Below are 71,703 nucleotides of genomic sequence, written 5' to 3'. Positions count from 1 at the left end.
ATTTGAATGGAGCCTTGGAGGATCTCTAAGCTTTAGACATTGCAAGCGAAGGCAAGGCCTCAGGGCCCTGGGGTGGAAAGTTGCAAGGGGGAGAGTGGGGTTGGAGAAGGGATATAAGGTGGGGGTATGAGGTTGGACAGACAGGCCGCGGCAGCCTGGCTTGGAGGTAAACTGTCTTCTTGGGCCAGTACTGCCCTTAGATATGGGGAAGCAGGTCCCTGCCCCCGGTGGGGCCTCAGAGGGCCCAGTGCTTTTGAATGCCTTCCTCAGAATGTTTTAACCCCTGCTTGGGCTTGGTGCCCTGAGCTGGGACTAGGCCTGTGTAGGTCAGAAGCCTGTTCCCCTCTGAAGACCAAGAGCAGCCAGAGCTCCCCTCCTGGTAGACTCCATGCCCCGACCAGGACCCAAAGGAGCCCCGGCTCCTATTACTCTCCTTTGTGGTGTTTCTGACCCTCTACTCCAGGTGTGGGTGAACCAGAGGCCCTGAAGAGCTCCAGAACTCATACCGATGGTGTTGTCCTATGGGCCCTTCTTCTAGGAGGGCAGCCTGGGTAAGCCGGCGCCTCCTGCTAGCCAGCGCAGTATTTTTTTGTGGGATTGCATGAGTTCGAGTCACCTGGGACACAGGACAAATTCAAGGCTCTGGGCTACCGATGGTCAACTGGCAACCCTTGGGCTCACCTGTCCAGCAGCACTCCAGTCCCGGGTCTGCTTCAGGGCTGCGGCACCCAAGGGTGGTGGGCGTGGCAGCAAATGTTCCCTGGGCACCCTGCCAGTGGCACTAGGTCATCACCCACCCCAGCCTTCTGTGACCTCCACACCCCATGTCATTCATCTCCTCCAAGGACTTTCAGTACCAGCTCACCGCAAGGAGCCTTTCCCATGGAAGTCTTTACCTGCTGCGATGGTCATGGTGAGCGTGAACGAGACTATTCTTTTCACTCTGGCCATGGGGCTCCTCATCTTTCCTTCCCATGGTCTGTGAAGGGCAGGGGCGTGGTCAATCGGGGAAAAAGATAGGATTCTAGGAATTCAGTGAATATGGCCTAAAGAATTCTAGAGAAGCCGTGGTTGCAAGATGTGCTACGCTTTGTGCTATAAAATCCCCAGTGGCAAATTTAACATAATCTGAAAATTAATAGTTGCTCATGGTTTTTTTTTTTTGCATACGCTGGGTGAGACTCGTATTTGTGACCATGTTTGAGGAAACACCGTTCCAACCTTTGAGAGAGTCGCTGGAAGCCAGCACTCAGGGCTGTGCCGTGCTTGATGCAATGTCCCGAGTGGTGATGGAGGGGGCATTAAATACCTGGGATTAGGGAATGGCAGAGGCAGCAAGGTTTATATCGTGTCACTACAGACAGGTTCTGAGGAGCCAAGGCGTTGTGAGAAATACCAGCCTTGCTGCCTTTTCCTCCCAGGAAGATTCGTGAAGTTAGCCACGAATGACGACTTTGACCATGAACAACATGAAGAGAAGGTTCCTGCGCTGGACAGGAAGGGCTGGTGCCTGTATATTATGGGCAATCTTCATGCACTCGGACTGGACAATAATCAGTATAGCTCATCCCCAGAATTTTGGTAATACATTATAAAATCAAACTCCTTATGTTGACAGGGGCTCCATAAAAGTTATTTGCCCAGAGTCGGCATACTGTAGGGGTGGTCCTGCCTGGGGCAGTACTTGAGAGACCACAGGCCCTACCTCTCACCCCCGTGGGCAACTCCATCCATCTTGGCCTTGAATGGTCATTGCCCTCCCCTGGGACCCAAGGCCTGTATGCCGTGCCTGTGGGCTTGCCTCCTGGCCCCAGGCACCGGGGGAAGAGACACAGGATGGCAGAAGAGACCTGGAGTGGAGGAGGCAAAGGTCACAAGTCAGGAGGAAGAGACTGGTGAGAGAGGGCATGTGGTCCGTATCTCTTGTTCTCAGTTAAATGCCGACGCTGAAACAGCACTGGGTACCACCTCATCACGTTCAGCCCCCTTTCTCTGGGGAACTTTCATTGTTGAGTGGTCCTGAGCCCTGGGCTGCTTAGGGTTGGGGCTCCGTGATGGTGTAGTGTGTGTGTGTGTGTGTGTGTGTGTGTGTGTGTGTGTGTGTGTGTCTTCACACCTGCGGTCTGCAGCCCGGAGCTGCTGTAGGGAATTTCCGGTTTACGTTGCCAGCAACAAGAAGGCAGACTCCTTTTCTCTGGTATTCTTTCTGGGGCATAAAGTGCAGCTGGTGATAAAATCTGTTCAATGTCCCTCACTACTAAATCGCATTGGACCACACAAATGCTTGGCCTGGGTGATCCTATTCGACCTACAGCCGAGGGACAGGTGGATCAGGGGACACACATCCACAGGATGAGCTGACAGGGTCACCCGAAAGGCCCGGGAATTGGCCTCTATTTTCTCCTCTCCCTTGGTGATAACAGGAGTAGGTCATCATGAACAAGGGGAATTCCCTTTGGTAGCCCTTGTTCAAAAAGAGAATGTATCAATCTATGTGCCTTATTACTATACCAAAGAAAAAATGCCATCAGGACTGGCTCCAGCGGAGCATAAGGATCCATGGTTATCTTACTAAGACTCTCTCAAGAAAGGCAATGAGGCTCTTCATTCTGTATTTCCTTTGGACTTGTCCCTCTTCCCCGAAACAAAACATGTTGGCTTTCTAGTTGGACCACATGGAACTGCCCATACTTGCCAGGAAATGGCCTATGAACTTGAAGTTTTGCCCAGTTTATTACCTGCGCCTGGAATGCCTACTCTGACTTTTCTACTCCGGTTGGATTGGCCTTCTTGCTATTTTCCAAACATGCCAGTCATATTCTCACCTCAGAGCCTTTGCATTTGCACTAGCTATTCTATCTGCCTGGAATGTTCTTCCCTCATGTCTCCACCTGGCCTGCCCCTCTTTCCATTGTCTTCCCTCAGATCCTACCTCTTGGTCATCACTGTCAGTGCCCTCCACCCAGAGACCACCAGGAACCCGTCTGCAGTGGGGCACGTTGGATTTATGGCTGGTGGCAGTGAAGGAGAACACAGACCACGGGGCATTTGGGCTTCTCAGGACGGGGATGTCAGAAAGGGCTCATAGGGTTTGGGCTTGTTTTTGTCTAGATTCATCATGGTCACAGAGTGGCCTTGTCTGATGTTGATGTTCTGTGAAATTGTTTATATTCAACAGGAGAACACCACAGCCTAGCTGTGAGTGCCAGGCCAAGATTTAGGGACTGCTTTTCTCTTCATCATCATGGAATCCTAGTGCACAGAACTGAAACTGGAGGAGAGGGCAGCAGGTGTTGAATAAAAACATGTTGCATGAATTGGTGAAGTTTGTTTTTGGCAAATTCTTATTCCCTAGTCAAGTACCTAGTTGGAAACCCCTCTTTGGGGAAGCCGTCCCTGACTACCCTAGGCTGGCCCTGATCTATGCTCCTGGTACACACAACTCTCTTTATTTTTTATTTTTTATTTTTTTTAAAAGATTTTATTTATTTATCTGACAGAGAGAGACACAGCGAGAGAAGGAACACAAGCAGGGGGAGTGGGAGAGGGAGAAGCAGACTCCCTGTGCAGCAGGGAGCCCAATGCAGGGCTCGATCCCAGGACCCTGGGATCATGACCTGAGCTGAAGGCAGACGCTTAACGACGGAGCCACCCAGGCGCCCCCACACAACTCTCTTTAAAGCAGTTATCAAAGAATGTGCTGGTCCCTGTTCCCACCCTGCCGTGAATGCCCTGAGGGCAGGAGTCCCTTCCTTCCCTTTAGAGCCTCAGTGCCAACCACAGGGCAGGTGCCTAATAATTTACTCCCTGACCTGCTGAACGCCCAGCTTGGCTGTGCTGGAATTGTGCCTCTGGTAGGGGCTCCAGAATTTCACATGTATTCTCTGAGAGTATGTCTGCAGTCCCCTGAGTGAGAAATAGTTAACCAGGAGACACCTCGGCACCAGCCGCCAGCGGTATGTTTGTGAGTTTGTGGTTCTCAGGGACAGCTTTAGGCTGGAGGACTTTGGCCCTTGTGTGGGGCCTCTGCAGTGTGGGCTCCATCTGGACCTGGCTCCTGCTCAAAAATTCCCCCCTTTCCTGCTGCCCAAGACCCAGAGGAAGCTGATCCAAGCCTGCAGGTCTCAGGAATGGGAGAGGAAGGGGCCAGAAGAGCCTAGGCACCTCCGAAACAGGGGCCTCATACGGGGAGACAGGGAGTTATCTGATTATCTGGTTCTATTCTCACGGCAACACATTAAGGTACATACAGTAGTACCCTTATTTTACAGATGAAGACATAGAGACACAGAGAGGTTAAGTAAGTCGCCTGGAGACACACAGCTAGTAAGTGACAGAGGTGGGATTCAGAGTCAGGTCTATCAAATTCCCAAACTCAGGTTTGGGACCACTGCACAGACTGTATTCCCACAGTCCTCTGTGTGGCCTTGATGGGGGGGTTGGGACATTGGAGTGAAGGAACCCATTCGAAGAGCTCTCTAGACCAAGTATCCCCTAGAGTCAAGGTTCTGATACTCTGAAGGGTCAGCCAGGAAGTAGCCACCTTCCCAGAACAGCACTGAGGAGGATGGGCTCTGTTCTGGCACAGCCGGGGAGACAGCAGGGAGAATTCCACCCTGGGGCCTAACTGACATATTCGGGCTACCTTTGCCGTCTCCACAGGTCCCAGGCCTGCCTGGATGGGATGTGGGTGGAAAACCTTAGCTCCTGTGGTATTTCCCTGGCTGTAAACACTGCAGCTTCCTCTTGTGGCCACCAGGGGAAGGTGCACCTTGGTTCCCCTTCAGTGGCCCACTGGTCCCAGGGCCCCTCCCTGCTCTTCTCTCCAGGCCCGGTTCTGCTCTGAGGACTCGTGCTCCTTTATCCGGAGGAAGAAATGTGTTCCTTTAGGACCCCTGGTTTCCAGACAGTATTCCTAGCAAAGTTCATGTATAAAAGCCTACTGAGTTTTTATAAAATGATCTCTCTTCTTCCATTTAAAAGAAGGAGACATGGGACTTCTCTATAGGTATGGCAGCCATGCAGTTCAGTTCTCAGTTTCTAGCCGAGATGGCATTGTGAGTCATGCTGTGGCCTAGTCCCTCTGTTCTAAATACATAGCAATAATAAATAAAATAGAAAGAAAATGATAAACAACAGGACATACTTGGGCCCCAAACCAAGATGGCTATCTTTGTATATCAGAAGCAGATCAGAAATGCAAAGTGGTGAGTGGGGTTTGAGGGCCTGGAGGACTTGGGGTCTAGAAGCAGCAATAGCGGCCAGAAGCATGGCTCCTGGTAATGAGCACAAAGGCTCCGTGCAAGACAGAGAACAGCCAGGTTCCTTGAAGCCAGGGGTGGGGTAAGTCTCCCTCTGCTTGTGAAAAGAGGCAAGTTAAAAAAAAAAAAAAAAAAGCCAGCTGTCTATGTATAGCCTGGGGCTTGAAATGTGGGAAGACTAAGACAGACTCTTGACTAGGAGCTGAGCCAAGCCACCCTCTGGCTATGTGCCTGGATCTGTGATCTCATACCACAACAGAGTGGGAGCCCTGAAACGCTATTATAGGACCTGGTTTTCAATTGGGCCTGGGGTCCCAGCTCAGGACAGAAAAAGAGCAAAAATTTGAAGTAAAAACAAAATTAAAAAACTTCTCCAACTCACTGAGGTTGTAAACCAAAATATATGAAAAATACTTTTGGTAAGAAAAACAGTCAACATTTGGAATATGAATTCATTCATTCTACATTAAATTATTTTTGTGAAAGTCTTATAAAGAATTAAAAATAATGTTTAGGATGCTTAAAAAGGCAAATGAAGGCTCAACATCCTTTGGAAATTACCAGGAAATGAAGGAGGCAGACAGAAAGGAAATAAGAATAAGTAGATATAAAAGAATTGATTAGAATCTTGGAAATCAAAACTTTGATCACCATAAAAGAAAACACAGTAGACAGAATAAACTGTAGACTAGACACAAGAGAGAAGTAGAGAGTTGGAAAACATTATTTAAGAATTAACACTAATACAGTACACAGAAATAAGGATTAAAAATATATAAGAGCAGTTATGAAACATGAAGGATAGCTTGTATGCAAACAATGTATATCCAATAGGAGTTTCAGAAGAAGAAAATGAAAGGAACCACAGCGAAGCAGTCTATGAGGAAGAAGTAGCAGAGAAATTTTCTTTGGGAAATTGCAGAAAATCAAAGGCAAAGAGAAAAAGACATTACAATAGACCCGAGAGAAAAGACAGATTACTTACAGAGGAACTCCTGGCCTCAGCTGAAACCAAGGCCAGAGATTTTGGAGGAGTAACTTCAAAGTGCCAACCGGACTTTTATACCCAGCTAACTTATAGTTAAAATGAAAGGCAGAAAGGGACATTCTATTCATAAAGAGTACAGACCTTCATTGAAGGAATTATTATAGGATGTACTTCAAGAAGAAAAATAAACCCAGAGAGAAAAGAAAGAATACAAGAAACAATGTTAAGTACAGAAATTGATAAAAATATGTTGATAAATCTAAATGAGCATAGATTGTAAACAAAAACAAAAAATTCTCATTTTTACTAAAGATACCCACATTTTAGAAGTCACTTAGTTCTCTATTGCTCTAAGGATGGCCCCCAGTGATCCTTGCCTCCTGGTAGTCATGCCCTTGTGTTGTACCTCTCACACGGAATAAGGCTGACCTGTGTGATCAATAGGATATCACAGAACATACTGCTTATTTATTGCATATCACAGGTGTGTGACATCTGAGGTTAAATGATGAAAGGCATTGCTGCTTCCACCTGGTTTTCTCTAGGCTCAATTTCTCTGATGGAAGGCAATTGCCAAGTGGTGAGGGTGCTCAAGCATCTTCAAGGAGAGGTCTGTATGGCAAGGGCCTGAGGCCTTATGCTAATGACCAGCACTCATTGTCAGGTATGTTAGTGGACCACTTTGGAAGGGGGTTCTCCAGCCTCTGTCAGGCTCTCAGATGATTACAGCCCTGGCAATCCTAGGAGATGTTTTGAGCCAGAACCACCTGGCGAAACTCTTGAATTTCTGACTCACAGAAACTGAGGGACATAACAAATGTTTATTGTTATTTTAAGCTGATTAGTTTTGGTGTACAACAATAGATGATTAATACAGCTTAGAATGAAAAATTGCAGCCCCCGGAGCCTGGGTGGCTCAGTTGTTAAGCGTCTGCCTTCGGCTCAGGTCATGATCCCAGGGTCCTGGGATCGAGCCCCACATCGGGCTCCCTGCTCTGCAGGAAGCCTGCTTCTCCCTCTCCCACTCCCCCTGCTTGTGTTCCCTCTCTCGCTGTGTCTCTCTCTCTCAAATAAATAAATAAAATCTTAAAAAAAAAAAGAAAAATTGCCGCCCCCTGTCCCATCTTACCCCACCCCAGTTCCCAACCCCTAAAGGCAAACAGTTTTAACTCTTTAACTAGTATTTTGTTGTTATTTGCCTCTATATTTCTATATACCTTATCTATATTTTTCCTATTTTTTCTTTTTATTTATTTTTTAATGAAATTAAAAAAAGATTTTATTTATTGATTGAGGGCGGAGGGGCACGGGGAGAGGGAGAGAGAGAATCTCAAGCAGGCTCAGTGCTGAGCATGGAGCCTGACACAGGGTTCAATCCTATGACCCTGAGATCACCACACAAGCTGAAACCAAGAGCCAAAACTCAATGGACTGAGCCACCAGGCACCCCATTTTTTTCATTTCATTTCATTTTTAAAGATTTTATTTATTTATTTGAGAGAGAGAAAGTGTGAGCATGAATGAGGGGGCAGAGGCAGAGGGAAGGATAAGCAGACTCCCTGCTGAGCAGGGAGCCCAGTGCAGGGCTCGATCCCAGGACCCTGGGATCATGACCTGAGCTGAAAGCAGACACTTAACTGACTGAGCCACCCAGGCACCCCTATTTTTTCATTTTAGATATTATATATTGATTTCCTATTATGGAAGACGATATTATTTTTCTCCCTCCCAAATTCCCTAACCCTTCCCTTTCAAGGTAATTCCTTCATACTTTCTAGTTATTCAGTGCTCATATTGGTATTACCATATCAATACTATTTGTAAACCTTGTATGGAGTTATGATAACATTTCTTTTCCTGTATAACTTTTTGTTTTCTCTGGTGATAATAATGGTCTATCTTTTCATTTGTTTACATTTCATGAGTGACTCATTTCCTCTCAATATGCCTGAACATGTCAGGTAATGTATGAACTTCCTCTTTTTCTTGGGGACATCTCCTAGAACCATCTGTTCTCCTGTTTCTGTCTGGGCTGGCTACACTCTAGGTCTGCTGTACAGCTGTCTTCCTGGAACATCCATTCTCTATCACACTGGGAAATCCCTTAGCCTACATCCTATATCTTGTGTCTTCCTGTTTGTTGGTTTAGTCCCTCATTTTGATGGAGTGTATTCTCCAGTGCCTTTCTGAGCAAGGGTGCATAAGACCTAGGCACGTTTTTTGAGAGCTTTCATCTCTGAAATGTCTAGTCCATGGTCACACTTGAGTGACAGTTCAGCTGTAAATGTAATTATGGGTCAGAAATAATTTTCTCAGAATTTGAAGACACTGCTCCATTATCTTTTAGCTTCTGGTGTTACTGTTAAGAAATTCATTGGTATTTTGATTCCAGATTTTTTAAAAAAGATTTTATGAATTTATTTGAGAGAGAGAGAGCGAGAGCAGAAGCAGGTGGAGTGGCAGGCAGAGGGTGAGGGAGAAGCAGACTCCCCACTGAGCAGAGAGCCTAACGTGGAGCTCCATCCCAGGACCCTGGAATCATGACCTGAGCCGAAGGCAGACGCTTAACCGGCTGAGTCACCCAGGCACCCCGATTCCAGATTTTCTATGTAGGACATTTTTTTCCCTCCTGGAAAAATTCTAGGCTCTTTGTTTTATTCCTATTGTTTTGATATGTAATGATTATAAGCTTTGGTGGGGTCTTTTTGAAATTAATTGTCCTGAGAACATGGAGACTCTTATTCTAGAAACCCATGTTCTTTCTTCTTAGAAGTTGTACTTGAATTATTTCTTTGATACTTTTCTCTCTACATTTTCTCTTTGTAAATTTGTTATTATGTGGATGTTGGGTCTTCTGGATTGATCATTTAAAGATTTTATTTTTCTCTCCTATTTTTAATCTCTCTCTCTTTCTCTGTTCTACTTTCAGGAAGATTCCTTGGCTTTATTTCCAAAACTCCTTCTAAATTTTTCATTTTTTTCTCTTCTATTTTTATTACCTTCATATCTCTGCTTATCTCCCTAAGGATATTAATTATAGATTTTTAAAGCAGTTTTTCCCCCTGTTCCCAATTGCCTTTATTTCCCCAAATTCCATTTATGTATGTATGTATGTATGTATATGTATGTCTTCACAGAGGAAGCTCACATGTCTGGTAATCCTTGCTTGTCAATATTTAGGATAAAGCACTGAACAGCTGACTGGAGGCCATGGGTACATGGGAGGGGTTTGTCTGGGTGGGTTTCATTCTAGAATGTCTGGCTAGGCCATTTTCCCATGCGCCCACAAATGTCGATATGTAAGTCTTTTCTCTGTGGTTGGGCAGCTTCCCCAGAGAGGAGTATTCTAGGTGTCAGTCTACCTGCCTCGTTCTGGGAGCCCACTGGGATAATCCCTCTCGTACAGATTTTAAACCAATCATCCTATATTTAGTCCCACCCACATCCCTACTCTCAGAGGCACCTAGTGTCCCAAGTTCCTAGGAATTTTCAGGATCGCGCACACTGTTTCAGTTTGCTCCAGCATTTCCTATATGGTTGACTTTGGTATCAGCTTCTTCTGGTATATTGGGTCTGCTACTCTTTGTCCACCTGCTTTTCAGATTCCAAATTATTGATGTCCTTTTGTCTCCCTACTTTTGTGATTCTATGCCCTTAAAAAAAACAATTTTAGAAGGTTCTAAAATAGAGATTTGGAAAGGAGTTGGGGTAAATGGAAATATGCAATTCCCCCCCCACCCCCAATAATAGGTAAAACTAAAACCTAGACCTTTACTATTCAGTATGGTAGCTACTAGCCACATATGGTTATTGGGCAACTGAAATGTGGCTAGTCAAAAATGAGATGTATTACACTTACACATTGGATTTCTGAGACTTACTATGAATAAAAGAATGTAAAATATATCATTAGTATTTTACAATATCGATTGCTTGTAGAAATTAAAGTATTTTAGATATATTGGGTTAAATAAAATATATTAGTAACTTTATCTTCACTTTTTTTTTTTTTTTACTATTTAAAATGTGGCTTCTAGGGGTGCTTGGGTGGCTCAGTTGGTTAAGCATCTGCCTTTGGCACAGGTCATGATCCCAGGGTCCTGGGATCAAGCCCCGCATTGGGCTCTCTGCTCAGCAGGGACCTTGCTTCTCCCTCTCTCTCTGCTGCTCCCCCTGCTTGTGCTCTCTCTCTTTCTCTCTGTCAAGTAAATCAATACAATCTTTAAAATAAAATAAAAATAAAATGTGACTTCTAGAGGATATAAAATTACATATATGGATTGTTTTTTATTTCTATAGGACAGCACTGTTCTAGATGACAAAAGATTAAGGACATGTGTCATAATCAGGTAAAGTGTGATAATGTCCTTGATGTACAGGAAGAAGAAATTGGAACAATTTTAGATTTGTTAGAATAAATTATGATTAGATATAAAAATTAAGAATTAAGAATGAGCTGAAGAATTAAAATACAATATATACCTTTCAAACAAAAGAAGAAAAATAAGAGAATATAAAAAAATTCATCAGTCTAGCAGAAAACAGAAAGAATTTTTGAAGGGGAAAAGGAGAAAAAGTTATTAAACAGAAACAAAATAAAATGGTATTAATACATTAAAATACTTAAGTAACCACTTTTTATATAAATGGATTAAGTTGACCAATTAAATTCAGAGATGATCAGAATGGGTAAAAGCAGATGAACTAAACACAGGCTGTTTATAAGACTCACATCAAAACAGAACCAAACAGAAAGGTTAAAAATAATATGGTGAACAAACATGTACTATGCAAATATTATTCAAAAGGAAGTTGGTGTAGCCATGCTAATATCAGACAAAATCAAGGCAAAGAGCATAAATAGCAAAGGAATAAAAGGACATTATTTTTTTCCTATTATACAGTAAGGAAAGAAACAATCTGCCAAGCAGATATGACAATCACGAACCTCTATGCTCTTAACAGTACAGCAAAGATCGATGGAATTATGAAGAGAAATGAACACATCCCATAACAGGAGATCTTATTTTATTTTATTTTGTTTTTGTTTTTGCTTTTATTTTTCTAAATTTTTAAAAAATTTAATTTTTTGGTTATTTTTTCCTTTGTCTTTTTTGTTCATAACAGGAGATTTGAACACATTTCTCTCAGATATTGCTACATCTGGTAGGCAAAAATATAGTAAGTGTATGGATGATTTTCCCCACAAAATTATTAAGCTTAGTCTAATATGTGCAACAAATTCAGAGCATATATATTTTTAATGTACTCATGGAACAATTATGAACTAATAACTGCATACCTACATGAGAGAGGATGTCAGTCAACATCATGCAAATTGTGTTCTTTGTAAATTAAAGTAAATCAGAGATTAACAATAAAAATAGTATGAAATATTCCACAGGTTTAGAACTATAAAAAGTCACTCCTAAGTAAATGAGTTAAGATATCACAATGGAAATGACCAAGTATTCAGAAGCAAATGATAACAAAAGTACTACATGTCAAACCTTGTAGGGTGAAACAGAAGTAATTCTAAATTTTAAGACATTTATTACAAACGACAGATTTAGAATTAATTAAGCGATCAGTACAAGGAGGTAGAAGAGTATAACAGAGTAAACCTAAGGAGAGTGGGGAGAGAAGTAAAAATAATGGACATTAATGAAATAGAAAACAAAGAAATAAAACCCAAATGTGGATCATTGAAAAAGAAAAAATAACAAAAAGATAAACTTCCAGCAAGACTTATCAAGGAAGAAAAGGAAACAGTTACAAATAGACAATATTAGAAACAAAAATTAGCATAACTAGAAATAGAATAGAAATTTTAAAAAATAGTAAGAGAAAGAACAACTTTATGTCAATGGAATTGAAAACATGGAGGAAATGGATATTTTTTGAAAAAAATGTGAATAATCTTGAACACTACACCAAAAACTTATAATGTAATATATGCTGGCTAACTGAACATAATAAAAAATGTGAATATCAAACTTGACCCAAGAAGAAATAGAAAGTTTGAAATAACCAATAATAATTGTATAATTAATCAAACGTCTCCCCCTTCAGAAGACATGAATTTTATAGGAAGATTTTTCTGAAGCTTCAAAGAACTGCTTCAGAGAATTAAACCAGGGATTTTAATTTTTGAGGCGGGTATATTCTTGATACTAACCAAACAAGGTCAGGTCAAGAAAAGAAAATGATAAACCAATCTCGCTTGTTGCCAACCTCCAAGATGGTTCCCAATGACCCTCACCTCCTGTTATTCATATCCTTCTGTAGTACTCCACCACACTGAATCATGGCTTGCCTGTGTGTCCAACAGGACATGATGGAAGTGACAATGTGTAACATTGGAGGCTAGTTCATAAAAAAACAAAAAACATTACAGTCTCTCTGCCTTGCCTTTTCAGATAGTCCACTTTAGAGGAAGACAGTTCATGTCATGAACATATTCAAAAATCCCTATAGAGAGAGCCACACCATGAGGAACTGAGCCTTTTGCCAACAGCCAACACAAATTTGCCGTTCATGTGAGTGAGTCATCTTAGAAGTGGATCTTCCAGCCATAGTCGAGCCTTCAGATGACTGCAGCATTGGCCAATGGTCTTAACTGCAACCTCATGAGGACCCCAAGACAGAACCACCCAGCTAAGCTGTTCCCATATTCCTGAGCCACAGAAACTGAGAGATAATAAATGCTTATTGTTTTAATAAGTTAGTTTGGGATAACTGTTATGCAGTGACACAGAACTGATACCATCACTTAAGAATCTAGATGTAAAAATCATAAATAAAATACTAGCAAGATGAATTAAGTAAAGTATAGTTAGAGTTTGTCCCAGAATGTAAGAATGTTTAACCTAGGAAAATGTATTATTGTGATTTTCCATATTAAAAAATTAAAGGAGAAAATACACAATTGTCTTAACAGATGCAGAGAAAGCATTTGATAAAATTTTACACCCATTCATGATAAAACTTACCAAATTGGGAATAGAAGGAAACTATTTGAACATGATAAAGGTTATCCACCAATAATCAACAGCAAGCATATTCACATGGCACAATTTCAGAAGCATTTCTTTTAAACTCAGGAATAAAACAAGGATGCTTGCTCTCATCACTCATTTTCCACATTGGAGAACCTAGCTTATGCAACAGTAAAAGAAAAAAAAGAAGAGGTGTAAGAATTGAAAAGGAAGAAATGCAAGTGTTCTTTTTTACAAACTACAACTGTCTACATAGATAATTAAAAAAATTTACCGATAAATTATTAGAAGTATTAAATGAATTCAGCAATATTGTTGGACACAAGGTCAACAGAGAAAAATTACTAGTCCTCCTATTCATCAGTCATGACCAGTTAGAAAATCTAGTGGGAAAAGCAAAGATCTCCTTCATAATGGAGATAAAGTATGAGGTACCCAGTGCTTAATCTAATGGAAGATAGGAGAATTTTTATGGAGGAAATTATAAAGCATTGTGGGAAGGATACAAAAGAAGACCTGAAAATAAACGAAGAGACGTATGTTCATGGATCAGAAGACTCAGTGTCCTAAATATTCCAGTGTCTCCCAAATAATCTATAAATTCAACTAAATTTCAATTAAAATCCCAATGAAGTTTTTTTTTTTTATGGTATTTGACGAACCGATCTTAAAATTCATATGAAGAACAAGAACTAGATAATTTTGGAAAAGAACACAAGGAGGTGGGATGGAAGGAAGGCTTAACCTACCAGATAACAAGACTTAGTGGTGTTACAAGGGAATAGTAATTAAAGAGTGGGGTGGTGATCAGAACAGAGAGCCCAGGAAGAGACCCACGCACATATGGAAATACTAGCTGGCATTTCAAATCCACAGGAGAAAGAAATTACTTTTAAAAATAAGTGATGCTTGGAAAATTGATTATCCACACGGAAAAACATCAAATTAGATTCCTAGTCCCATACTCCAAAATAAATAAACAGAAAGCTAATCTTTAAAACTTTTAGAAGAAATATGGAGAGTTCTTTATGACCTTTGGGCAGGTAATGATTTGTTAAATAGGAGACAAAAATAAATCACAAAAGGAATGAATCACATTTTACCTATTTTAAATGAACAATGTCTTTTTTGGGGTGCCTGGGTGGCTCACTTGGTTAAGTGTCCAACTCTTGATTTCAGCTCAGGTCATGATCTCAGGGTTGTGAGATCGAGCCCCATGTCGGGCTCTGCGCTGGGTGTGGAGCCTGCTTGAGATCCTATTTCTTCCTCTCCCTCTGCCCCTCCCTCCTTTCTCCTTCTCTTTAAAACAAGCAAACAAACAAATGATGTCTTTTCAAAAAAGGCATTTTAAATAAACTCGAAGACAAGGCTGAGGCCAGGGGAGGGTATTTGCCACACAAAGAACTGACAAAAGATTAGTATCTACAATTTGTAAAAACATCCTACAGATCATATAGGAAAGAGATCAACAATACAACGGGAAAATATGCCTAGAGAATGAAGAGGCAACTCAGAGAAAAGGAGATCTGAATGGGGAACTTCACTAATAAATGAGGAAATAAAAATTTAAACTACCTGAGACACCATTACACACCCATTAGATTGGCAACAATAAAGAAGGGAAACTACAAGTATTTACAAGGACATAGAGTAAACAGAAATTCTCACAGGCTGCTGGAGGGAGAGTAAACTGGTATGATCACTTTGAAGAGCAATTTGGCAATGTCTAATAAACTTCAGATGTGCTTGTCCCTCAGCTCTTCAATTTCTAGAGAAATCCTCACGTGCACACAAGGAGGAATGTATAATACATGGGTAAGAATTCATTATAATGTTGCTCATATTAGGGAAAAACTGGAAATCATCTATACATCCATCAACTGGAGAATGAATAAATAAAGGAGATACTACAGAGCAGTGAAAATGCTACATGTATAAACATGGAAAAATCTCAAAAATGTAATGTTAAGAAAAAAAAACACTTTGTCAAATGACATATAGAGTGTGATACATTTTACATGAAGTTGAAAACATGGATATTATACATAGTTACACATATATATTACACAGTATAAACATACAAGGGAAAGATACATATCAGAATTCCATAGAGCTGGGGGTTGGAGGCTTAAATGTAAGATATGTTAGTGTCTTTACTTCTTTGAACTGTTACAGTAAAAATCATAATAATCCAGATCTGCGTGACTGTCGGTTCAGATACGACGACTCTTAAGTTCCTTGTGTGTGCCTATTTCATGACACTGGGGCTCCCCCCTAAATCCTGAGCTCCCTCAGGGGCATTGTCTTTTTCCTTTCTATATTCCTTGGGCCTAGCATAGTGTGGATGTTCAACCGTGTTTGTTGACTGACTGACTGACTGATGGACTGAATGTGTAAATGGAGAAAGAGGGGAGTGCAAAAGGAAGAAGACTGGGAGGAGGATGGACGGAGAGACTGAGATGATGCTTTGACTGTCTGCGTCTGACATGGTCTCCTGTGGAGAGAAGGAGATGAACTTCAGAAAAGCCAGGCATAGGAACCCAGCCGGACCTGAGGCATGACTGGAGGGAGAAGCCAAGGACGTTTCCGAGCCTCTCCCCTGGGGGATGGGGCTGGTGAGTCATCACCTGACATTTGATGTGTCTAAAAAGGGCGCCCTGAAGGACACACAGATTTAAGAAGATGATGAGTTTAATTTTGGACAGTGTTATGAGACCCCTAGGTATAATGATCCAGCTTGCACTAGGATATCTGGGTCTACAGCTTAGAAGAGAGGCCAGGGCCACAGCGAGGATCTGGTTGTGTAGGAGAAAGACGGTACGTGGTGTGGCAGTGCATAAGCTTCCCCGGGGGAGGGCCAGCAGAATGAGGAGGGCTGGTGGCTGCAGACAGACCCTTGGGAGCATCAAACATGTAAGGACTGAGTGGAGAGAAAGAATCCAGCCACGGAGGCTGAGACGAGAGTCCAGAGAAGGGAGTGAACAGGAGAGGTGAGGCAACAAGTTTTAGGAAAGAGAGTGGGTCAGATAAAGAAGAAGGGTCCAGAAAGATAAAAACTGAATAGGGTCCTTTGAATTTGGTGAAAGAAGGCCAGTTGTGGTCACTGGAGAGGTGGGAGGGGACACAGATTGCATTGTACCCTGAGCCATGGTGAGCTAATGTGAGCAAACATGGAGTGAATCTCGAAACCCGCTTTCCCCAGGTGCCTGGACTTGAAGGGTGGGGAGAGATAGGTCACTGAAATCACAGGCTGGGGTGGGGGTTTGGACAGAGTTGGCTCTGAATAGGGAGGGAATCCGAAGAGAGAGAGAGGTTTAACATGTGGGAGGGAGGGGGACATAATTGACGAATCAAGGTTTTGGCAGAAATGTAGGAATGTACTAATACTAATACAAATGATACTAATTGGTACTAGGAATAGTAATACTAGCAAACGTTTATAGAGTACCTATTATGTACAAGATGCTCTTCTAAGTGCTTAACATAACTCTAACTCATTTAATGCTTGTAGCAATTCGATGAGGGAGTACGATCCTTAGCCCACTTCACAGATGAGGAAACTGAGGCACCGGAAGGCCAAACCATATCATCATTACCATTTCTTGAACTATTTTTATTTATCAAGAGTATTGCTGCTGACCACAGCTCTGTAATGTATTAATAGATCAGTTCTACATAGTAGGTATTGTAAGAACACAAAGATAGTAAGGACACAGCAGGAGAGTTTGCCTTGGTGTGATTTTGGAGGGAAGGAGGTGGAGGGTGGATGTGGACACAGAGATGGGTGTGGACGTCGAGGAGAGAAGGCAACACGAGTTCAAGGCAGTTCAGGCCAATGGCCTCGATTTCTTTGGCCAAGAAGAGGAGGAACACATTCGTTGTGGAAAACACAGGTAACAATAAAATAAGAATTCCAAGCCCTTGCCATAACTACTTTAGGCATTTCGTTGTGTTTCCTTCCAAAATGTTTTCTAAGCATACATATACAAGCATAAATACATATCTGGGGAAGTCAGTCCTTCCTTCTGATGGAGAGAATAAGAGTCAAAATAAACAAACCCAACAGAATCCAAACCCTGTAATTTTGGAGCTACAATCAGAACAGTTTTGTGTATAGTAGCTAGCTGTTTGACCTCTCTCCCCTCTCCTGAGGAATCTCCCTACAGGTTTTTAGTTATGTGAGCCCCGCCAAGAGCCTCTCTTGGAGTGCCAAGGTTTGTGACTGGAAGAAGCCAGGCCCACTTGCACCACGTATTGAAAGGTTACCTTTGCAGTGACGCATCTCTGCGGATTGTTCCCTTGGAGAAATGTTTCAGACCTAAGTATGAATTACACTTAATCCTAGTGGCAGAGTAACGTACCTATTATGAGCCAATTGCATGTAAAAACAAAAACAAAACAATATTTATATGTGTGTTTTTGTTTTTGTTTCAAGGTAGACTCCCCTACTTTAAATGTGTGTGTGTGTGTTTCTTTTCTTCATTCAGGAAGTGTCAAAACACATTCTGGCTTCAGGGCTGTAGTCCCCAACAGAAATGAGGGTGGGACTGGCTGGGGCTTCCTGGAATCACCAAAGGGAGCATTCAACTGATGGGTGCCCAGTGAGTGGCCCAGTTGTCTGGGAACATGGCGCAGGGTATGGCAATCCCATTTGTATCTGGAGGGTGTAGAAGACTGGCCAACAGATCCCTGGGAGAGGATGTAGGGGAGATGGAGGTGAGTGGCTCTGACTCTAGGAAGTGGAAGGGGCTGGATCGTGTCCTGACCCTACATGTTGGGTCAGCCTGAGGATAAATAGGGAGAGTGATCGATGGAGCCAAGCACCCAATCTGCACATTTCCAGCCAGTCCTTCAGAAGTCCTTGTTCAAGCAAGAAGGCTGCTTATATATATATATTTCTTTCTTTCTTTCTTTTTTAAGATTTTATTTATTTATTTGAGAGAGAGAGAGATAGAGAGAGATTGAGAGAATGAGTGGGGGGAGGGGCAGAGGGAGAAGCAGACTCCCTGCAGAGCTGGGAGCCCTACATGGGACTTGATCCCAGGACCCTGGGATCATGACCTGAGCCAAAGGCAGATGCTTAACTGACTGAGCCACCCAGGCGCCCAAGAAAGCTGCTTTTATAAAGATAGGATCCTGCTCTACACAGTCTTCACTATTGAATAATATATTGTAAATATCTTTCCATATTATCCAGTGTTCTATGTCATGGTGTTCAGTCACCACTTCATCGTGGATGGACCGTGGCTTATGAACTAACCCCCTGTGCTGGAAACTTCCAACAGACTGAACCTCCTTGGAGACCAAACAAAGCCCATCTTGGGAGATGGCCAGGGCTTTATCCTCCTGCTCCTATAAGGACCAGCTAAGTCAGTTCCTCCATCGCTCACCTCTCAACACCTTCCTGTGTGGTTCCGGACCACCTGTTGAAGCCCCAGCATGCCTGGCTTTGAGTCTCACAGAATTACCAAGAAAAGGAGGCCCAAGCACACTGAGAAAACACCAAGGCAGAGGCATGGCTGGGATCCCAGCACAGAGCCCCGTCCTCCCGCAGTTACAGTCTTGGCTGAGCTGAGCCCTTTCCTCCCAGTGTTTGGCTTGGATGCTAGACTAGGTGAGTCAGCTCTCCTGGCACCCTACTTCGAGTCAAAGTCACATTGAGATGGGGTAGTTGCCAGATCAGTATAATTATCGGTCTCTCCCACCACCCAAGTCCTCCCAGCCCTCTCTCGGAAACTAGGTCCCAGAATGTGTCCTGTGACGGTGTGGGCAGAGCCAGGCCACAGGACCTGACCCCCCTCAGCTCTATGGTAGGTAGGAACCTCTTGTGGTGACCTAGGGTCAGGGTCCTAAATGAAAGAAATACTTCCCTCTGTGTCTCTGAATTCTTCATCTGGGCTTGGGCTTGGGGCCAGTGAGCGCACACCCTCCCAGATGACACCAGTCAGACCTGGTTGGAATCCCAGTTCTGTCCCTGATGGCTTGGGTGACCTTGGCATTACCTCTTTAAGCCCTAGAGATGAGTTTTCCTTATCTTTAAAATGGAAAATACTATCTGTACTTATGAACATAAAGAGTCAATGCATATAAATGTAACAGAGCCTTAAAACTAAAATTTTTACCAGGCACTAACATGTATTATGGTCGTGAAAATCCAAAGCAAGATGCCAAGTCACCTCATAGAGAAATTTTTCTAAGGAAATAACAAAAACTCTGTCCCAAGACTTTTGAAACCCCTTGCTCACGTTGAGACTCTGAGAAGGTAGAGGTAGAGGAGACAGGGGCATTTCCTTGAAGAAAGCTGTGCCGGGAGCGCCGTCTTGGACGGGGTGAGTTCCTGGTCCCACACCTTAGATCTAGTGAGGGTGAGTGTCAGCGGGGGCACTACTCCAAGAGCCGAATGTGTAACTTCTGCAGCTGAGGTGTGGCTGTCTGGGCTCTGGTCCCACCTGGGAGATCTGGAAGGTGCTCTCACTAGCTGCTTTGGTACGGCTGCTGTTACCACGTGGGGACCAGCCTACTACCCAGGGTTCTGGGGGCTACAGGAAGCATGGGGTACGGGAACTAGCTAAAGGCTTTAGCTGCATGCCAAGGGGCTGAGGAAAGGGTCTTGGATGACCCCCGGAAATGAGACTGAACTTGAGGCACATCCCCAAGTTCGAGAGAGAGCTTCAGGAGAAAGAGGCCGAGTGGGGAAGCTGTGGAGAGGGCATTCAAGCACTCGGTGAGAAAGAGGCAGAGCTTAACATCTGTCTGGCAAGAAAGCCTGAAGTCAACGTACAGCTGTTGCTGCCCCTTCCCCGACTGCTCCCACAGACCGCCAGCAGTCGTAGCCATGGCAACCGGCTGGGGCGGCCGGCTGGAAAAAGAGAGAAGAAGCCAAGTCCTCTACATTGTCCCCACGTTAGGCTCCCAGCTGGGCAGGCCCCGGGCTGGGGGAGGAGAGGACAGAAGGTAAAAATAAGTCCAGAGTTTTGATGAATACCTGGCATTAGTATTCTCATTTCTGAACTGAGGCTGTGTTTGCAACCCAAAGTGACCACAGGCCCTCTCCTAAGAAGGAAAACATCGGGCCTGCTGGACTTGTCATCCAGGCTGAAGGGTCCCTCCTGGAAGGCTCGTGGTGCAAGGAAACAGCACACCAGTTACTTAGGGCTCAGTTACTGAGCAGCTGTGGTTAGCCGTGGGACCCACACAACCATCTCCCCCTTCCCCACTCACTCACGGGGTGGGCTCTGGGGCACCGTGCTCTCTGGCCCTGACACACCTCTCCAGCTCGTATGTTATGCCTGAAGTATGTTGTCAGAATGTCAGGGCCAACTTCTCTCGGTGAAAACCAGTTCTTGCCACTGATTATCTTGAGCCTAATCTGCCTAGAAGAAAGATGGCCCCTGAGACTGTTAACAACCTTCTTGCAGGAGAGAACATGTAGTGTTTTTCCCATTGCCCAGATGGGGGCAGTGCTGCCCAGAGTCCTGCTGGCAGGAAGGAGCCAGACAGACTCACCTGGGCCATTTAGGTCTTCTAAGACCCCCATGGGCTGACTCAAGCTCCCTGCCCCACTGGTTGCTCATCTGTAAAAAAAGTTAATAATAATGTGCATCTCACAGAGTTGAGAGTATGAAAGGAAATCATGTGTTAGATTGAATCCTAGGAAATGGCCAACATTCAATTGTTTCTTACTGTCCAAAAATGGTAATTTCAGATGGCTCGCCCTAATATGTAAACAATATTTTGTGAACTCTAAATTGTTAGTTATTGTGTTAAACAAAACACAAGCTTTCCATCCATGTTCCCTAATGAGTCTCCAGAATTCTGTTTGCAGGACCGGCTCAAAGGCCGGCCGGCCCACAGACAGCTCGAGACCAGCCAATGCGCAAGATCTCCGGGTACCCAGAGAGCTCCCTCGCGTTCCTCTGGTCTCACCGCAAACACGGGTACAAGCCCTTCCCACCCCAAACACAACACCCTCCTATGATCATATTTGGAAGTTTCACTATAATGTGTCCAACTGCATTGGCATTTATTATACTCATCCCTCTTAGCGCTAGGTGTTGCCTCTCAATTCTGAGGACTTGAGTTTTTCAGCTTTGACAAACACTCATCCATTCTTTAAAAAGCATCTCTTGCAACAGAAAAATCTGACTAGATTAAAATTAGAAACTTTTGTACCAAAAAGCCCCCACTATAAATGGAATTGAAATATGATTCAGGGAGTGAGGGGTGGGTGGACAAGATGGGTGAAGGTGGTCAAAAGGTACCGACTTCCAGTTATAAATAAGTCATCGGGATGTAACCTACAGCAGGGTGACTATAGTTAATAATACTGATTTGCATTTTTGAAATTTGCTAAGAGATTAGATCTTGAAAGTTCCCAACACAAGAGAAAAATATTTGTAACTGTGTGATGACAGATATTAACTAGACTTACTGTGGTGATCATTTCACAATATATACAAATATCAAATCACCAATCATATACCTGAATCTAATATAATGTTATATGATAGTTATGGCTCAATGAAAAAAAAAAAAAAGGATTCAAAGAGACAAATCACAGAAGAGGAATCCCAAATGGCCAACAGACTATGAAAGGATGGTCAAACTTAATAGAAATCAGGGCCATGCAAATACAAATTATGATGAGGTGTAATTTCTCATCCATCAGACCGGCAAAATTAAAGTCTGAAAATATTAAGTCTTGGTGAGATTGATGGAAAATGGGGACAGCCATATCCTGCTTGCTGGAGTATAAACTGAGGAGCAATTGGACAGAATCTAGTAAAATTGGGCATGTGCATATCCTATCACCCTACAATTCTACTTCTAGAAGTATGCTTGGAAAACGCTCACCCATGTACCTAAGGCACATATCATTACATTGTTTCATTGTTTCATGATAGTAAAAATTTGGAGCTACTGCTTAAGTCCATCTATCAATAAAGTACTCTTTTAAAAATGTGGTATAGTCAGTAATACAAGGAAATATTCTACAGCAGTCCAGGGGAATTAACCAGAGAGCGCTAAAACATACTGTTGAGTGAAAAATAGTGAACTGCAGAAACTTAGGTACATATACTATAATTTAAGTAAAATTTAAAGCCACAGACAAAAGCCTCATGCATTTTGTACATATAACAGGCTGGAAAGAAACAGACAAATTCATGATGGCGATGGCTGCCCTCAGGAACAAAGAGGGGGTGAGGAACTGGGGTCAGAAGGACCATCAGCTTTATCTGTAGTTTTATTTCTTTGAAAAAATTACTTGAAGCACATCTGGTAAAACAGTATGAGTTGTCAGTGTGACTGATGGGAACACAGTGTCATATTATTTTCGGTTCCATTTTGTAGTTTTAACATTTCTTTAAAAATTCCCCTCTGTTCTGTTTTCTTCCTCTGGAACATCTATTAGAGGGCTATTGGAACTTCAGATTTTATTGTCCCAATCTCTGAAATAGATGAATTTGTATTTTTCTTCTTCTCTTCTTCCAGAAGAATCCCTCAGCCCAAATTTCCAGTTCAGCTGCTCTTGTAAACTGTAATTATTTTGTTATCAGCTCATTGGCTTCGTTTTTTATTTCCATTGTTGTATTTTTGTCTTTTTAAGAATTCTCATTGGTTCCTTTCCCTCACAGCCTGTCTACTCTTACTTCTCGGATGCCAGACCCTTACTTATTCCTCTGAGGATCTGGATTATATGTAAGTCTCCCTATGGTGACACTTTGCTTCTGTTAAGTTCCTTCTTATTGTCTGTTCTTCTTTCATGGTGCTGGCCTTACTCAAATGTTGGCTGACTTTTGCCTGTGCCGGCCGTTGGGGTTGAGAGGTCACACAGACTGTGTGTGTGCTACAGGCCTGGGGCGGGAGTGCATGGGAGCAGGGGCGGGGGGGGGGGGGGGCTGTCCCTGAGGACAGGGTGTGGCAGAGGCTGGTCTGGTGGGTGTGGGCACTCTGGCTTCTGGCAGGCGTGGCGCAATGCCTTGTCTCTCTGACCCAAGCCCATGTACATCAAGGTGCCTGGAGGGAGATGCCCGGGTGGCCCCTCACTGGCTGAGTGTTTGTATTTATGTGGGCAGGGGTTGGTTTATAGAGACCAAACACTGTTCTTCTAGGTAGTTCTCCCTTTGAGTTGCCCTGGCCCCGTCCGGCTCCCAGGCACCCCTTCCTCTGGCATGGGGCTCTCCTTTCCACGTTTTGTTCTGTGTTTTCTTTCTTCCAACCGACCCCATCAGGAATTCTCCAGTTTCTGATCCCCCAAGGGACCTCTTCATGATTTTGAGTTGCAGATTAAAAAGAATATCTTGTCTTTCATTTCTTGGGAATGTATCTTATTTATAGTCCACCATCTGTGAATCTCAAGCTTCGAAAGAGAGCTTAGGGTTAGCCCTGTGGATTTGGGAGTCATTTGAATAACATAAAGCTTGAAGCAGGGGAGGGAAAAAGATACTCAGAACTTGTGCACACAGAGAGGGAAAGCCAGCCAAGGAGAGAATTTAGGAAGTTACCCCTACTTACCAAGTTGGGATAAGATAAGGAACCGATGGGAAGAAGACTGGGAGCAGAGGGGGGAGGAAGGGGGAAGACTGCAGAGGGGTGTCAGGACCGGCCCTGAGAAGAGGTCCCGAGAGAACCCTGGGGTTGCCGGTGGCCTCCGCGAGCTGCCTCCCGGGAGGGGAGGGGCGGGGCCAAAGCCCCAGGAGCCGGGGCGGGGCTGGGGTGAAGGGAAAGCTCAGGTCCCCCGCGGTGGAGGGCCGCGGGCAGAGTGGAGGGGGACTTGCAGAGGGTGAAAACCAGTCGGGAGGGGGCTCTGGTGGTGGACCTTGGGAAATGTCCTCCATTGACCTGAGGGCTCCTGATACTCACATGTACGGAATCTGTACTTTTTATAGGAAGCGGATGGAATTAGCAGAGTGGATAATTGTTTCTATTTGTAATGTGTATAGCAAGAGGCATACTGGAAATACTTGTAATTCCCCCTTATAAATCCATCTTTGTTTAGAAGCAGTCTTTGTTTGCTTTTTTAGTTTTCATGAATAGGGGACATGTTTCCATTTGACATTGAATGATGCAAGAAATGCACAATTAGGTGTCACAGTTTTTGCCCTGGGGAAAGTAATAACAGGTGCAGTAACACTTTCTGTTCTTGGAACAGGTATATCACTGTTGTTCAGAGCTTGACCCTGCTCTCCTGAAAAGACTTCTTTCTGTTTACTCTGTCACCAGGAGAACCATCCCAGCTCTGAGATGCACAGCTGCTTTGGCACAGGGCCAAATTGGTGGGGTTAACGTCTGGGTACTGCTCGGTACCCTGAGAGGACATAGAGGGTGAAGGAATCCTGTGACTGGAATCTGAGTCCTGAAACTGTCTTCTCATTGCTATGAAAGAAGGACATTACTGCCCAGCCCAGAGAGGACAGTCCTGCCTGGTTTAGGCAGATGATTGAAACCGAAGGAGCGATGGGGCAGAAAAGGGGGAAATTTAAAACAAGACCCTAAACACAAGGTTCCAAGAGGGAAAAGGGGACAGGTAGAGTGGACATTAGGAGTTCTTTTTTTCTTTTCTTTTCTTTTTTTTTAATATTTGATTTATATGACAGAGAGAGACACGGCGAGAGAGGGAACATAAGCAGGGGGAGTGGGAGAGGGAGAAGCAGGCCTCCCGCCAAGCAGAGAGCCCGATCCGGGGCTCGATCCCAGGACCCTGGGATCGTGACCTGAGCCGAAGGCAGATGCTTAACGACTGAGCCACCCAGGTGCCCCAGGAGTTCTTTTTTTCCTTTAAGAAAATTTAGATGTAGTTAGCATGTAACATTATATTAGTTTCGGTTGTAAAACATGACTCGGTATTTGTATATACTGTGAAATGATCACCACAATCAGTCTAGTTAACATCCATCATTACGCATAGGTACAAATTGTGTGTTTGTGTATGTGATGAGAACTTTCAGGATCTACTCTCTTAGCAACTTTCAAGTATTCAGTACAATATTATTCACTATAGTCACCATGCTGTACATGTCATTCCCATGATTTATATATTTTGTAGTTGGAAGTTTATACTTTTTAACCCCTTCACCTGTTTTTCCCACTCTTGGGGTTCTTTCTTTCTTTCTTTTTTTTTTTTTTTTAACAAACAGCTTTATTGAGGTGTAATAGTCAATAAACTTCATATTTAAAGTATACAATTTGATAAGGTTTTTTTCTTTTTAGTTTAGTCTGAATAAAACCCAGCGTAAATGTATTGCTTTGTTTTGGAAATAATGGCTCAGTGTCTTTGTTCTGACAGCTTCCTAAGGGCAAACCACAGTTTGAAGTTGTCATTTTGCGTTTAAACTGCACAGAAAGAAGAGACAGTGAAACTTGCTTTTTGTTTTTATTTTCTTTTAAAGTCTCCAGATCTTGCAAGGCCAGTTTCTCCAGACCTACAGGCAGATAGTTGTGGCACCTGATCCTATTTGAAACAGATATGGTTTAAACGATACCAGCCAAGCTTAGTGATCTGGAGGTCCCCGTTTATCTTTATGGTATCAACTGCAGATAACGTTTGAATGCGGTGGTAAAAATAAAAAAGTTGGTGTCCATCCACAGACACTCTGAAACGTAAGTGTTCACAAAGAATTTCCACCCTGAATGGCTGGTCTGGGATGGATGGAAAGTAAGGGATGGCTGACTGTTCCTCAGATACTCAAGAATTTTTGTATTTTGAACACAGCTTTGCGTTCAATTGCCACATTGGCAGGAGGGTTTTCAGAGTCACCAGAAGTCAATCTGATGGAAAGCACTCCGGCTTGAGGTCTATGGTGCCCACCACCAACACCTTCCTGCCTGGTCTCATGCCAGCTTTAATGTGCCCACAAAATGGAACTATCAGTCGTGGGAAGTACCACAATCTCTTACTGGAGAGCCCAAGGAGTTGCTTAAATGCCCATCATCTAGTTTCAGCACTGTATCGCAGTGGATCAGGCCAAAGTCTTGCACTGGGGAATGAGGCGGAGCACGGAGGGAGGGCTGCTTGGAGGAGGCAGGAGGCGGGGGACGTGGGACGAGAAGCACAGGCAGGCAGGGATCCAGGGCAGAACTGAGCGGGGCTGGGGAGAATTGGAGGCTGGCTCCCGTGCGCACTACAGCTCGATGAGTTTTGATGTATGGATGTACTTGTGATACCATCGCCATTATCAAGATATTGAATGTATCCATCACCGTCCAAATTTCCTTGTGGACCTTTGTAATTTCCACCCCACCCCCCATCCTGCGTGCCTAGACAATCATGGGTCTGCTTTCCGTCACTATAGAGAAGCTTGGATTTTCTAAAAGTTTATGTAAGTGAAAGTATGCAGTATGTACTCTTTTTCTGTCTGACTTCTTTCACTCAGCATTATTATTCTGAGATTCATTCATGCTGTTGTATCGGTAGTCCATCCCTTTCATTGCACAATAGTATTCTTTCATCTGCTGGTAGATATCTGGGTCGCTTCCAGGTTTCAGCTATCACAAATAAAGCTGCTATATATATTTGTGTACAAGTCTTTGTAGGGACATGTGCTTTCATTTCTCCAATGTAGATTTCTGAGAGTGGAATGACTGGATCATATAGTACGTGTATGTTTAATTTTTGAGGAAACTTCCCAGTGTTTTCCAAAGTGGTTGTTTCATTTTCTATCCCCACCGGCAACGTAGAGAGTTCTGGTTGCTGCACATCCTCACTTGGTACAGCGTTTGGTAGAGCCCGTCTTTCTAATTTTAGATATTCAGATAGATCTCAGTGTGATTTTAATTCGCATTTCACGTGGAGTTCTTTCAATTTAGGGTTTCACAAACATAACAAGAAAGCTAAGTTGAGAATTATTCTGCCCATACAGTTGCCCTAAGAATAAACAGAAATACTTAATGTATTACAAGTATCACAAATAATGAATGAGCTCTGATAAACTACTCTGAATCTTTCCTCTTTAAGCATTGGCTCCCATCGGAAGCTAGCTGAGGCCCAAGAGGAGAAAATCTACTTGGTCATGTGTTCAGTTCTGTCTTCCCTCTGCTCCAGTGGGGCCCCCTGTCTTGCCTTTTCTGTGCTCTGAGAATTTCTCCAGCCTCCGCAGGAGTCAGAATGAGCCTTCTGCCACATCCAGATTTTTATGATTATAAACAGAATTTGAGCATTTGCTCAACATTTAGAATTAAGGACAACTATCACAAACTAATGTTTTTTCCACTTTAGGCAATGGCTTGTAACCTCTTTGGGGTCTTGGATTCTTTTGAGAACCAGACAGAAAGTCAGGAGACAGGAAATGATAGACGTACACACAAAAGAGGGATGCATGGATCCAGCTCTAGCTAATGCTGTTGGACAGATATGTGCAGTGCTGGAAGATACCCAGGGGTTTTTCCTTTCAATTAGCCTATTCAAAATGTGAGTGGCAGGTGTTGCCACATGTCCTGAAAAGAAATGCTGGAAAACAGAGTAAGGGCCTGGGGATCAACGTCCTATGGACATTCTCTCTGCCCTAGACCTTTTGGTGATTCAAGTCACTAAATCCTGTCTCCTGTTTGAGGCAGTGTGGCTTGAGCTTTGGAACCAGGAGCTGAAATCACCCTGACAGCTATGAGGGGTGAGTTGTGGAGCAGAGCAGGCCTTCTTCCTCGGAGAGAGCCAGCTCCCACCTATAGGGTTCCCTTCACACGGACCTGTCACTACTACCTCTGGCCCCGCCCCTTTGGTGGTATCGGGACAAAGAGGAGCCTCTGGCCCCTGAAGAGGGCCTGGGACACCATCCCTGCACAGTAGAGCCCCATGTAACCTTTGACCAGTCCCGGAGTCAGGTGTCCCATAGAGTGCCCATGCCTTGGCCAGCCTTCGGCCTGGGGGGAGGAGTGGCAACGCGAGTGACGCAGCCTCCGAGGCATGTGCACCCCTCAACTGTCGCCATAGGCCACTGGCCCAGCTCTGTAGGCCACACGGCAGGAGCGCACAGGCCCCATGGGGGTGCGGGTGGAGAGGCCAGGTCTGCTCTCAGGCGGCTGAGGACTGGCCGGGCTCCTCTCTGACGCGGCAGGCAGGGCCCCAGGATAGGGCGATACTTTCACAACCCGACTTCGCTCCCTTCCTCAGCCCCGAGCTTTCGGGCAGCCTCGGCCGCGGAAGAACGCAGGGGACGGACTTAGCACGCAGGCAGGACCCCGTGGACGGGACTCGACAGTACTTATCATCATTTCTCACTGCTCTGACTGGAGCGCCAGGTTTCACGGGCCCGTGAAGACAAACCCGGGCGCACCACCTTTCACAGCCAAGTTCCCAGCCCTTCCCGAGCCCCCGGGGAGCCGCCTTTCCCCAGGTCTTCCAGTGTCTATCAGCGCAGAGGTGTAGCTAGGCGCTGGGCCACGCTTTGCTCTGCGCCACGCTTTGCTCTGCAGGGGTGCAGCTTCTGAGCCTTGATTCTGCGGCTGCGGGCCCTGACAGCTCTGGCCAGGCTGCCCATGCCAAGGCACACCGCCCCTGCTGCCACCTGACGGCGGGCATCACGCCACAGCAGCCCCCGGCCCCACCGTGTCAGAAAGCTGCTGCCGGGGCAGCGCGCTGGGCGCCGGCCTCCGCCGCGCGCAGGTTCGTTACTGGGACCAGTGATGGGGAGGGCCTCTCCCGCCTGTGCTGTCTTCATGCGAGCGGCTGCCGGGACTCCAAAGGGAATGGAAGTTTTGTAGACCATCCACTCAGTTAGTCTGCGCAGACTTTTTTTTTTTGGTCTTGATGTATCTCCCTGAGGCCAGGAGCACTGCGCTGGGGTGTATTTGAGTATCAGGTGTCATGAATGCTGCACCCAGAGCCGCTACCAACCTTTGGGGACCATTTCAGGCCTGGTTTGCTCTACCAGTCTTTTTCTCCATCATGGGAAATTCTCTCTGAGGGGGCCCATTTCCTTGGCACATTTCAGCATTTGTTAGCCATTCTGCCCTGTCTAAAATGTCCACAGATGTTTAAACCTCCACCTTAGTAAACAATGATAATATAAAAAATACATACGTGTGTGTGTTTACATCTATGTCTGTGTGTACACACATACACACACGCACACATAGATACACAGGTGTGTTAGCCAGGATCCTCCACAGGAACCGAGCCAATAGTATTACATCCATGTATGGTACATACACACACCCCCCCTCGTATATAGCATACTGTATGCTATACATATACACCGTATACTATTCTATACTATATATATAGCATGTGCATATTATATACATATACATACGCATATAGAGATTTGTTATGAGGAATTGGCTCATGTGATTACGGAGGCTGAGAAGTCCCATGACCTCCATCTGCAAACTGGAGAGCTGGTGGTGTAGCTTCAGTCCATGTCTGAAGGCTCGAGAACCAGGAGCATCAATGGTGTAAGTCCCAGCCTCAGGGCAGAAGAAGAGAGATGTCCCAGCTCAACAGACTGAATGTGAATTCTTCCTTCCTTTTGTTCTATTTAGGCCCTCCACGGATGGGATGAGGCCCAACCATGCTGGGGAGGGCAGTCGGCTTTACTCAGCCTGTGGACTCAGATGCTAATCTCATCCTCACAGACATAGCCAGAGTAATGTTTAACCAAATTTCTGAGCACTGGTGGCCCAGTCAAGTTGACACATAAAAATTAACCATTATAAGCCTCTCATTCTTCATGTTAAATAGATCTTTTTGTAGGAGAGATGTCAGATGACTCTTGATATATATGCGCCTTAGCTCTGGACCAGTCAGAAACTGTGCTGTACTTTCCAGATGTAAATGTAGGGGCTTTAACATTAGGTAGTTGGGGTTACGCTATCCATTCAATTTTTTTCATCCTTTTTTCTTTCTGAACTCATTTATTTCTCACAGCTCATGACCTCACCAAATACGATTTTCATTTAAATTACAAATTACTTTTCATTAAAATTAGAAAGCATATAATTTTCTGCTCTAAATATAAAAACCTATCATTACACACAGGATTGTAAGGAACACAAACATCCCGAGTCTCAATTATCTTTCTTGCTAACCTTCTCAATTACTGCTTAATTGTTCATGGTTTGCACAAGGCTAGAGTGGATTAAATCATCCTTTCCATCTGAAAGCGAATGCTCTCAATACCTTTCTGAGCCTTTAATTAAATATGTCAACACACACACATGTTGCTGCAGTTCTAATCATCCTAGGAAAAATAATACAAATAATAATGGCAATTATTATGTGCCAAGACACTGTTCTAAGCACTTTGTATATACATCACCTCACTTAATCTTCACAACAACCCATTTGATGCCCGTTTCATGGGTGAAGAAGCAAAGCCCAGAGTAGTAACCTGCCCAAGGTCACTGGTTAGTATGGACCTCACCTGGGCTACTGTCCGTTATTCTAAGGGAGGGCTTCCCATACCTAGCATCTGTTTATTTCTGCATCTTTTCCCTCTGCAAGAACAGAAAAAAGAAAGAACATAGCTGCAAATATGCTACATAACCTGGTGCGTGTTTTTCAGTCACAATCTGTCTTTCTCTGTCAACTTCTCCTTCTGAGAAACTCCTGAGCCCACTTTAGAAGTGACCCCACATAATGCTTTGTCACTTGGTGTCCTCTGGTGCAAGGATGTCCTGGGGCCTTGTCACCCCCCGAGGTTGGGAACCAAACCTTGGTGAGTGAGCTCCTTGGGGTGACACCGAGGCACATCCTTTGGGACCCTCAGTCTGGAAGAGGGCACAATTGGGGCCATTGGGAAGGCAGCCGAGAGGATTCGGTAAGCCCTGCATGGGAAGGGTGTGACCTGTTGGCGTGTTGGGCTCTTGGTTGCAGTGATTAATCATGAAGGGAGAGCACTGATCCCTGTAGATATGAAGAACCATGAGGCTGGCGCTGGGCTGGGCATGTCTCTGGGTGGGCGGTAGTGGCGTGGGGCCACTGATGCTCAGCTTCTCTTGCCCCGAGAGGCCAGGACCTGTCTTTCTGCACGGGCCCCTGCTTGTGTGCTCTCCTTCCCCCACTCAGAGCAAGGCCCTGCCTGGAACGGACGCTGTCTTTGGGTCCTTGACATCTGGCAAAGGATCCCAGCAAGGGCATAAGAGGCCCACAACACAGAGCTGGGAGTGGAGAGGACAACGTGGGAAGCCATTACAGATCGGACACAGAGACACTCACAGTGGGGGACATCAGTGGGGAGGTGCCATTTGAATTGGGCCTTGAAGGTTTGGATGTTGCAAGCAGAGGGGGGGGCCCTGGGGTGGGAAATCACAAGAGGAGAACAGCGGGCAGAGAGGGAGGCTAGACAGGCAGGTCTGGGCAGACTGGGGAGGGCCTTACCTGTTGGACCACCCATTTCTATAGGACTGAGAGCCCCACAGATCAGGGATAAGTGATGGTCTGGGCAGGGGCTGAACAAGTGAGCTGTACCCCCTACGCCCACCCCAGACAATGCCCGGCAGTCTCTGCTGGGGGGCCTATTTCCTGTGTTGTCTCCTATACTTATGCATTAGGTGGTAGAGGATGAGGGATGTCTAATGGTGTAAGGGACCTGGGCCAGAAGGGGGAACAGACCATAGGTCATGGGGAGGAGGAAGTTGGTGGAGAAAGACAAAGCACATAGCCCAGTGTCTTTTGGGAGAAGGTGAGCAGCTAAAAGGGATGACCAAGCCAGAAAGCAGGGCATCGTCCTAGGCTCCTCCCCTCCTTCATCCCCCAGTCAGTCAGTCAGTCAGTCACTCCTTCCAGCCATTTCTACCTCCTGCCAACATTTATGCTTCAGCCCCACTAAATTCTCTGTATTTTTCGAAACTAGTCCCATGTTTTACATTGCATTGGTCTGTGAACATTTGGTTCCCTCCGTCTGCAAAATCCCCTCCCCACCTTATCGTCTTGGTAAACTTGTACCCAACACCGCTTTACCAACAGGAGAGACGGCCCCGTGGTTTGACCGCAGCCTGCACAGGCTTGCACAGAAACAGCTCTCAGATGGTCTTGCCATTGTCTGTGTGGCTGCTCGGAGACGTTCCTGTCAGCTCTTCGAGAAAACACTCACCACCCCGCTGCCAAGAGCGTGGTGAGCTGACAGCTTCAGCTGTAGCCTCCTTCAGAACCAATCTCAGTCTTCAGCTGAGGCCGCATCCTTTTCAGGTGGCGTTACAAGGCCGGCCATTTTGGCACAAGGCCGGCCTTCTCTAGTGGGCGTCTGGGCTCCGGAGCTCCCTGCTGGGCAGGCTGAGACCAGAGCGGGTCTGCCTTGTAGCCGGTGAGTTCTCCCCGCCCTCTCCGGCGTCTGCTGCCTTCTCACAAGTCCTGCCCCGATGAGACACTGGCACTCCTACCTCCACCTCAGTAGGTAAATAAAGATGGAGTTTGGGGACCAATCACCCCATCACCCAGCTGGCAATTGGGGCCACATCCCAGGAGTTAGGTGAGTATGGACAGCCCGGAATGAGCTGGTGGTGACTTGGGGGAACGTGGGTGGAGAAGAATTATCCTCTTATTGGGAAGATTGGCACTGGGAAGGTATGCAGAGGAGAATCATATATATGTAACTGATAAATATATGTTATATGTAACGTATTTATAAGTGTATACACACATGTGGGTAAGTGGAAATGGATAGTTGCACTGGTGATCTATAGGTACATAATGAAAATCTGAGAACAATTAACAAAAATTGAAAACTAAGTGGAAAACTAACTAACTAAGAGCCAGAGGGTTTCTTTGGCACCTTACAGAGAAGCCTTCATCTTGCACGGTTGGTGAAGAAAAAAGAGCTGAAAATGAAGCCCAGGATTTAATAGGCAGAGGGGCTGAGCACCAAAGATGGTTGAATGCTCAGCCAATGCGGGTTGGTAGGACCCTGACATGTGGGATAGGGACTTCCGGGTGGATATTCTGCAAGATTCTGAATCCCTGAAATTCTCTGGCCCTCAGAGCCTGCAGAGGTGGCTCACCAGCTACATCAAGAGTGTGAGCCCCCAGCCCCATGTGGGTAGACAATACCGAGGTCTTCCCCCTCACACAAGGCAACAGGGGTCCCTAACTCTTTTCCGCCTCTAACTCCTTTCCTGGCTGCCAGCTGACAGCCAGAGTTAAGTCGCTGCATAATTTGGCTGGGGACATGCTGGCCCGATGGAGGAGGAAGGGGACTAGAGCCCAGAGGAGTTGGGAGATCTGGTTCACATTCACCAGCAGGGGCTAGGGGTGCTGGTGGGCCTGGATTCGTGGAGAGTTGCAGGACTGGGTGAGGGAGCTACATGACACAGGACTTCACACCCTGGCAAGGGCCCCAGGAGAAGGGGTAAGCTCATTGCTAGGATGGCTTCTCGAAGCCAGGCAAAGGCCATAGCTCAGGCTGAGGGAGGTTGAAATGTCTGAATTGCCAGGAAAGATGGTAGAGGAAGGGGCTGAAAGGCTCAGGGAAATGAGCAGGCACTCGGAATGGATATAGTACGTTAGGCAAGAAGACAGTGTTCTCAGGGGAGACTGAAGAACACACCACTCACCAAGGCCATGACTAAGTTGCTCACTGGTGTCCCTCCCCTGCAGGCCAGGACGGATGCCCAAAGAGACGGGCACAGAACCTGGTTCGCTGAAGCTATGGCTGTGACATGGAAAGTTCAGTGTGACCATCATGGAGGCCTGATCTTTAGAGACGTATAAGAGGGTCAATAGAACAGTGTTCTTAGTGGAAAAGAGATGGGCACCCAAAAGAGTACTGTGTATATATATATGCATATGTCATCAAAGGAGACTAAAAATGAATGAGTGGGAGGCTAACGGTGGTCACCCCAATACAAAGTCATGATGTCTTGCCTGGTTACTGGACCCAAGCCTGTTTTCAGACCCAGAACCTGTTGACTGAAGAGGTGGCTGGAACACCGGGGAGAACCCCACAATACCATGGCAAGTGTGCCCTTTCACCGTTCCCGGTCCTTCCCCAAAGGGACCTACATTTACTCCCTGGGGAAAGGATAATATTCAGACATTTCAAAGTCTGTTGGACCCAGGGTCTGAGTTAATGTTGATCCAGAGACTTGAAATGTTATCATGGCCCCCTGTTAGCATAAGAGCACATGGAATCCTCGCCAAAGACCCAACTTACAGTGGGTTTATTGTGTCCATAGACCCATCTGGTGATCTATGTAATTGAGATTGACATACTTGGCAGTTGGAGTAACCTCCGCACTGGAACCTTGGCCTGTGGCGTAAGAGCTATCAGAATGGTGAAGGTCAAATGCAAGTCTCTGAAACTGCCCCCTGCCCTTCAGCCAGAATAGTCAAAAACAACGTCTGTCACATCCTGAGGGGAAAGGCAGAAATTAGTGCCATGCTTAGAAATCGGAAGGATGCAGAGAAGGTGGTCCCTGTCCTAGTTCTACTTAAATCAGCAGTCAGGTCTCTACAGAAATGAGATGGTTTCTGGAGAATGTATACAGCCTACAGCAAACTCAGGCAAATGGTAACCCCAGTCACGGCTTTCCTGCCAGAGGTGGTGTATTTGCTGGAGCAGATTCACAAGGTCTTGGGTACAAGGGATGCGGCCACCGATTGGGAAATAGATTTTTAGCTATCTCTATCGGAAAAGAGGGTCAGCAGCAATTGGCATTCACGTGGAATGGAAAGCAATATTCATTTATAGTTTGTCCCGTCTTAATGCAGTCTGAAGAGATCTGGACTGTCTAGATATTTAACAAAACAGCATACTGATTCCCAACATTTATGACATTATGCTGATCAAGCCAGATGAGCAGGAGATGACTAGAGCTCTTGGTGAGATACATGTGACCCACGGGGGGATAGAATAAAGTCTCCGGAGATTTAGGGTCCTGCCACATCAGTAAAACCGTTAGAGGTCCAGTGGTCAGTGGTGTGCCCAGAGAGTTCCTCCAAAGTAGAAGACAAATGATTGCATCTTGTACCACATACAAAGAAAAAAGCACAATGCCTAGTGGGTTTCTTTGGGTTCTGGAGGCAACATATTCCATTCCTGGCATGTACTATTCTAGCCCATATACCAGGCCATACGAAAGGATGCCAGTTTCGAGTGGGCCCCAGAGCAGGCAACAGCCCTGGAGCAGGTGCAGGCTGCGGCGCAAGCGCCCCGCCCCTCGGGCCACGTGACCTGGCAGATCCAATGATGTTGGACGTAGGGGTGGTGGGAAGAGATGCCGTAGGAAGTTTTTGCAAACCCCAGTGGGAGAATATAGCAACTCTGGGCTCTAGGATTCTGGAGCAAGGCCGTGCCGTCTGCAGCGGAAAACAACTCTTGAGGTGCTACTGAGCCCCGATGATGTGGGCAGCTGGGGCTCTCAGATCACCACCCTCTTTGCAGTTAGCAGCACATCTTTTCTTGAAGGAGGATCTGATTAGTACATCTTGTTACCAGGGGCTCAGAGTCCTCAGCAACCAGGACGTGGGTCTCACTACAGGGGGACCACTGGGGCAGCAGAGGGTGAGGGGCTTTAGAATGAATAGCAGAGGTGCAAGACCATGGGTACCCACCGTGGCCCCAAGATCCACTGTGGCGAATGGGGTCTCTATGGCACCCCCAACTTCCCTCTTATAGTTTTCCCTAAGGAAGAGGGCCTGCAGGGCCCAAGGGGAGCTGCTCCCCACATGTGTGTGGAGAGCGGGTCCACGCAGCAGCACTGCACACTTCGGGAGACACAGAGCCGCGCTGCTCGCTCCCCCTGCAAGAAGCCGCGAGCGGCGAGGTGAGCGGACGGCCTCAGCATCGGGGTTCGCGTCAAGGTCCGCTTCGGCTTTTGAGCTGAGGTCATGCTCTTCTTGGGGTGGCCTCAGCCAATGACTGAGCATGATGATAGAATAGGCCCTGGCTGTTTCTACCCAGTGAGGGACGCTCCTAATAGGAAACCTTGGACATCTTTTCCCAGCGGTCCCGTGGGGTGGCAAAAAGTTTGTCAGGTCGGCATTGTGCTGGCTGTCGATCCCCAAACCATTTTCCTCCCCTTTCTTTCATGACATTACTTGCTGATGAACCTTGTGCTCTCCCAACTCTCAGAGACCTCCACTGGCCCAGTCGGCCTGGCACGTCCCCTCTGATCTCTGAGGGCGCTTGTCTTTACAGTAGGTGTTTTGTACTTGATTGTGGTCTGACCGACTGACTAGCGGAAGGCCCAGCTTGGCTGTCAGCACGGTGCTCTGTGCCTCTGGCAGGGGCTCTAGGATTCTTGCCTGCGTTCTCGGAGAGTATGTGGCCTGTGGGCCACTGGGAGGGAGGAGGGGGACAGAGTTCAACAGGAGAAGCTCAGGCACCAGCAGCCGGCGGTATGTTTATGAGTTTGCGGTTCTCAGGGACAGCTTCAGGCCGGAGGACTTGGGCCGCCAGGTGGGACCTCTGCAGTGTGGACCCCATCTGGGCCTGGCTCCCTTCCCACCAGACCCTCCCCTGCCTCTCTGAGGGCCAGATGAAGGAGGAGAGACTTTCGGATTAGGTGCCAGGGGCTGGGGTTGGAAGAGGCCGCGAGAGCCCCAGCACCTTCCAAACAGGAGCTGCCTTCCAGAGAGCAGCTGGTGCCACCGAGACACAGGAAGCAGGGGACAGCATTGCAGAGTGACGGGGCAACCCCCTGCAGTCTGGCTGATGAGAATCCGGGGTGGCCACAGTTGTTGAAACTGTCTCTGCACACTGACTTGACCATTAAAACTGAAAGCACTGGGGCAGGGAGGGGTCATTTTATCAGTGTTCTTTTTTTTTTTTTTTTAAGATTTTATTTATTTATTTGACAGAGAGAGAGACAGCGAGAGCAGGAACACAAGCAGGGCGAGAGGGAGAGGGAGAAGCAGGCTTCCCGCTGAGCAGGGAGCCCAATGCGGGCCTCGATCCCAGGACCCTGGGATCATGACCTGAGCTGAAGTCAGATGCTTAACGACTGAGTCACCCAGGCGCCCCATTATCAGAGTTCTTTAAAAAAAAATTGACGTACAACGTATTAGTTTCAGGTGTATAACAATGATTCAGTATTTATATATAGTGTGAAACGATCACCACCATAAGTCTAGTTAACATCTGTCACCACACATAGTTACAGGTTTTTTTGCTTGTGTTGGAAACTTTTAAGATCTACTCTCTTAGCAATTTTCAAGTGTGCATATTCAGTATTATTAACCATAGTCACCCTGCTTTGCATTACATCCCTGGGACTTATTTAATTTGTATCAGAGGTCTTTATGGTCACAGAGCAGGGCTCCAGAGGGAGGACAGATCAAGGAATTAAACCACCTCCCTCTGCCTCTCTAGGCGAGGCACAGATGTACCATGAGATCCCTAAGGGACCCTGCTGATAACCACACCCCAGCTGCTCTTTGTAATTATTGTCATTTGTTCTATTAGAGGGAATCATGTGAAACTGCCATTTTTGTAGGTCAGGAAACAGTGAAATACTGGTAATTTTATTTGGATTGACTTAATATAGAGAGCTGAGTTTAGGTTGGGGTGTATGTATTCCCAGACTAGGGTAGCTATTTACGGACCTTCCCACAGCTAGTATTCCCCGAGCGCCCCCAACAGGCCAGGCCTAGAACAGAAGTCTTACCACGCTTTCTCTAATTCTATTCTTAGCGCATCCCAAAGAGTAAGTAAAATTATTATCCCTCTTTTTCAGATGAAGAAAGAGAGGCACAGTCAAGTATCGTGCCTAGGGACAGACTTAAATCTGTCTGACTTACAAACCCATGTTCTTTTTTTATTTTAAAGATTTTATTTATTTGAGAGAGAGAGCACAGAGGGAGAGTGAGAGGGAGAAGCCGACTCCCTGCTGAGCAGAGAGCCCGACATGTGGCTCGATCCCAGGACCTTGAGATCGCGACCTGAGCCAAAGGCAGGCGCTTAGCTGATTGAGCCACCCAGGCGCCCCTAAATCCATGTTCTTGACCGACTCCTGCACTGACTGCCCTCCCCCCACCACCCAAAGTCCTCTGTGTGGCTTCCAGGGAGTGAAGTGGGGTTGGAGACTGGACATTTGAGTTAAAGGACTTCAGAGAGCTCTGGACCGAGTGGTCCCTATGTGATCATCAGGGTCAGAGAGAGACTTTGTGTGGCCTAAGTTGATACAGCTTATGACTCTTTTTAGGAAAAATAATGCCCCAAACCCCTTACTTTTACAGATTTTGTATAAACATATGTCCATATGAACGTTTGCTAGGGCCTCTGCCCTGGCCTCAGAAGGGACTTGTGCAAGGGGATGGGGGCTGAAGCTTAAGCTTCATTATCCGGGTTCTGGTGCCCTAAGGGGCGGGGCAGGAAGCAGCTGTCTTCACAGAGCAGGCTCAGTGGGGTGCTCTGGTCTGGCACTGCCAGGAGAGTCCAGCACATTGGCAGGGTTTACCCAAGACCCAGGGAGATTGTAAACACACAGACTCCAGGTGGCCTGTGCCTTTTCCAGAGGCCAGACTCTGAGAAGAGTGTCCAGGGTCTGCGGGGGTGGAGGGGCTGTGTGTGTGTGTGTGTGCGTGTGGAAAACCTTACACACCCTTGTCGGCATTTCCTTGGCAGAGAGCACTGCGGCTTCCACTTCTGGCCACTAGGGGGAGCTGCTAATCCGGCAACTATGAAGAGCCTCGTGCTCCCAGTGCCCCTCCGTGGCACCCACGGCCCCTGGACCACTCCCCGCTGTTATCCTCAGGCCCAGTTCTGCGGATGAGGCCTTGCCTGCATCCTTGGCCTCCCCTTTCAAGGAACAACCCACAAGGGTGAGGGTACAGCCGTTGGAGGGAACCTATAGATTTTACCTGGATTATACTGAGGAGGAAGTTTGTCTTCCTTTGGAAGCCACTGATCCTTTAGAAAACTCCATAGGTAAAAACTAGCTAAATGTTTAAACTAGAAAATTTAATTCACGTTTAACTCAAGTTTAAGAATAGAGAGCATTGAACGATTGTGTAGGTACATCTGGATTCTGTGCTATGATTTGGAGAGTTAGACCGCCAGGCTCCCAGGAGGGCCTCAGCCCTGCATGTGGTCTCTCTGCTCGACTCTCTCCCCAGGACTGGGCTTTGTTCATTTGATAAGCCCTGACCTCGCACACCCTTTCCCGGATGCACAAGTGAACAGAGAAAGAAGGAGACAGAAAATGGGAGGGACGGAAAGGATGAGCCCAAGACTGACTGTGGCTTATTCCATAGAACTTTGTCTACTCTCTGCAGGACTTTAAAAATAAAGAAGAGAGGGGATATAAAGGTGGATAAGTTGGTATTCCTGCTCTCAGGTAACTCACTTTCTTGTGAAAAAGAAAGACATGCCGGTAACTGTGGTATGGGGCAAAGTATAAGGGCCTTCCTGCGGGAAGCCAGCCTCTAGCTGCCGAGGCCTCCCGCTGCGAGGTGCGCTCTTCAGGGGCATTTATATCTCAAATGCCTATTTAATACCATTTAATTTGTGTTGGATATTGTGTGATGATTTTCATCTGTTCTTTGTTGTTTTGGAGGGGCTAAATTTATCAGCTGAATATGCAAGGATCTTCCTTTTCCTTTTCTTCTCAAAGTGGCTTGGGTAGAGATGCTACCTGTCACTTGTCTATTTAAAAGTGTGTTCAATTTTCCTGGCCTGTCAAAAACAGGTGAAGAGCTTGGGTGGCTTTCTAAGATTTTTAGTTCCAGAGTGCCCTCTTGTATTGATAAGTGAAGTGAGATTTCCTTAACAGATGGTCATTTGTGAGGGAGAGGTTTGTGTGTCTCCTGATTCTGATTCCATAGGACTCTTACTTTCCACCATTTTCCTCCTTTCTTTTCTTCACTTCCCAGTGTCCAAGTAATGCCTCCCCTTCATTTTTTCTTAAAAAGATTAATTTATTTATTAGGGAGAGAGAATGCATGAGTGGGGTGGGGGTGGGGATGGGCAGAGGGAGAGATTGAGGAGAAGCAGACTCCCTGCCGAGGGCAGAGCCCAGTGATACGGGCTGGATCTCAGGACCCTGAGATGACCACCTGAGCCAAAACCAAGAGTTGGACGCTTAACTGACTGAGCCACCCAGGTGCCCCAATGCCTCCTCTTTAAGTTGCCGTCGCCTCCCTGGAAGTAGAGCCCTTCCAAGACTGTTACTTCCGGTCCTGTGCACTTCTGAGCCTTGGCGAGACTCCTCAGTAGCCTGTGCTCTGGCCAGCCAGGTCGTAGACCTGTCCTCGGTATTGCTCCACTTGAGATGAGACCCTCTCCTTCGGGAAGCAGTGACTTTTATTCATGTTCTTCCATGTCCAGGACCCCACTGCCCATTTCCTTCTGCCGTAGTCTTCACCTGGCTTGTTGCTGGAGCCAGCTTTGCTGCCGTCATGTGTTTCATTTTCTCTTCCGTGTAAATTAAAGTTTGTCGAATCTCTGCCTTGCAGTTATGGCCTAGATGTGGCTTATATGTGATTTGAGTTGCTCTCCCTGTTAATTTGTAGGGATTTGGGAGGGTGTGTGAAGAGATTTGGGTGTAGGAAACCATCATTATCTCATGGGAACTCAGAGTCATTTAAAAAATATCCAGGTTTTATTCATTTGGAAGAGTTCCTCAAATTTCTAGTGATGCCTGATTGACTGCTCCTGCTTAAGGGGGTGGCCCAAAAAAGGTTATAGGGAGCTCTGTGTGTATCCTGATTGTGCGGGAGCCGGCAGGGCTGCTGAGGGGCCCTCTAATGCATTAACGTGCAATGAGCTCCTGTGGGCCGACTCATTTCTCCTGGGAAGGAACTTCTCTTCTCTTCCTTGAAGGGCAGATGTGTGTTTTTGACCACAAGGGAACTGGAGGAAGGGGGGGAGTGGGGGATCATTTATGTTCCACACAGATGTTCCTTAGCCCCGTACCATCCTTGTCCTCCATTGTGCTCCTGTACCTGATTTGTGAGCGAACCGCGCTTCTCTGATATTCTGCAGGGCTAAACAGCTCTTTTCGGTATTTTTCCTCTGTGCCAGTATTCTAGTCTGTATCTTCCTTCACCCAGCTGCTTGAATTATCAACTCCTTCTGCTTCCCACGTTCCGGAATTTTGTCAAAATCTCCCGTCTGTTGACCAGCCATCTCATTCTCTTGTGGTTAGCTGTGGGTTTATCAGCTTTTTAATCCTTCACTTTTTAATTTCCTCGAGGATGTGCGAGGGAATGGAAATAAACAGAGATATTTAATCTGCCGCCTTCCATTAGAAATCTCTGCTTTTAGAGTTTTGAGGGTTTAAAAGAAAAGCAGGCCCATTACAAAGGCGAAGAAGATGGTTCTGTGGTTATAGGAGCCACCAGAAGCTGGATGTGGTCCTGACCATCACTCCTGGGAAGGAGGGCAGTCGGTATGGTTGTGCCTGGGAACGGAAAGAGCTCAGGGCTCACAGCAGAACCCATGGTGGCTGGCACAGAAGCCCCTGCCCCTGCATCGGACGTTTCACGTTCTATGCACGGCTGGAAAATGGCTTTAACTTAACAAAAAATGTACTTTTGTGTTATATCGAGCATCTTTCCCCTGTCATTAGATAATTGTGTGCTATCTGGTGTTTAAAGTTACTTCTACCCTGTCCTGAAAACTACTTCACTTAACCAGTCCCTTACGTCAGAGTTGCCCACTAGACTGGACTTGCTGTGATATCAGACCAAGCCTGAGCTCCCTGCACCCTCATTCCCCTCAGAACCACATCAGCACCCCCCCCCCCGCCCCTCCGGTGTGTGTGATTCTGGCTTCTTCCATTTCCTCATGGACTACCTGCTCAAGCCCCAGCATGCTTTGCTCATGAGCTTACAGAATTACCAAGAAAAGGAGGCCCAAGCACACTGAGAAAACACCCAGGCAGAGGCATGGCTGGGATCCCAGCACAGAGCCCCGTTCCCCGCAGTTAGTCTTGGCTGAGCTGCGCACTTTCCCCCCAGGGTTTGGCTTGAATGTTAGGCCAGGGGAGTGAGACCTCCTGGATCCCTCTTTTGAGCTGAAAGAACCCGTGTCTTAGGCCTTTCTCTGAAATCAAGGTCAAAGCTTTCCGGTGACCCTGCCGTGCACGGACGATGCATCAGTTCCACATTGGTCCAGAGTCACCCTGGAATCTGGACTTTTGATTGAGGAAAACACACTTGACGTGGTCCCACAAATCCTTCCTTTGGGCACCAGGTCAGTGTGTCCTGGTCTCACAGATACTACATGATTCGTGGAGCCCACCGTGTGACCTTGGCAGGTCATCTTCTCTCTCTGAGCCCAGAGGGGGTAACAGTACCCTACTGTACCTCACTGGCTGTGGGACTTCAATGCAGTAATAAATGTGAAGTTCTTGGTACATCATTTGACTCAAACATCCCTTTCCCCACTGACCTAGTGAAACTGTGCTCCTTAGGGTTAATGAGGTTGAAACTAGCAGAAAATTTAAAGCTTGGTCTTCAGAGAACGGTTTCCCCCAATCAGCTATTGTGTCTTTTTAGACTCCCACTAACAAACACACTGGCTGTTTCTGCAGAAACCTGGACTCAAGGCCAACTGATATGTTTCCAGCCCAGGAACAAGCAAGGCCCTACATTCTTTACCCAGGATAAGCCCAAGACCCATCCAGTTTATCCTGGCTCTTAGAGCATGCCCATAGCCCCTTTCCCTTGACCTAAAATGACCTCCTGACATCAGGGGCTGAATTTTGCCTTGGTCTGGTGTTAAGTCTCCACCCCAAAGTGAATACAGGATGTATGTTACTTGTATGTTTGCTCAATGCTCCATCTTTCCTCATGAATACTGGTAAGTTTCCCTGCCTTTTTCATCAATATGTATATAATCTCAACTCCTATGATTATAAAAAACTTGTTCTCTCCCCCTTTGGGGAGGCGGATCTGAGGCTCATCTTCCTGTCTCTTCATTTGGCTGCCTTTCTAATAAACCCTTTCCTTGCTGCAAACTTGATGTTTCAGTGATTGACTTTGCTGTGCGCCAAGCAGATGGACTTGTGTTCAGTTATGCTAGTGGTCTCCCTGGCTTTGGCCTACCTTGCCCCTGGCCTATCTCTATCTGGCTCTTGGGGCACATCTGAAGCATGCTCTTTAGCTGAATGCAAGGCCACATCTTCTTTACATGAAGCTAAAATTCTTGCCTACTTGTCTTATCAGGTGTCCACGTGGGCTCCTGGGCATACACCATATTCCTGGGGCTTCCCTACTTTTGTTTACGTCAGTCTTCCTTCCCCTTCATCCAAATAGCAGAAAATTATTTCCCCCGTTGCTAAATTTGGTCAGTGTAAGGAAATGATATGCAATTAAAAAAGCCAGGATTTGAATCCCAATTCTGCCATTTATTAGTTATGTCACCTTTCAGAAGTTACTTACTATTTCTACACCTTAGTTTCCCCATCTATAAAATATGATGATAAGAATAATACATACCGGGCACCTGGGTGGCTCAGTGGTTGGGCGACTGCCTTTGGCTCAGGTCATGATCCTGGAGTCTCGGGATCGAGTCCCACATCGGGCTCCCTGCTCGGGAAGGAGTCTGCTTCTCCCTCTGACCCTCTCCCCTCTCATGCTCTCTCTCACTCTCTCTCTCAAATAAATAAATAAAATCTTTAAAAAAAAAGAATAATACATACCTCACAAGGTTTTGAGGATAAAATCAACATAGGTGATATTTTATAAGTGGTAATGTATTGGCAATTGTTGTTATAAGTAAATACATACTCCTTGGTGGATTTCTGGGTGGTCCTGTTTTCTGCAAACACCTCAAGCACACAGCTCCCTTGTGGTAGCACCCAACTGATTGAAACATCCTGAGACCGATAAATGTTCAAGACCCATCCACTTTATTCATCCAATGGATAAATATTAACTTAAGTCTACCATGTTTCAGGCCCTGTTATAGGCACTAAGAATGCATCAACAAAGAAAACAAAATCCATGCTCATATGGAGCTTATATTCTAGTGAGAGTAACAGACAATGAACATAATAAATAAATCACATAATACTTTAGAAGCTGATAAATATGAAAAACAGAGGATGGTAGGGGAGACTGGGAATGTCGGGGGGTGTTGCAACTTTAACTAGGGTGGTCAGGGGAGGCCTCACTGAGATGGTGACTTTAGAGCCAAGACTTGAAGGAGATGAGAGGGTGAGCCTTGAGGTCATCTGGCGAAGATACTGCTATGAAAAAGCCATGAGGTCATGGGCAGGTCTGGAGTGTTTGAGAAACAGGGAAGAGGCCAAAGTGGCTGAAACAAAGTAAGCAAGAGTGGGGAGTAGCAGGAGATAGGGTCAGAAGATGAAGAGCCTAGTAAGCCACCAAAATGACTTTGGTTTTGTTGTTTTGTTGTTAACTGTTTATTTGTCAAGACGAACTATTCCTTAGCCTACATGTGATACAATTCAGGAACATAGGTCACTGACAAACTTCCATAGAACTCAATCCAAAGAAATTCTTTATATTTCAAATCACTTCACGCTCTGAAAGATACCAGCCTTTGTCATCTCAAAATTCTTTCAAGGACTTATAATTTCTGTAGAAATCTGCGTATGTCTTCTTTCTTGGTTCTGTGACAGCAAATTTGAGGAGTGCTATAACCCTAGGAATAGAACAAATGTTCCAACAATACAAAGTCACAGACACCTGGCTAGAAGTCTCCACATCTGAGGTTTTACCATGGAAGCCATAGTAGCTATTCTCCTTAACACCTGCCTTTGGTTTTTACTCTGAGTGATTTGAGGAACCACTAGAAGATTTTGAGCAGAGGAGTGATTTTATTTGACTTGTGTTTTGGTTGATGGGCGTGGGGGACAAAGGTGAAAGCAGAGAGACCAATTAGGAGGTTGTTGTATTAATCTAGGTGAGAAATGATAGTGGTTTGTATCAGGGTGGTACTAGTTTTGGTGATAAGATTCTGAGCATATTCTGAATATAGAGCAAAAGCATGGATTGGATTTGGATGTAAAAGAAAAAGAAGCTTCAAGGTCCAGGGTTTTTGGTATGAGCAATGGAAAAATAGAATCACTGTTACATGAAGACTGCAGGTTGAGCAGAACTGGGGGAGGGGTAAAATCAAGAACTCTCTTTTGGAGGGTTGAATATACAAATTTGGAATTCAAGGAAGAGTTCAAGACTAGAGATATACGTTTGGGAATTTTTAGCATATTTAAAGTCTTAACACGATCATGACACTGGATGAAATTGCCAAAGGAGTTGGTATAGACAAATAAATGAAGACGTCCCCTGGAGTACTGCAATGTGAAGAGGAAGATGAAGAACCAGGAAGGAGGCTGAGAAGGAACAGTCAGTGAGGAAGGGGAAACCCCTGAGTGTGGTGTCTTGGTAGAGAATGTTTTCAGGAGGAAGGGGTGATCAACTGTGCCAGATGCTGTTGATAGGTCAAGTCAAATGAGGACTGAGGACTGATCATTGGATTTTGCAATATGGAAGTCACTGGTGACCTTGTTCAGAGACATTTTAGTAGTGAGCTGGGGACGAAAGCCTGACTGCAGTGGATTCAACAGAGAACTGGAGAAGGATGGGAGACAAAAAGTACAAGTAATGCTTCAAATGGCTTTTCTATGAAGGGGAACAGGGTAATGAGATGGTAGTTGGAGGGGTCAAGAAAGAGTTTTCCTTTGAAGATGGGAGAAATAATAATATGGTTATATGCTTATGGGAAGGACTCAGTAGAGAGAGAAAATCTGATATGTGAGAGAGAGAAGGTCAAATTACTGGAGAGAGGTCCTTGAGTAGGTGAGAGGTTGGCTTTAGACAGGACCACTGATGGCTTATCCATAGTCAAAGGAGGTAATGCAGAATATGCTGGCACAGATGCGGTAATGGGATGATGTGTCTCTCTTGACAGATTTGATTTCCTCAGTGAAGTAGGAAGCAAGATCACCAGTGAGAGTGAAGATAAGATAAGGTATTGAAGATCTGAGGGGAAAATAGGTGGCAAATCATCATTTAGGATTATAGGAGAGTGAAAGAAAGGGTTAGGATGGGGGCGCCTGGGTGGCTCAGTTGGTTAAGCGACTGCCTTCGGCTCAGGTCATGATCCTGGAGTCCCAGGATCGAGTCCCACATTGGGTTCCCTGCTCGGCAGGCAGCCTGCTTCTCCCTCTGACCCTCCCCCCTCTCATGCTCTCTCTCTCATTTGCTCTCTCAAATAAATAAATAAAATCTTTAAAAAAAAAAAAGAAAGGGTTAAGATGTATAGAATGATTGCCTGGTTACAGTAGAGATGTGATTGAGGTTTATAGTTACAGATTTAGAGTGAAAATAGTCAGAAGTTTTGTGTCTTTTTCTCCAGCCACATTCAGGTGGATGAGGGCACATGTAGAGCAGGTGGAAGGCTGGATTTAACCTGGTTTGTAGTTTTTCCAAAAAAGTGAAGTGAAAGAGGGGCAAAGGAATTAAGATTGTGATAAGTAGAACAATTATAATAATTGGATGAGGACTTTAAATTTGACAAGGAGGGACGAGGGGACATCTGGGGATCAAGGGACTGGGAAAGGCAATAGGATCAATGGATCTGAGGTCCTTGTGGGGCAAAGCACTGCTGCAGTTTGGGTAATGAGGGAGAGAGATAGAAAGATGGAAGATGAAGGCAGAAACTGGGATGCATGACTGGCATTGTGGCTTTAGTTATTGGCAAGTGCAAATCTATAGAATGGTCAAGAAATACATGGTAGAAGAAGGGTGGAGAACAAAATCAGGCACTGGGAAGTTGCTTGGAAACTCTTGTTCAGGATCCCAAGGTGTGTGTGTGTGTGTGTGTGTGTGTGTGTGTTGAACCTTGCTTTTCTTATCACTATAGTAAAAATATAAAATAAATATATATAATTTACAACTCTCATATAGCAAAAAAAAAAAAAAATAGTTATTCTCTTGCAAGAACTCCTTGAGTTTGAAATATTGATTGGTTTTCTGTGTGCAAGTGCCCAGACAGCTTTGGGAATGTGGTTCTGAAATACGGTTGTAGAGATGGATATCTGGGGAATATCTTAATTAAAAAGAAAAGATGAAGCAATGTGAGTAGACAAGATTGTCTTGATAGAGTATGTACAGCAAGAAGGTTGGACTTGGAGAGAACCCATATTTACAGGGCAGGAGGAACCAGAAGAGCTAATGAGAGGAGAGGGCAGAAACGTAGGAGAAGGGTCAGGAAGACACAGGAAGAAATGAGTTTTCAGAGTACAGGAGTAGTTAAGAGTGACAAGCAGTGCAGACAGCTCAGTAGGATCAAGACAAACAAGAAGCTCTAGAGTGGCAACTTAGAGTCATTGCTGATCTTGGAACAGTCTCCATTGAGGGACAGGGACTGGAGCTAGGCTGGGATGAGCTAAGGGTGGTTGCTGAGGATGCAGAGACAAGTCAAATGAACCATTGTCTGGCAGTCTGGGGGAAAGAGAAAAGGAATGAGAATGAGGGAAATCCAGACAAGGAGAAAGAATCTGAAAATGAAGAGAGGAAGGAGAGCAGGGATATTTGAAGCAAGTTCTGAAAAAGTGAGTCTGAGACACCGGGGGAGGGGGAGGTTATGGCGTTGGCGGGGGGAGGGGGGCAGTGAACGGAAGCAAGAAGAAACAGCTCTTTCTGAGACAAAAAAGAAAGCAAAGACGGTGAGTCAAGAAAGAGAAGTGTTTTGACAGGGAAGGGAGGCAAGTTAGGATGCTCATATTGATGGTGTTTATGGCCAAATTTATAGTTTACCTATGGCCACGGTAGGTTTGTGAGTAGCAGCCTTACCCTCTGGTTTTGCCCACCCTCCCTCAGCCTTACCCAAGCTTCTTGTGTTTTCCTCCTTTAATGGCTCCTCCTTTCCTTCCTGTCCACTAAATGTGGTCACATTCCAGCCATCTGACTCTTAGAATTCCCCACTTCTCTCTCCACTGTGCTGGTCATGGCCAAGGGAATGTCCTCTTCTCTTAGGACAAAGGTAATTTTACTACCCATTTCTTTAAGTGTCGGAACTCTTATTATTTTTATCTCTTCAGATGGAGCACCTGTCAAATGTTCCCATGCTTCCCTGCTGAGACTGCTAGCTGGCCACGAAAACCTGCTCCCTCCTTCCATAAGGGACAGGACTGGACCTGTAGCTGCCCAGTGACGTCCTTGGTGCAAGCTCCTTTGCAGTTATTAGGTGTGGCCATGCATCTTATCTTGGTTTCCTGCACAGCAGAGATTGAGATAAAGGCTTGCTTGTGGGCAGTTTATTGGGAGTGTGATCTCAGGGAGCAAGAGTGAAGAGTAAGGAAATGAAGCAGGAAGGAAGGATGTGGCTGTGAGCTGCCCATTGCTATACATGACTGGTGCTCAACCTAGAACACTTTCTTTCTTTTTTTTTTTTTTTTTTTAAAGATTTTATTTATTTGACAGAGAGAGACACAGCAAGAGAGGGAACACAAGCAGGGGGAGTGGGAGAGGGAGAAGCAGGCTCCCCGCTGAGCAGGGAGCCCGATGTGGGACTCAATCCCAGAACCCTGGGATCATGACCTGAGCCGAAGGCAGATGCTTAACGACTGAGCCACCCAGGCGCCCTAGAACACTTTCTGATAAGCCTCATAAATGCATCTCAGGGCTGTCTGCTTGGGGGTTGAAAGGGGAAGAATTTATCTTTGGCTTCCATCCTCCACTGATCTAAGCCCTAGACTCTAAGAATAGCTCCATAAGCCTTAAATTCCGCTGTATTTTGGGCTGTACATATATAGGTGCCAAAAGCATCGAGGACAGAACTAGTTGTACGTGGCACTGGGCCCAAGGCAAGGCACTGTCAGGTTGCACAAAGAACTGGTTGAGGTCTGTGCAAAACCGCTTGTCAAAGCAGTGGCTGGAGTGAGAGGTGTGACCAAGAGGATTTGAAGTGGTGCACAAGAGAGCTCCTTGTATCACTCAGATCTGCTCTCGCCTTCCATCAAGTCCAGTCCAGCACAGCGGCCCCATGAAGAAGGTGGTCAGCTACACTCTCTGCAAGAACGTACCACAAGAACGTCAGCGGAGCAAGCTATGGTCCCCACCGGGGCAGCCGGTCCCAAAGCTGACGTTGGCATTTATAGTTTCCTTCCCCCGTCACCAGCACAGATTCCTCTGTCCATCAGCTAGCACTTTGATAGGTGTGGGTTGGCTGCCCGGTGGGGGAGGCTTAGTCCTTCACCCCAAGGGATCTGAGCCTTAGCAACCTTGCCCTTGTTGAGCTGCACTTGCAATCCTTGCCTGCTCACCATCACGGGGCAAAGAACCTTTGAGTTTCCGTCGGTAGTCCTTCCTGCTCCCATCAGATAGCAACCCTAGCTCTTCGTGGCAATCGGAGTCAGCTGTCTCCCCTGCCAGTAATCTGCTTGTTGATCCACTGGCATAGGATTCTGGAGGGTCCAGGTAGTAGGTGTCACTTCAAGTTCACGAGACCCGTCAGGAGTTTTCTCCCCTCCCCCATATAGAGCCAGGCTTCCAACACAACAGATGTAAGGCTGTAGGTGCAGGAAGCACAAAGTCTGGGACAGGTTGTGGGAGGAGTCAATCCTACTTCTACCTCTTGGTTCCTGGACCCATGTCGAACAGCTAATGAGGAAACAACACTAGCTATCACCCATTGGCCAGGGCCTCTCCATCACCTCGGAGGACGCACCTCAACCCCACAGGGTGTTGTCTTCAAGCTGGTGCCAGAAGCAAGGTTTTCACAGGCCGGTCCCATGTTCTCTGAGGCTGTTTGGTCAGCAGATGCTCCGATCCTATGTCCATTTCACGCTTCCTTTGCCCTAATTTGGGTTCCTGTTATGCAGTAAGTGTGTGTGATACATTGCACTAATAGATAAGGAATTTTGTGAGCCTGAAGATGGTGGGCCTAGTGGGAGAACTACAGAGAAGGTATGGTGCCCTTTAGGTGGCCGTGGACAGTCAGGTAGAAATCAGTATGACTGTTATGTGGCCCCTGGAGTCTTGGCCCGAATTCTCACACGTTGTCATAAATTTGCGTGAAGGGCCTTCCCTTTAGCACCTCAGAGAAGATGGCGCACAGGAGACTTATGTCTTGGGTCTCAGGTTCACTCAACTGAGCAGGGCTACCGTGTCCGGCCGCACAGGCTGTACACTGCACAACACCAGGGACTATGGGCTCTATGGCGCCACCTGCAGTTGTGTAGAGCGCACCTCCTACAAACAAGCATCACATTTCAGCACCGTGGAACAGGGTCACAAATTTGATGCTAAGTGAACCCTTACGATCAGCTGAGTCTGAGGATGTAGATAGAGTGTGGGTCTTAAAATCTGTCCGTGCCTTGAATCTCCCAGAGGTCCTGCTGCCTCCGCAAGCCCCCAGGCCTTCTCGCATTCCTCCACCCCTTTCCTCCTTCCCTGTAGCGGGAGAGGTGGCGATGAATGCAGAGACCTCAGGCAACAGGACAGTTGTTTTTATGAGCCACTTCAATAGGCAATGATCCTGGGCTGGTAGGTGTTGAAAGTAAAGCTGTTTTTATGGTTTTAGGGACAACAAATAGCTCCAGGACTTTGAGCAGCCCCTTTCCACCGAGGAGCTTACAGTGCTTTCACTTTCTTCTCATAACATCTCTGCGAAGTTAGGAGAGGATAGTGGACACATTCCCCATTTTACCCAAGGAGAAACTGAGGCCGGAGAGGAAAAATGACTTCTCAGTGTTATGGACTAAATGTTTGTGTCCCCCTCTAAAATTTGTGTGTGGAAATCCTAAGCCCCAGGGTGATGGTATTAGGAGGTGGGGCCTTTGGGAGGCGATTCGTCGGGAGGGGAGGCCTCATGAATGGGATCAGTGCCTTTATAAGAGGAGACACAGAGAGATGATCTCTTTCTCTGCCATGTGAGGACACAAAGCAGGAAGAGGGCGCTCACCAAGAACCTGACCCTGCTGGTACCGTGATCACGGACTTCCAGCCCCCAGAACTGTGAGAAATAGTTGTTTGCCATTCCAGCCACCTGGTCTAAGGTATTTTGTTATAGCAGCCTAAACAGACTGAGACGCCAAGATCACACAGCATTTGACAGCAGGGCCCTTTACCTCCGTGCATCGCTACTCAGACAATTGCTACTTCTGTTTGCCAACCCCAAGCCCCACAAGGGAAATATGAATCAGTCAGGGTCCAGGCAGAAGATGGTCTGCCGTGACTTGAACAGGGAAATTTCACTATGAAGAATTATTGGCTAACAGGGAATTGGGATAAAGGAAGGCTGGCTAGTAATTGGTGGAGAAAACTCAAACGAACACGGGGCTAGCAGATACAGGGAGCAGCCGCTACCTCCAGAGCTGGGGCAGAGCAGATCTGCAAGAGGGCCCCCCTCTGCAGGGCTGAGACCCAGACCTCATGGGGAGAGGCGCAGCCAGGATTCGCTGGAGGAGGTCAGCTCCGAGGGCTGTGCCGGCGGGACTCACTGAGAAACAGTTCCCTGGGGTGTGGGGCTGGGGTGGGCTGGAGCTCCCCATGCAGAGGTCTGGCTGCTGGCTCCTGCAAAAGCCGTGCGTGCAGGTGGATGAGGTGCTGCCGAAGTCTCAGGCTGCCGGAGGCTGCCTCAGGGAGAACACTGGAACCCGGAAGGCTGGCCCCTTCCTCCTCCAGCCTCCTTCCAGTGCCTACTACTGCGAGAGCTTAGCATCTGGCAGCTGGCAACGGAGAACTATTTTAGGGTCCAATTCCATTATCACAGAGCAATCGACTTGGAGCTGAGAGGGAATACCTTGATAACCGGCACATGGAACACAGAACCTGGGGTCCCTCAATTCAGAGTATCTTAATTCTGTTTGGTAGCTCTCAGCTCCAAACCACACTTCCAGAAAGGACAATTTCCAGGCACTGGAAGGAGAAAAAGGAACATAGGAATCCAGGAAGACAGATCAGCAGGGTGAGGAGCATACCCAACCAGGGAATACTCTTGGGGAAGGGAGGAACCCAAGATAAATGTTTTTGTACTTTTAACTGAGGTATAATTTACATGCAATTAAGTGTTCTAATCTTAAGGGTACTGCTTGACAGATTTTTACATAGGTATAGACCCATGTGGCCATCCCCCAGATCAAGAGAGAACATCTCCGGCACTCCAGAGGAATCTCTCAATCCCCTCCCAGTCAACACAGAAATCTCTACTGTTGTGACTCCTATCCTTATAGATTGGTTCTGCGTTTTTGAACTTCATATACATAGAGTTATATAGTATCTGCTCTTCGGCGTCTGCTTCCTTCTAACATTGTCTCTGTGAGATTCATCCATGTTGTGGTGAATAGTAAAACCAGAACAATGTTAAAGCAAAAAAAGAAACAGAAAGGAAAATCAGGCGTGCCTGGGTGGCTCAGTTGGTTGAGTGTCTGACTCTTGATTTCGGCTCTGGTCGTGATCTCAGGGTGGTGAGATTGAGCCCCATGTGGGGCTCTGTGCTGACTGTGGAGCCCGCTTAAGATTCCCTCTTCCTCTCCCTCTGTTTCTACCTCCCTCCCTCTTAAAGAAAAGAGAAGAAAAGAGAAGAAAAGACCAGCCATGATACTCACTAGGCTGTTTCCGGTGAAGATGTGTGTGGCTACGGGCATATCTGCTCTCTGTGATGTGGATTTGTGAATAATTTCCAGATCATCAGGCGACCATCACTGAACTGGCTGTGTGATGCTCCACTGTGTGGGCCCGGCAAGCTCAGGTGAAAAGCTTGCTGAGAGGGACCATCCAGTGGGTGGGGCAGGCAGGCCTTGAGCCATCGGTGTCCCTGCTGAGGCTTTAGAGTCTGGAATTGGCAAAGTCAGCATGAGAAGCAGGATTTCAGGGAGCAGGTCCAGCCTTTCAATGGCCAGGGCTTCCCTAGACGAAAGTGAAGTGGGGTCCACAGTGGGCTAGACTTGGGGCATCCTGGAGGGGCTATGAGGCAGAGCCTAGCCCCCCAGGTAAGGCCCTGGGGGTAAATGATCGTGACTCAGAGGTCAACAGGTGATAGACTCTTAGAAAAGTCACTTTAGTGGCACAACCTGCCAGAAGGAGGCAGGGAAGGGGGTGGACCGGGACTAAGGAGCTGGTCCTTTGTGCTCCTGTCTGGGGTTCAGCACATTAGGGCTGCAGCAGGGCTCAATAGAGATGCAGGGAACTTTGGTTGCAAGAAAGGCATTTATTGGAAGGAAGCTGGCAGATCTCACGAAGCCTAAAGATAGGAAGTGTAGGAGAGCTCGCGAAGGTTTGGGGACGAGGGGCGGGGCCAAGTTTCTCTCCTTGCCTGCTTCCTCTCTCTGGCTCTGCAAGTTCTCTCCTGTTTGCTTCTCTCTGCCGGCCTCTGCACTCCCTTCCTTGAGCTTTCTCTACCACATGCCCAGGAAGAGGTGGCTCTTTCAGCCTCATTCTCTGAGACCTCTAGGTAAAGGGCCTTTGGAGTCTGTCTCAAGGGAGGGGAACCACTTGGTAACATCTGCCCCTCCCCACCCCAAACTTTGGATCTTCTAGGGTCCAGGCAGCCAGGATGAGGGGCCACTTGGTGCAGTCATGGACTCTGGGGTTGTGGGGGACGGGATCTCTAAGAAGAGAGCCCGGTCAGGAGAAGTGATGGGTGATTTTAGTGCCCAGGACAAAAAGAGCAGATAAGGTCTGGCATTCAGAAAATCGTCCTCTGGGGTCCCCATCCAGAACAACCTTTGCAGGTGGCTGCACCCTAACAGGAGTCTGAGGGCTTAATGGGGCCCTGGAACGGGATGATAGTAGCTGTGGGGAAAGAACCAGGCACTGCGAAATCTTATAGATGGGAACTGGGTGGCAGGAAAACTTGAACCTACTGAGGTTCCACTACTGGGGAAGGGGTATCAGGCAAAGAGACAGGAAAGCCTCAAGGGACCCAAATAGTCTGCCAGGGACGGGGGGGGGGGCAGAGGCTTTGGAGCCATAAGGAGCAAGATCGAATTCTCAGCTCTGTCATTTCTTAAGCTCTGTGGAACATTCAGCAAGTCAGTCATTTGGACACCAGTTTGCTCATCTGTAAATTGAGATAACACTTACCCTACAGGGTGGGTGCTAAACTTAAAGATGACAGTTGGATGGGTCACGGGGCTGTACAAGCTAGCCATTGTCATTGTTTTTAGCGCACGTGCATGTACACACACACACACACACACATTAAAAACAGAAGAGAGAAGGTGAGTGCCCGCGAGGGTTTCCCAATTTCATGGAAGGTGCTGTTGTAGGCTTTAGACAGTGCAGCCTTGGTCCTGGGCCTCTGGGGCCTTTCAAGGGCCTTATGATAGTCTCTCTTGGTTCATCTCCCCCTCCGATCCCCCCCCCTTCATTTTCCCCTTCCTTCTCCTAATGTCCTCCATGCTATTCCTTATGTTCCACAAATAAGTGAAACCATATGATAATTGACTTTCTCTGCTTGACTTATTTCACTTAGCATAATCTCCTCCAGTCCCATCCATGTTGATGTAAAAGTTGGGTATTCATCATTTCTGATGGCTGAGTAATATTCCATTGTATATATGGACCACATCTTCTTTATCCATTCATCTGTTGAAGGGCATCTCGGCTCTTTCCACAGTTTGGGGATGGGTTAGCCTGGTGATGGGTATTAAGGAGGGTGCGTATTGCATGGAGCACTGGGTGTTATACGCAAACAATGAATCGTGGAACACTACACCAAAAACTAATGATGTACTGTATGGTGATTAACATAAAAAAAAAAGGCCTTATTATAATGTCTGAGACTTCACATTAACGGATTGGCTCAAAATACAAAACAAAAACTCCACAACTAAAATTGACAAAGGTTAAATCATCTGCAGCTAAACTAACTCGTAAGTAATAATTCTTCTTCTTTTTTAAAAGATTTTTATTTGGGCGCCTGGGTGGCTCAGTTGGTTAAGCGACTGCCTTCAGCTCAGGTCATCATCCCAGGGTCCTGGGATCGAGCCCTGCATCGGGCTCCCTGCTCAGCGGGAAGCCTGTTCTCCCTCTCCCTCTGCCCCTGCTTGTGTTCCCTCTCTCGCTGTCTCTTTCTGTGTCAAATAAATAAATAAAATCTTTAAAAAAAAAAAAAGATTTTTATTTATTTGAGAGAGAGAGCTTGTGCGAGAGAGCATGGGCGGGGGAGGAGCAGAGGGAGAAGCAGCTCCCCGCTGAGCAGGGAGATCAATGTGGGGCTCCATCCCAGGACTCCCAGATCTGGGCCTGAGCAGACACTTAACTATTTAACTGATTGAGCCCCCCAGGCGCCCCCAGTGATAGTTATTCTTAAATGTAAACTACAAGAGCTAGGTAGGCCACAATATCTTGGCGTCCGAGTGCCTAGCTTTGTAATTTGGCTCCACCACTTACTAGCTGTGTAGTTTTGGGCAAGTCACTGAACCTCTCTGTTCCTCATCTGTAAAAGAGAAATAATAATGCCTATTTTAGAGGGTTGTTAGTAAACACTTAGAATGATGCCTGGCACATAGCAGGTCTGGCTATTGGTATTAACTGTAGGATGAGTGTGCATTTTAATATGCTTGGTATAAGTAAGCTAGGGCCTCCAAACTAAGGGCCTGAGCCTCTTAAAGCTCTTAAAACAGCCCTGATCATGTTTATATGATTATATGTTTACATAAATCATGTGTAACTTAGATTGTAAACCACAGATGTGTGATTTTTATCTTAATAAAAATTAGTGGTTCTCTGCAGGACAATACGGCTCCCAGGGGTATTTTGAAAATTTTTATTTGTTTTTGGTCATAATGAATAGGAGTTACTGCTAGCCTTTAGTGGGGTCAGATTAGCATGGCAAAGATTTCTCCTGTGTCCCTCAGGACTTTCACATGTAAGTGAAAACCCTGTTTATAATGATCCAATTCTAGAATCTAACAGAACCTGGAATTATGTAGATGAAACACTTGCTTATAATTATCTGAGCCCAGAATGAATTCCGTTTTACAAATGAACACAAAGTGTTTGTTTTTGTCTTTTGTTTTTGTTTTGGCTTTTTTTTTTAAAGCAAGGTTTAATAAGTACCAAATTTCCTAGGAAGAAACAACTGCATTCGTCGAGGGAAGGCTGTACTGTGTTGTGTTGAAAACTTTACTGAGTTCACCATTTTGAAAAGTCATTGACAGCGATCCTCCTTTGTTACTGGAACCACCAAATCTGCGTGTTAGCTGTCCTCTTTATGGTGATTCCCCACTTACATAGTAATACGCTGACTTAGCCTGCGTGACAAAATGTCAGCTCTGAAGGAAAACAGTCAACAACATTCCGTCGAATACTGAAAATCTGGTTTTATATCCGCCTGCATGCGAACTGTTGCCAACATGTCAGTTCTGCAGTTCTTTTTAAGTCAACAGTGACCTTTCAAGATACAGTGAAGGTGTTACAAAGAAATGCATTTATCGGGGTGCCTGGGTGGCTTAGTAGTTAAGCGTCTGCCTTCGGCTCAGGTCATGATCCCGGGGTCCTGGGATTGAGCCCCACATCGAGCCCCACATCGGGCTCCCTGCTCCGTGGGAAGCCTGCTTCTCCCTCTCCCACTCCCCCTGCTTGTGCTCCCCCTGCTTGTGCTCCCTCTCTCGCTGTGTCTCTCTGTGTCAAATAAATAAAATCTTTAAAAAAAAAAAAAGAAATGCATTTATCATGCTGGCGGGATATCATTCATCTGAGATTTAAAGAAAAAGTTTGAAATCTAGAATTTTCACGGGATGTTAAAAAAACATCTTTCAGTAGAAGGTAAAGTTGTTGCTGTTCTCTTTCAGAATAATATAAATGCTTGCAAAATAGAATAGGCAGCCCATAGTAGAAGAAACTCAAGCTACCAGCAAACGATAGGTTACTAGAATAACAACAGGAAAAAGTCCTGTTGACATGATTTTTTATTCCACTAATTCTGATGATCCTGTTCTAAGAAAAATCGATGAGATGGTGAAAGCTGTTGACGATCATCTATGTAACAAGATCAGGCAAGCTCATTTTTTGTTACTGGCGGACAAGAGCCCCAGTAGAATAAGGAAGCTCTCTGCTCACATGGAGAAGGTTAAGGAATGAAAACAGCCACAGTGGAAATTTATTTTCGAAGTTACTGACAATGGCTACAAAGGCGTTGACAGTGTTCGAAACCCTTAAAAATAATTCCGTAGAAAAACAATTCCCCTTTCCAATGTCATTGCATGTACCACAGATTGAGCCTCGGCTACAATTTGTTGGCAATGGGTTTGTAGGCCTTTAAAAAAAAATTAGCACCAGATGTTTAGCACAATGCAAAGAAAAATATTTTGTGAAAATTGTGTATTAGTTTCTTAACTTTGGATTCCTTGCTGTTTTCCAGGATCTTCACTGTTCCTCTGAAACAGTCCCAAGAGGTCCACCTTTGAGGGCCTAATTTCTCAAAGATGTTTTGTATTCTTTTCCAATCCAGCCTCTATTCTCCACCACCTGATGACACAAAATAACCCCAGGCCACAATGAAATAAATGGGGTACAAAACTCAACCATATAAAACGTAGGGTTTCATCTTTGTGATGTCAACAAAGAAACTATTTTCCAGGAGGTCTGTACTATCCCCCCAAAAAGGCACAGAGGTAATTATACGAAAGTGTGTTGTACACAGCTCTCCATATATCCACCCGAGCGAGTCCCAATTCAGTGATGTTCAACTTGTCCTCTCTAGCCCCCAGCCCCTCCCAGTACTGGCTCGCACCGCCCTGCCACAGCCTTGCCTGGGACTTTCCCGCAAACATGACCACACGCATTCAATCAAGCCCAGTCCTTGCAGTCACAGAGACTCAAGCAAGTACACATCCTCTCTCTCCATCTGTTTTTTTAGCGTGTGTGTGCGTGCATGCTCAGACTGAAAAGATGACAGTGCTTTTAGAGCACCATGAACCATGCACGTCTCAAACATTATCTCTAATCTTAACACCCAGCCTGTAGGGTAAGTGTTAATATCTTTTTAGTCGGCCTCAGGTTGAGACTGAGGTTTGGGAACCAGTGCTGGTCAGGGGCCCGGAGCAAGTCCCATTATATTAAAAGATGCATGATCTTAGGGCTTATTGTATATGCTCATCAAGGTGTTAAGTACTAGAAGGCATGCCTTGAATGAATATTGAAATTTCAAGACAAATGATATGATCTCTGAGATACTACCTTGTTCCACATCACATAGAAAGAATTTTTTCATCACTGCTCATTTAAATAAAGTCAACACTATTATGACACTATTGTTCTTCCTTTTATTATCATTGTTGTCAGCCTGTAATTTACTTAACATGTTATTCCTGTTTCCATTAAGGTTAATCCCTTCTTTCTGTTATCATAGACACATGAATATGGCATGCTATTATTTATCTTTTTAAAAAAGATTTTATTTATTTTGAGAGAGAGCGAGTGCACAAGCAGGGAGAGGGGCAGAGGGAGAGAGAATTTTAAGCAGGCCACAGTCAGCGCAGAGCCCCACATGGGGCTCAATCTCACGATCCTGAGATCATGAACGGAGCCGAAAGCAAGAGTCGGATACTTGACCGACTGGGCCACCCAAGTGCTCCTTATTTATCTTAATTCTAACTTTAATTCTGATTTTAACTGGAACCTCTCTTTCATTCTTCTGTACTTACTGTAAGGAAACACTTCTAATATTCTTACTTTTAAATCCAAACTGACTCAATAAGGAGGTGCAACCATCTGACTCTATTAAGGAGGTGCAACCATCTGACTCTATTATGTATCTAGTATAGTTATGCTACAGTATTTATATATGGAAATGTATATTATTTTATTATGATCACTTTTCTCTCTCCTTTTTATTTCAGTTAGGATATGAGAAGGAGAAAAGCAGTCCCTGACACCCGGGGAGCCAGCCTGGGCCTCACTAAGAACACTCACTGTGTTCTCCTGTGCGTATAAGCAATTTCACAGAACACCAGTATTTCACAAGGCCACTCTGTGACCTTCATGGATCTAGATAAAACAAGAGCACTCTGTAATGGTGTCTGAGCACAGACAAAACAGGAACATGGTCCAAACCACAGAAGTGACTAAATATCTCCTGGTCTTGGCTAATACAAGTGATGTCTTCTCCTTTATGACTGTAGCTTTATTTATTTTTTTCAAAGATTTTATTTATTTGTCAGAGAGAGCGAGAGCACAAGCAGGGGGAGCGGCAGGCAGAGGGAGAAGCAGGCTCCCTGGCTGAGCAAGGAGCCCAATGCAGGACTCGGTGCCAGGACTTGATCCCAGGACTCTGGGATCACGATCTGAGCCCAAGGCAGACGCTTAACCGGCTGAACCACCCAGCATCCCATGATGATAGCTTTAGCCTTGCTCTAGTGTGCCCTCCTTCTGGATAACGTTTATTAAAATGCCCAATTATAGAACAATTCCTGCTTCCCGACAGCATCCAAGCCAAAGCAAAGCACTGCTTCTGTGAATCCTCCCTGAAGTCACCTAACACAAACCTAAATCCTACCAGTCCTTTCTACCACGTGAAAGGTGGTGCAAAGTTCTCCCTCCTTGCAATGTTCAACTACAACTGTGTTCCTGAGGGTCTTTGGCTGGGAGATACCACCAGATATTATAGTGATATATATCTATATACTTATATATAGTTTTTGCAATTATGTCTGTAGGTAGATTATATTATCTATGAATTTCATTTCAAGATAGTAAAGGGGCTTTACCAAGTATGTTATACAAAGAGGGCATTGAGTTTGGTAGGACCACTGATAGAAATTTCTGAACTTGACTATGGACTCTGAGAAACAAACTGAGGGTTTTAGAGGGGAGGGGGGTGGGGGGATGGGTTAGCCTGGTGATGGGTATTAAGGAGGGCATGTACTGCATGGAGCACTGGGTGTTATACACAAACAATGAATCATGGAACACTACATCAAAAACTAATGATGTAATGTATGGTGATTAACATAACATAATAAAACAAAATTAAAAAAAAAAAAGAAATTTTTGAACTTGACCCTGCCTGCAGGAAATGGTGTGTAGTTTTGCCTGCATGTAGATCCTGTGTGTAAATGTAGGCTTGTGTGGAATGCTTCTTAAATGTGCGCCTAGTGTCAAATTACTAAAAAAAAAAAAAATTGTTCTCACACTAAATATAGAGCAAACTATTGTCATTGTCTCAGGCTTCCCTGTTAATTGGGTATACTGGGCATTATTCTTGGGGCCTTAAGCCTTGTTGTTCCCACTTGGGACCTTCATGGGTCCCTATCATTCGCCTTTCTGATGTGTGGTTTCTCTTCTGACCTACGGTCACCGCATCTGCCATCTCAGCCATCCTGCCAGGAACTGGCTGTTACCTTCAACCAGAAATTTGTCAGGGGAATTTTGCTTTCATAGTGTGTAGGAGGAGATGGTTTAGATTACTTAGGACTAAATATCAATACTCGCTCTTCTAAGGTCATTGCTTATTTTCTAAACCACCATGTCCCGTTCGGGGTCTTCAGCACAGAAATCTTTGTTTTGTTCACTGATTTCCTTTCAAGTGCTTAGAAGGCGCTAGAGAAACATTTTGGCATGCGCGAATGACTGGGTGAATCAATCAATCGATAATTCATCCATCTCCCTCATTTCAGGTGTGTGAATTGTGAGGACTAAGGGCCAGTCGGCCCTCGCCTTCGGGGGTCGTGGAGAAGGACACTGCGATGCGCTGGGGCCTCACCCTGGGTGCCCATGCGGACCGAGGGACACCTTCCCAGCACAGCCTACGAGTCCGTCCCCAACCTGGTGCGGCGCTGGCGCCCAGGACACAGGTGACCCAGGAGGGGCAGGTCCATCACATCCTCCCGGCCCTCTCCCAGGCCCGGGGCGGGAACAGAAGGTGCGGCCGCTGCCACAGCGCGGGGACGGCGCGCTCCGCCCTGCGGCGCACGTTGGGAAATCCGCTCCCCAGCTCGGGACTCCGGCAGCCCCTGGCCTGGGCGGAGCTGGGGATCGGGCTCAGCCCCCTAAGAGCGGAGAGGGACGCACGCGGGGCTGTGGGGCCCTGGCGCCCCCGCTCGTCTCAGGCCAGAAGCCCTTTAACGAGAGGGTGGCAGTGGAGTGTGTGTGTGTGTTGGGGGGGGGGGGGACAACAACCTGGAAGAATAAGGCTGCTTGCATTTCTCACAGTTTGCCAGCTAGTTCTGTGCTCTTGGCAAACTTTTAAAATGTTGATCTCATTTAAAAAATCAAGCGTTGTGCACCTGGGTGGCTCAGTTGGTTAAGCGTCTGCCTTCCGATCAGGTCAGGATCCTGAGGTCCTATGATCGAGCCCCATATCGGGCTCCCTGATTGGTGGGGAGTCTGCTTCTCCCTCTCCCTCTGCTGCTGCACCCCCCCCCGCCCCTTCGCTCGTGCTCTCTCGTTCGCTCACTCTCCCTCTCAAATAAATCTTTAAAAAAATAATAAAAAATCAAGCGTATCACTTGTATTCTTTCTTTTGCACATGGTAACACAATCAGAACTACCAAAAATAAAATAAAATAAAATAAAATAAAATAAAATAAATCCTAGATTCTGTCCACAACTAGTTGATTTGCAAGACCATGATGATACTGTCACATGGAGATCGCACTTCATGTCTCTTGGAGACTATTTCTTGGGAACTGCGTCCTGGGAGAGGGGGCTGCTGGAGGAAGTTATGGAACTGTTTTCGCAAGGGCCATGGGAGTGGGTGCACAGGGCAGGGAGAAGATGTTCTCCAGGTTGAGTGTGGGCTCTGCACTGTGTCTTCAAAGAACTGCGAAGTAGAGGAGAAAGCGTCCTCGTTACCAAGGACACCATCAGCAGTGAGACAGGGGGAGGGGTAATCTCTGGTTGCGCCCAGAAGCCAGAAGGCTGGTGGGAGGTGTAGGTAGTGGGGAGGGTGAGGGAGAGAGAGAAGGGAGGTGGTGGGGAGAAAGGGAGAGGGTCAGGGAGATAATGAGAGAGAGAAAGAGAGAGATTGAGAGGGACAGAGAGGAAAGGATAGAGAGAGATCTGTAGGGATATCTGGGTGAGACTTTTAAGGGTTGGAGGTCTTTGAAATATGGATCATTATCCTTTCTGTGGTCCCTTTTGTACACACAGGCTAGTGAGGAGAGAGGAAATTTGATTTCCATTCCCACCTGCTGTGTGGTAGGCACTCAATAACCAGGGCTAACGAACTAAATAGTTAACTATGTAATGTGCACTCATCAAAGGGGAACGGTGCTCACTGTGGTCCCAGAATTAACTTCCAGTCCTGCCTTACCAAGATCTTGGTACAATCCTTAGGTGGCATAACTCAGAGGCAAATCTTTGTCCTGAGCACGTTCATTTCTTCTTATTCTTTCATCATCCAGTTTTCTTTATGACCCATACCGACACCTGCATTTTGTGGACGCAGCTTGGGCAACACTGTGGGGCAATGCAGGACCAGTTCCACTAGTCTTATAAGAGTGAGTTCCCTCCCAGTGTCCCATGGGCCATCCTTCTCTGGGAGGGGAAGGAAAGGAAGGAGGAACTGGGAATAAGAAACAAGGTTTTGTTGGCTACTCCCTTTTTTGGAACAATATCAGTATTTGGTTTCTGTGTTACAACAAGCCCATGGTTTTCCTCCTGCCTCCCTGGGCTGCTCTTTCTTGGTCTGCTTTACAAGTGCCTCTCTTCTTTTTCCCAGTTACATGCGGTGCCTCCCAGAGTTGTGTTCCAAGCCCTCTTCCCTCTCCCCTCTCCCTGGATGAGCTCCTCTATCCCTGGGTGATCAGAAATGGCTTTAATAGCCATTTTTGACTCCCAAATCTCTCTACCCGTCCCTTTCTCTTGAGCTCCAGACTCATACGCACATCTACTTCTAGAACAACACCTCAAACTGCGTATCTTCCATCAGAATTCCTCTCTTCTGCAGCCCCTGGTCCTGACTTTCATTTTCTCAGTGATTGCATTTACTTTCCTCCTCAGTGGTCCAAGCTTTGGCTTTCCCCCCCTCTCTCACCCTCCCGACCTGCAGGCACGACGTCCAGGTCAGGAACCATCTAAATGAGCTCTTCTCTCCTCCTCTAGCACCATGGTCTGTCAGTCTCCTAGCTGGTCTCCCTGCTTCCAGGCTGCCCCTCCCTGCACCCCCCCATGCGTCACTCCACATCAAGCCTGAGTGACATTTTCAAAATGGAAATTTGATCACTACCACTGGCTTCAAGATAAACACCCAATTCCTTCATGGGGTCTAGAAGGAATCTGACCCTTGTCTACATTTCTACCTTCATGGCTTGCCACTTCAGGCTCAAACACTGAGGTCCAAGCATCCCGCTTTCGTTCACTTCCTTCAGTGTTTATACTATGACCTGGGGACTTTCCCTTGGCCCTTTCCTCCTCTCCTGAGTATTACCCCAACCCCCTTTCCCCTGGCCACACTCATCCTTCAGGTTCCTATGGAGACATCACTTTTCTTGGAAGCATTTCCTGATCCCCAAGTCTGCTTTACCTGCCCTTCATTACAGCCTTTTTCAGACTGCACTTAGCTTGCTGTTTATTTGCCCTTCTTTTCCCACTGAGCCATAATCAGCTTGGAGTCAGAGACCCGGCATCTGGGTCTTTTTGTTATTCTCAGGGTCTAGCATGGAGGCTAGTGTAGACATTCAATAAATATTGAGTAACTGCTTGCATGAATAAATGAAAGAATTGAACATGTGGAAATAAATGAAGACCAAGCAAAGGCTACCTACTCAGCGTTTGCTATAATAAGGGAGCCAGCCACCATCATTTCCTTTCTGCCAGGCGGAGAGTGGGAAAGCTTTACAGTGGAAAAAAGGGGAGGCTTCAGATATGCCCTGATTGGAGGCTGTTGGCATGGGGAAGCTGCAGGCAGGCTAACTAGAAGTGGGATAACCTATGTGATTGGTTAGAGGTGCATATTTGGCTTTCTCCAGTGGGTCCTAGGTTGGAAACAGGGCAAAAATGAGGGAAGCAGTTAGTTATTCATCCAGTCCTGCCCATTTGGGGTCAGTCGTTACAGGGGTTATTGTTGGGCTTCCTGGACTGGTTACTAGTGATAGCTATAACTGACTTTCTACGGTCTGACTTAAAGGTAGCAGGCTGGCTTCCTGGCCCGGTTACTGTAGATAATGGGTTGGTTTCCTGGACTGGATGCTGCAGATTGTAGGTCAGATTTTTCTTTTTATATATAATCTGGTCATTGCCCATTTGTATACTCAGTCTCTCGAACTAATATGATTGAACGTCTACCTACACCAGGCTCTGAATTAAGTGTTTCGTATGCAGCACCTCATTTCTTTCTCACAATACCTTTGTGGGGTAGGTGGTACCTTTTCTGCTTAACCCCGATCACTTCCTTCTTGAAGCTCATGCTAGCCACATTTTCTGTCTTCTGCCCTCTTTGATGCCTTAGGTCTCCCCGCATGCACACACCCCTAGATTCACTGGGAACTGGGCTCTGGGCTTCTCCAGCCCAACGCTGCCATCTTCCCAGCCCTGTCAGGATCCCTGCTCCATTCCTTCCCACAACACCTAGATTCCCAGCTCTGGATTTCTTCATCTTCAATGACCTTCACCCCCAAGCCTCTTTACTCATCCACACCTTAGTCATCAGGCACATCCCTCATCGTCACCAAGAAAGGGCTCATCTCTGATACAGAAACCCTATCATCCACTCTGATTGAAATAACTTCCTCCTCTTTTAGCCCGCCCAGGCAGCAATTAATTCTGGGTGGGGGCAGTATGGTAGATTTCAAAATACTTCAAAATACTTTTTGCTATATTGTAAGATGTCTAAAATGCATAATATGAATAATAAAAAAAACCCTCTCTAAACATGATTTTAATCTTTAAAAATGAATGTCACTTACCTGTATACCCATCACTATCTTTCTCCAGGGGGAACAGGGAAGGGAAGAAGACCATATAGCACTATATGGTCATAGTCACACTGCAGTCAGAACTTATAATGATGAAGTTCTTATATTTATTTATTTATTTATTTATTTATTTATATTTATTTGTTTATTTTATTTAAATTCAATTAACATATAGTATATTATTAGTTTCAGAGGTAGAGTTTAGTGATTCATCAGTTGCATGTAACACCCAGTGCTAATTACATTCAGTGCCCTCCTTAATGCCCGTCATCCAGTTACCCCATCCCCCCAGCCACCTATTTTTTAATTTTTTATTTTACTTTTTTAGAGAGAGAGCACAAGTGGGGAGGGGCAGAGGGAGAGAGAGAGAATCTTAAGCAGGCTCCATGCCCAGTGCAGAGCCTGACACGGGGTTCGATCTCACAACCCTGAGATTGTGAAAGCTGAAATCAAGAGTCAGATGCTTAACTGACTGAGCCACCCAGGCGCCCCGATGAAATTCTTTTAAAATGAAGTTATTATTTTGGAAGGTCTCCAAAGTCACGACAAACACAGTGGCCATAAATTATGTTTCAGTGGCCATGTTCCCATATGCTGAGTATGATGGTTAATTTTATGTGTCAGTTTGGCTAGGCCATGGCACTCAGTTGTTTGGTCAAACACTGGTTTAGATGTTGCCTTGTGCCAGTATTTTTTAGATGTGATTAACATTTAATTGGTAGACTTTGAGTAAGCAGATTACCTTCCATAATATGGGTGGACCTCACTTAATCAGTTGAAGGACTTGAAAGACAAGACAGAGGTGCTCTAAGCAGAAAGGAATTCTGCCTTTAGGCTGCCTTCAGACTCAAGATGGCATTAACTCTTCCTGGGTCTCTGGGCTGCTGGCCTGGCCTGCCTATTTTGGACTTGCTAGCGCTCACAATCTCATAAACCAATTCTTTAAAATGTCTATCTATCCACATCCTATTGGTTCTGTTTCTCTGGAGAGCCCTGACTAATACACTGGGCAAGGCCAGATGTACAGGACAAAAACTCCCCTGCACAGCACAGAGGAAGATAAACAGGACCCGCCCCTGTATATCACTCCCCATCTTTCCCCCTAGCCATCAGTCCCCAGCATGTCAGATTCCTCTTTACTGAATCAGGCCCAGCATCTGATAACAGGTCACTGAGGGATTTGTTGACTGACGGATTATACTCTAGCCGGTGGTTTTCAGTCAGTTGGTGATGTCATTAGAAGTTTAAGCTTCTTATTTCCAAGTTGAAGGAGAAAGAGTCTTCTCATTGTCCTCAAATAAGGAATGTTCCACTAACAGGCTAAGAGATGTATATCACAAGGCATCTTGAAAGTAAGACTGTGTTAAGCCTTCAGGGTGGAGGCAGAGCCAGGTTTTGTGGAGCCTAAAGTTATACCTAAAGTAGGAGTTCCCTCTTTAGAAAAAAAAAATACAGAAAGATCTTTGGCAATTTTTCAGCGATAGGTGATCATGTGAACACCTTGCTATGACCCCTCCCAGGGCTTTGCATTTGGAGATGTAAAGTGAGGGGCCCTGAAGCTTAAGCTTTATGAGCTTCAGGGTAAATCTGGCTCTGCTTCTGGGCTTTTTAGGGCGGGGACAGAAAGAAAGGTGTTGGCCTCTCCTTAGGTTGGTTCCTGCTCTGCTGGGAAGGAAGCTGGGGCTGGCCTCGTTCCAGCTGCTGCGGGAAGACATGTTGCTCTTCGTCTAGATCCAGAGAGTTCCTCCCCTCCAAGCCCTGCTGGTGTGAGCTGCCAGACCTTTGTCCCACTTCCACACCTTTCCTCGCTCTCTTCTCTGCCTTCAGCTCTCATCCTGGTCCTGGAGTTTCCAGGGCCGATTTGCCATGCGCCTGCACGCTGTGTAGGGGGCGGTCCGGTGACATTTCAGAAGACAGTGTGCAGCCTGTCTTCTATCTTGCAAATGCAAACACCTCTCTATGCTTCCTACAGCTTTTTGGTCTCTGAGGACAGTATTTCTAACTGCCTGAGAGACGGCGGCACTACGACTGCCTTGCCAGAGGGAGCTTTGCGCTGTGGTCCTTTCTCCACATCTATGGCTGGCACCCCTCCCTTCTTCCTGCCTCTTCACATCTCCAAGTGCTGGATTGATCCGTCTCACATATGCAGACTCATGCTATCAGAAGCGGTGGCTTTCTGGTTCTATCCAGTGATAAAGTATTTGTATAGAATTGGCTTTCAGATATTTCACTGAGTATAGGAATTTACTAGCACCTTCTCTCCTCATTCTGGGAGAAGCTCAATGCCTGGCTGAAAATTTCTGCAAATTCCGGCGGCTGGCGTTCTCAGTGTTCTCTCAGCTCTGAGTTCCTGCATCTTCAGAACCCCTGGGCTCATTTACACCCCACATTTCAGAGCAGTTCTTCCCCTACTGCCCCCACCAACTGAAATCTGGGCCTTTTCTTTGATCTTGCCCCAGAATCACTCACACCTACACACACACACACACACAAACACATACACAGGACTTGTAACATAGACTTCACTGGAAGAGTTGGAACAATGGAGTTTTCCATCACAGCAAAACCCGAGCAACTGAAAATTACATTTCAGTCATCCTTGTTTCTTACACCCACCTTTGGGACTCCCTTCCTCCTTTGCCCCCTTTCTCTCAGACTTGAGCCCCTGCTAATTGACTGCCACCCTCTTTTCCTCAGCCCTTGCTCCCGCAGAAGGCAGAAGTGGCCTCGTTCAGTCTAGATTAAAAACAACTGTAGCGACAATGAAACAGGTTCTTCATCCTGCCACACTTAGTGTACATAAAACACAGAGAGAAGTGAAGAAAACAGAAGTCGTCACCACTATGCAAAAATGGACCCCCCCTTCACACATTTAAACACCTGAGCTGCACATCCTAAGCCAGCTCTGCCTCAAACTGATAGAACCGTTCACCGGGTCTCCAGTGACTCTCCATCTCCCTCTATTTCCTCATTTCATTGCCTCCTCTTGGATCCCAAAAGCTGTCAGAGAGAAGCCCTACTCCTTGTCCTTACGTCATGTAAGTCCGTGGTCAGGAACCATACCGAACAGTGGCCGACCTGGAGAGAACAGAGTAACAGATTGAAGTAATCCGAGGAGCTGAAAGGTTTATTTAGGAACAGGGAAGGTGACTCCCGTGACAGAAGCCCACATTGTAGATCCCAGGATGTTTCCGGGCTACGCACACCGTGGGCGCCCTCCAAACTCTCGTGACAACGGGCAGAGCACAAAGACAGATTCTATACCTAGATGCCCCCATCCTGCAGCATGACCTCTGTCCCCAGCTTCTCCAGCTCTTCGTTGCCGTAGCCTCTGGGGCACAGCTGGTACTTGGCACCTGGGACCTCCCTCCAGGAGGAGAAGTGACGGTGCCAGAGGCTGCAGAGACCATAGACAGCGGCCAGCATGGCCGCCCCCAAGCCCAGGTGCCAGCAGAAGAAGATGGTGAGGAAGGCGAGGTCCCCAGGGTTTTCTGCTCTCCAGGGCTGCCCCGAGGGAGGAACGTACATTAGCACGGAGAGCTGCAGCATCCAGCTGCTGAGCGCCAGCCCCATCCAGGTCTTGAGCACCCACAGCGTGGGTTGGTCAGGGACCCAGACCTCTACGGTGAGCACCAGGCTAACCAGGAAGGTGAGCGCTACGAACAGCCCATGCACGCGGATCTCCAAGGTGCCCTTGTTCTCCAGGTGGGCAACCATCAACAGTGTGAGCACCCAGAAGGCCAGGGCCTCAGCTGCTCGCTCCAGCTTGACGTTCTGCCATGCTTGACATGACTGGCTCACGGTGTCCACCACACCGCTGAGCATGAAAAACCCATACATGGTGACATGATCCCAGTTGTCATAGAACAAGAATGGCCGCCGAGGGTCCTCCCAGTCTATTATCCTCATCCGGTTTACTCCTGGGGGGTAGAAGAACTCAGGAATGATGCCACCCAGGGAGACGACCAACTTCATCATCCCTTGCACAGATACCAGCTGCCACCACCTGTGTCCTCGCTTCTCCCTTGGGGGTAAAGGGGACCTGAGAGACCTCTGTCCCCGCAGCAGGGCCAAGGACACCATCACTGAGTAGTAGAGGGAGAAGATGAGGAAGAACATCCCCGCCAGCAGGTGTCCCTGGAAGGTGCCCATGGTCTCCGTGTGTGTTGGGGCCAGCAGAGCGCGAGCGGGGAGGTGAGCAGCAACCTCGCAGCGCTCTCCTCACAAGCGAGAGTTGCTGCTTCTAAGCTGCGGTGAGATCTTCCTGATCCAACTCCACCCCTACCTCCCACACACGAAAGGACATACGTCTGTGCTGGAAGCATCTGAGCCACTCCCTGGGTGGGATCTCTCTCAGCCATGTGGCACTTCACCTCACTCTGTTCCCTACTTAGGTCAGCTGAGCTTGGGCTTCCAACCTCTGCACCTCGCTGCAGGTCCTAGTTTTCCCTTTCTCTTCCCTCCCCTCTGCCCCACCTGCCACAAAGCGAGGGGAGGGAAAGAGGTAATTTTTTTTTAAATACTTATTTATTTGAGAGAGAGAGAATGAGAGAGAGAGCACATGAGAGGGGGGAGGGTCAGAGGGAGAAGCAGACTCCCCGCCGAGCAGGGAGCCGGGATGCGGGATGCGGGACTTGATCCAGGGACTCCAGGATCTTGACCTGAGCCGAAGGCAGCCCCTTAACCAACTGAGCCACCCAGGCGCCCCTAGGGAAAGAGGTAATTAAGGGGCGGTGGCTGACATTTTTGCATTGGCTGTCTCTTGGTGCCAGCCATATTAAAGCTTTTTTCCCTCATTTAAATCCCTCAACAACTCTATGAGAGAGTCCTTGTTAAACAAATGTTATAGGTGACATTAAGGCTCCGAGAGGTGAAACCACACACGCAGGTATCACATCTAGTGGCCAGCACAGCAGAGCCAGGATGGGGACCTAGATCTACTCATCTGCTGACGAAGTCCAGAGCTTGTACATGACTAAATGACTGAGTTTCAGCTCCAACACTTGTAAGTCACATGATGATGAGCAACTTACTCTGTCTTCTTGAGCCTCTGTCTCCTGACTGGTAGAATGGGAATAATAATTACCTCATAGGTTTCTTGTATTAAATAGAATAACGTATGTAGAGTGTCTGATACATAAAAAATACTCAATAAATGGTAGTGATTATTAGTAATTTTACTGTGTTATTACTAACATTCCTTGCTGAATTCCTATGATGATGAAGTTGTTCAAGTATTCCTCCGAATAATACCAAAGCAGGAACCATTAAAAAAAAGGGGAAGAACCTAATTATATTTTAAAATGTTAAAGTTTTTTATTAATAGAAGTTAAACATTACAATTAATAATTTATCATATATTAAAGTTATGGTTAAAAATTAATTTCAAGGAGCGCCTGGGTGGCTCAGTTGGTTAAACAGCTGTTTTTGGCGCAGGTCGTGATCTCAGGGTCCTGGGATTGAGCCCCATGTCAGGCTTCCTGCTCAGCAGGGAGTCTCCTTTCTCCCTCTGGCCCCCCAATTCATGCTCTCTCTCTCTCAAATAAATAAATAAAATATTTAAACATAAAATAAGGGCACCTGGGTGGTTCAGTCGTTTAAGCGTCTGCCTTCGGCTCAGGTCATGATCTCATGGTCTTGGGATTGAGCCCCACATTGGGCTCCCTGCTCAGATGGGAGTCTGCTTCTCCCTCTGCCTCTCCTTCTGCCCCTGCTCATGTGCTCTCTCTCTCTCGCTCACTCTCTCTCTCTCAAATAAGTAAATAAAATCTTTAAAAAAAATAAAAATAAAAGTTCATGAATCTTTAAAAAAGTTAATTTCAAGAGAAAAATAAATTGTAAAATTTTACTCCATATGTGACAAAATGTTAGTCTCCTTAAAATATAAAGAGCTCTTACAAATCAAAAAGTTAAAAGTGAACACCTCAGTAGAAAAATGGGCACAGGGCAAAAAGCGGCTATTCATTCAAGGATAACTGTTAAGTGGCCCATAAATCTACAAAAGGTGGAGCCTATCTGTAGCCTTAACAACACAGACTTCTCTTCACAGAGGGTAATGAAGTTCTTACACTCCTTGATGCCAAATGGGAAAAGTGGTAAAGAAGGATAAATGAGGGGCACCTGGGGGGCTCATTGGTTAAGCTTCCGACTCTTGGTTTCGGCTCAGGTCATGACCTCAGCGTTGTGAGATCAAACCCCAAGCCCCATGTTGGGCTCTGCGCTCAGTGCGTGCGGAGTCCACTTATCCCTCTCCCTCCCCCACCACTCGCTCACTCTCTCACTCTCAAATAAATAAATAAATAACATCTTTTAAAAAAAGAATGATAAATGATAAGCTAGAAAATGTTAAGGCTACTGCAATAGTAAATGGCTATCTAAAATATTTTTCTCTTTTTTTTTAAAGATTTTATTTATTTATTTATGAGAGAGAGAGAGAGAGAGAGAGAGCGCGCGCACAAGCAGGCAGAATGGCAGGCAGAGGGAGAAGCAGACTCCCTGCTGAGCAGAGAGCCCCACGTGGGGCCTGATTCTGGCACCCTGAGATCATGACCTGAGCCGAAGGCAGAACCTTAACCGACTGAGCCACCCAGGCGCCCGGAAAATATTTTTTCTTATTCTAACAACACTGGACACTGAGAGTTCAAAATTTTTAGTATCCAAGGGAAGAATATGCCCACCAAAGGACACATTAATGATTTCATTGAACCGGAAGGCGAGGCAGTCACATGTATATTTCAGGCTCCTCAAGGCATGAGGCAAACAGGCAAAAAAGAAGGATATGGTATTGACTGTGCAAGTGGTTCTG

At 46.2% G+C, this 71,703-nt stretch overlaps 1 protein-coding gene, 1 long non-coding RNA gene and 1 pseudogene across 2 annotated transcripts; 1 reads left to right on the top strand and 2 right to left on the bottom strand.

The window, feature by feature from the left end:
• Window positions 1-25,698: 25,698 nt before the first annotated feature.
• On the bottom strand, window positions 25,699-26,414 carry LOC118554735 (galectin-related protein pseudogene; annotated as a pseudogene).
• A 6,018-nt stretch (window positions 26,415-32,432) lies between these two features.
• Window positions 32,433-57,468, top strand: LOC144379881 (uncharacterized). The gene is made up of 3 exons (XR_013443363.1): window positions 32,433-32,650; window positions 56,703-56,808; window positions 57,404-57,468. It is a non-coding gene; the product is annotated as an uncharacterized LOC144379881 (long non-coding RNA).
• A 10,539-nt stretch (window positions 57,469-68,007) lies between these two features.
• On the bottom strand, window positions 68,008-69,166 carry LOC118554728 (transmembrane epididymal protein 1A-like). The gene has a single exon (XM_036122528.2). The coding sequence runs from the start codon at window positions 69,048-69,050 to the stop codon at window positions 68,163-68,165; it is 888 nt and encodes a 295-aa protein (XP_035978421.1). The 5' UTR covers window positions 69,051-69,166; the 3' UTR covers window positions 68,008-68,162.
• Window positions 69,167-71,703: the final 2,537 nt, after the last annotated feature.

The sequence above is a fragment of the Halichoerus grypus genome, chromosome 1, assembly GCF_964656455.1.
Source record: "Halichoerus grypus chromosome 1, mHalGry1.hap1.1, whole genome shotgun sequence".
NCBI classification, from domain to species: domain Eukaryota; kingdom Metazoa; phylum Chordata; class Mammalia; order Carnivora; family Phocidae; genus Halichoerus; species Halichoerus grypus.
This window is presented reverse-complemented; position numbering and strand designations above follow the sequence as displayed.

Bases quoted from the DNA above. Each gene is read 5' to 3' on its own strand.
- LOC118554728 (XM_036122528.2), bottom strand. From the start codon at position 69,050: ATGGGCACCTTCCAGGGACACCTGCTGGCGGGGATGTTCTTCCTCATC.